This window comes from Pleurodeles waltl, chromosome 2_2, assembly GCF_031143425.1.
Source record: "Pleurodeles waltl isolate 20211129_DDA chromosome 2_2, aPleWal1.hap1.20221129, whole genome shotgun sequence".
NCBI lineage: Eukaryota > Metazoa > Chordata > Amphibia > Caudata > Salamandridae > Pleurodeles > Pleurodeles waltl.
In genome coordinates, this window is record NC_090439.1 from 775845884 (window position 1) to 775917972 (window position 72089).

Genomic DNA, 72089 nt, shown 5'->3' on the forward strand with positions numbered 1-72089 from the left:
GAGGCACGAGTTTCACAAGAGAGCAGCACGTTACCGCCACATCCTGGAAGTGGGGTCTGGATACTGCCGCATGGCTCGCCACTTCTGATCCGAGAAAGCTACTGGGGAATGGCGGGCATTACCACATGGGGCCCCCACACAGCCTCCAAAGGTTAAGCAAGGAGCAACTTCCTCAGTGGTGCAGGGGTGCACAGCTGGCCCCACCCCAACCACATCAGTTGCACCGGATGCCACACAACCACAACTGGTTACATCACCTGCCGTCGGAACATCACAGTTGCTGCAGGACCTGCGTAGGGATTTGAAGACCAAACTTAACTTGAACAGTCACTTGACTCCCTCCCAGTTCATTTCCCTCTCTTTTGAAGTTGATATATTTTATTGTGGGGTTTAGGGAGCTAGTGTTAGGTTAATGTAGGTTTATTGATTAGCTAAGATAAGTGTAGTTGGGGGTGGGTTTTTTCTTCTAATGTTTTTATTGGTGGGTGGGTGGTGGTGGAGACATGTTGGGGTATATATGTATTTTTTTAAACAAAAACTAAAAAATAATGTAAACATAAAGATGTTTTTAAAAACAATATTTGTTTAGGATTAGTTAGTACATGTGTAGTATCATTAATTGTTGTCCTACTTGTGTCTTGTTTCTTAAGAGGTGCAGGGGGCAATGTTTAGAGCATGATGTTTAATGTGTAAGTTAAGTTTAGCATAGGGTAGATAGCTATAGTTGTTGGGTAAGTATAGTTAGTAAAGGTTAGTTTAGGATAGGGTAGGTTTTAGTTGTTTAAGGTCTCTTGTATTTAAAATAAATATTTTTGCATTCTTCCATACAATTTGTGTAATTTGCTGGAGTCTCAGGGTCTTCCCATGAGTGCACTGGGCAAACTGGGGGTTGGCCTAGAGAATCCATCCTGCCTTCAAATCCCTCTTTTTTTAACAAGTACTTCACCTATTGACAACTGAGCTGTCACATTGGCTGCAACATCACATCTACTAGTCCATGCGTCTGCCATGCAGCGTAGCGACCATTCATTACGTCTATGTATGGTTTCTCTGAGACAGGAAAGTCTGGTACTTTAGCTGTCATTGTTGGGGTCCTGTTAGAAATGGGGTCTTTGGTTGGCAGTCAGATTACCCCCTGTACAAGCAAGGGCCCTCACTCTAGTAAGGGTAAGTCACACACAATCCAAATTATCCTGTGCCCACCCTCTGGTAGCTTGTAACTGAGCATTCAGGCTTCACTTAGAAGGCAATGCGTAAAGTATTTCTGCAATAAATCATACAATAACACCATATAGCACCACAAAAATACACCACACAGTGTTTAGAAAAACATATAATATTAATCTGGATAAATGCAGGTCGAAATGATTAAAATGCAATAAGTATATGTGGAGATATCACTGTCAAAGTGATATAAAGTGTCTTAAGTCTTTTAGAAGCAAACAAAGTCTCTTTCAAGCACAAAGTACCTGGTTCGCTTGGAAAATCTCTGCAAAGAACCACAGAGGAGGAGATGCATGGAAACAAAGGGGTGTGCGGTGATTTCTCGGGCCACACACGGCGATGCGTTGTTTAGTTTTCACGCAGGGATGGCTGTGCAACGATTTCCGGTGCTCGGTCTTGGATCCTCTTCAGGTTGCGGGGTTGTCGGACGCCACAGGGATGATGCATGGATTTTCTGCACTGGCAGGATGAAGTCACAGGAGCTGCATCGATTCGGTGGGCATTGTGTAAAATTTTCTACTGCACGGCAGGCACTGCGTTGGTTCCTCTCTGGAAGTTGGGCTGCATCGTTCCGGCCCAGCTGTTCGTTGATCCGGTAGGGCATGCGTATAATTTCCAGTTGCTACACTGGTGCTGCATCGATCTTCTCGATGCAAAGTCGGGCTGCGTTGTTCCGATTCGGCGTGCAGTGAATTTTTCACAGCGGTGCAGGCTGTTTCTGGCAGGCTGTGCATCGGATTTTGCCACACAAGGAGTCCTTCTTGTAGCTATGAAGTCTTTTTGATCCTGAGACTGTAGGGAACAGTAGGCAAGCTCTATCCAAGCCCTTGGAGAGCATTTCTTCACCTCAGCCAGAGAGCAGCAAGGCAGCAGGGCAACAGCAAGGCAGCAGTCCTTCACAGAAACCAGACAGGCGAGTCCTTTGGGCAGCCAGGCAGTTCTTCTTGGCATGATGCAGGTTCTGGTTCAAGTTTCTTCTCCAGGAAGTGTCTGAGCTGGTAGGGGCAGCGGCCCTGTTTAAATACCCAAATGTGCCTTTGAAGAGGGGGAGACTTCAAAGGGTGGCTTTGAAGCGCACAAGATCCCCTTTCAGTTCAATCCTCTCTGCCAGGCTCCCAATAGGGGGTTTGGCAGTCCTTTGTGTGAGGGCATGCTACTGTCCTTTGACATACAAGTGTCAGGCCCTCCATCCTCCCAGCCCAGGAAGACCCATTCAAAATGCAGATGTATGCAAGTGAGACTGAGTATCCTGTGTTTGTGTGTGCCTGGGTGAATGCACAAGGGAGCTGTCAACTAAACCCAGCAAAATGTGGATTGTAAGGCACAGAAAGAATTAAGTGCAGAGAAATGCTCACTTTCTAAAAGTGCCATTTCTAAAATAGTAATATTAAATCCATCTTCCCCAGTCAGCAAGATTTTGTATCACCATTCTGGCCATACTAAATATGACCTTCCTACTCCTTTCAGAACAACAGCTACCACTCAAACAATGTATGAGGGCAGCCCCAATGCTAGCCTATGAAGGGAGCAGGTCTCACAGCAGTGTAAAAACGAATTTAGGATTTTTGCACTACCAGGACATGTAAACTACACAGGTACATGTCCTGCCTTTTGCCGACACAGCACCCTGCCCTATCGGTTACCTAGGGCATACCTTAGGGGTGACTTATATTTAGAAAAATTTGTGTTTTATCCTTGGCAAGAACTTATAAATGCCAAGTCGAATTGACAGTGAAACTGCACACACAGGCCTTGCAATGGCAGGCCTGAGACAAGGTTAAGGAGCTACTTAAGTGGGTGGCACAATCAGTGCTGCAGGCCCACTAGTAGCATTTATTCTGCAGGCCCTGGGCACACATAGTGTACTTTCCTAGGGACTTATAAGTAAGTTAAGCAATCCAATTGGGTATGATCCAATGTCATCATGTTTAAGGGGAGAGAGCATAGGCACTTTAGCATAGCAAAGTCTTAAAACCAGCAAAAACAGTAAATAAAAAGTGGAGGGAGGCAGGCAAAAAGTTAGGGGTGAACACCTTAAGGCTGTCATGTCTAACATGTTGGGAACTGTGACAGATCATACATCAGCCCCATATGGAACTCTATCCTACAACATTGACCAGTACCCATCACTGATGAGGTTAGCTATCTCTGTACCACATCAATGAGTTATTCTGGTACTCCTAGTGGGCTACATTGCCTTTTACTTGGTTTTCTGCCTGACCTGCCACATGTCTTGACCACAATCTGTATGTATCCATCAGTTTATGAGAAGTCTACACCATTGTCATGTTTGTATCCTTGTGTGTTGATTTTTGCCCTCACAGTTTAGCACTCATGTACTGATCTTCTGGAGTCATTGACATGGATACACACAATACTATCATTTAGCTAAGTAGACTGATCACAGAAAATGTTGACATGGAAATTATGTACAACGTGTTTATCTACAAGTGAAAGTGTCTAAGTGAAATATCAACAATGTCCAGGTGTAGAACCCCATTTGTGAATAATAATTTTTTGACACAATCTGAGTCCAGGGTTGAGGAATATGTCATGAGACATGCTTCAGAATAGTGTTGATAAGTGAGGAGGAACAAAAATTGCCAATTGGTAAGTGAGAGACAATGACAATCCATAGCAGACAGGTCAACAGTCTGTGGGCGAAGAGTGCACTTATCCTACTGAGACAACACTGTCATGATCTTTAGCCCAGAATTAAGGAGAAAGCTGCCCATGTTAAAGTGATCTGTTACACATCTTCATCCTCTGATGTGTGTGGTCGCTCCTGTGAAGTTGGTGGTGGTGGAGAGGCAGAGGAGCCACACACTTCAGTCTTTGAAGATGTGGAGTTCCAATTCTCAGCAGCTGCAATTTGTGGTATGACATATGGCATCACTGCAGCAAGGAGGAACTGCTGATTTATTTAAATGATTGCAACATCCCAATGGTAGGCAGCCATGTCTTCCCTGGGGAAGGCCACTTCATGCTGAATTGAGTCCAGCTTGTTCTCTATCATGCTGCTGCCAGTTTGGGAGGGCAGTTGTTGTGGCATCTCCTTTCACGGTAGCAGCTATGTCCACCAGACCCTGCTAGGCTCCACACAGTGGGGAGTGTGTGCCTCGGTTGGCCGCTGTGTGTTCATTAGCTGTCATGAGGTACGTGCGCATTCCCTCTAGGCTGGCTGCCACAGTCTCCATCCAAACCCGCACCTGCTTGACCAGCTCCTGCTGGACTCCTGCCACTGTCCTATGGAAGCTTGTCTCTGGGTCCTCGGGGTCCTGAGCTGTGTTTGTACTGGCAGGTAGTATATTATGGGTTTTGGGTGGGTAATCTGGGGTTCTGCAACATTGGTTGTCCTCCTTGCAACTGGAGGTGGTGTCGGGAGGGATACCAGGACATCTGGAGAGTCTGTTGGCCGATGGTTATCAGCTGGTCATCCAGGTCATCGGAGAACTCCAGGACAGGCACATCAACAGGAGAGCCATCATCCTCTGCAATGAGATGGTGTAAAATCAATCTTTATATGTTGTGGCACTTGACATGTCACATCATTCAATTGCTATTGGAGGCACAGTGACAACATACAGCCGAAACATTCTTTCTTGTACATTATGGGTCCAATTTATCAGCCCTTTTTCCCACCTGAGTGTCACATAACGGGAAGCTGAGGTTGTGCAATAGGCTGTGTCATATTTCCAAGGTGTGGTGTATCCCTTATGGTGGCTTGACACCACCTTGTTATTGTGGCCACTTCCCATGCATCAATTTGGATAGTAGGGCCTTGCAATGGCTGTTGTGGTGGTAAAGCCACACCAACACACATTGCAATTTGCCCCGTCCCAGTTTCACGTTTTTTCATACACCAGGTTGGTACCAAACCCTTACACCACCCCAAGAATGACATTACCAAGACGCAATAATGTAGTTTACTTTGATTGCCACTCATGTTAATGTATGTGTATATATGCTGCATTTCACAGCACACATGGACCTAGTAGATTGCCATTTCAGTTTCTGGTTATGCTGAGAGGTGCTCCTCCTACACAACTATGCAGTCAAACTTGCACTACAGTGCAAGGGATCATCACTGTGGCAGTGCAGCTAATTTACCACTGGCACAGGGATGGGCTCAGGGATGGCCGGCGTGTGTATCATATATTGATGTGAACAGCATTTTGTACATGACAGTGCCTGATGCCACTAACTTATGGACATAGATAGTTGACTTATTTTCAGCTTTGATCAGGGCCTCTAGGTAGTTTGATGGAGATTTTGCAATTAGTTGAAATAGTGCATACATGGACCCTCATTACAAATCTGGAAGTCCTATGACCATTGGCAATAAGACCACCTCCAACAGCACAGGTGGAAGTGGCATATTTTGACCATGGGGAAAGCCACATGGGCCAATGGCCTGGCACTGGCAGGTTGCCAGCAGATTACGGACTGGCAATGCCACCTGTCTTGTGACACCAGCCAAGCATTACCATCAGCGCTACCCTCCAGAATCTGTTCCCGCTTTTACACCAGTCTCTGCATGGCCATCCAAATGTCATGCAAAGGTCAGATTTCCACCCGTATCCCAGCACAAAACTCATACTGTCAACTGCGGAGGGAAAACCACACTGGCAGTCTTACCAATGCCAGACTTGCCCATGCGCCATCCCCCGCCTGTCAATGTGATATATTGTGCACCATGATATTCACAGACATACACCATATGTTGTCTTTGTGTGATTGTTTCCAGAGTCCTATGTGGCTCACATGGTTGTGTCAGAGTTGTTGTGGGCTCAGCTTGTATGTGTTGTGTTCTACAGATTGCAATCTCTGTTGCACATATTTCTCTAGTAGCACAGTTCTGATCAGCCTCAATATATGTGGCTCAACACAGGACCAGGTTTGTTACGCAGGGTTGGGGACCACCCTGCAATTCCCCCAGCAGCTGCACAGATTAGTTCTCCCTGAACCCACACAGGCATTATAGCAGCATGATAAAGAAGTGGCTGCCTTATGGGGATGGGTTGTTTATGTGCAGGGTAGTGTTCCTCCTGTGCATGTATGAGTAATGTTAGCTAAGATACCATTTTAATGGGTGCTGTAAGATGCAGCACACATGTGTTTTGGCAATGGGACATGGCAGTAGCTAAGTTTTTCTGTGAGAGACACCACCATGACATAATCCCAGTAATGATATTGACTTTCTTCCTAGTCTCTGATGTCTCAGTTGTGTGGGTAGGGTGGGTTTGACTGTATGCAAGGGGTGTTGTGATGACACAGCCACAGGCACAGTAATTAGACATGCCTTCCATCCAATGTGCTGCATATGTACATGTTGGTATATAGCCCTGGTGATTGACATATGTCCAGGTTGTGTATGTGTTGTAGTGCATGGCACATCCAAGGTGTGTGTACATGTCGCTTATGTTTCAATGGTGCATCTTGATTAATGGGCGATGTGTCCCACTACACTCCTTTTGCATGAATTGAGTGTATCACATGTGCCTCCTCCTTCTGGCATTAGTAAAATTGGCAGTTATTTTCCCCATACAACTTACCCTGCATTTGTGGAGGTTGTTGTAAGTCTACGCTGTCCTGTCCTTGTATTCCTGTGACCTGCTCTTCCGGGTTGACCGTTGCAATCATCTCCTGCACCTCATCCAGGTCCTCTTGTGGTGCAGGGCTTCCACCTCCATTTTGCAGTGCTGCCTTTCTATTCCTGGCCATTTTCTCCTTAGTCTCATTATAATCATGCCAGCGCTTCTTGCACTCCGTGACATTTACTTCACCTTTGCCACACCGTTGATTTTGTCCACTATTTGCTGCCATATTGCCTCTTTCTTACCAATTGGCAATATGGAGGTGACAAATAGCTGGTGTTGGTGCTCTGTCACCGCTCTAACAAAGATCTCATGCTCCTCCTCACTAATCCGATTTTTCTTTTTCTTCTCCTGGGACTTTCGTGTGTCCTTCTGGCTGGTTCCTGAATGTATGGGGTCACCCTGGGGTCTCTCCTGGCCTGCTGCTTCCTTTGAATTGCATTCTTTCCTGCTTAGCGTCTAAAGTTGATGCAAATGTGGGGTTAAAATGGTGTATATCCGTTTGTGACATGTTTACGTGCAGCAAAACGGGTCAGAGTCAGTTTTGCAGCATTAAAATCATTTTGCCTTATGACAGGGGGCAAAGGTTAATGTCAACATTTTTTACTCTAACCATTTCTTAGCACCATTATGCGTCATAGTGTAAATATGATGCCCTGATGGCGCTGAAAAATGGTGCAAGACAGCACTAAACTTTTTGACGGAAAACTGTGTTTGCACAGTTTTGCGTCAAAAAGTATAAATCTGGGTCTTAGTTCTGTATCACAACTGTCGGATTTCAGTACAGTATCTTGTCCGACTCCTATGTTAGCCAAATTGCCAAAACCAGTAGGTCTAAAATGCATTTATTGGCTATGTGTGTGCATGTATAAAGATGTATATACGATGACAATTTGTTTTTCAAATAAAATCCATTTACAATGGCTGTCAGCCTCATGACACATACTCATCATGATGTGATGATTGGGATGTCTTTGTGTGCAAGCGCATTGACCCGGGTGGCCATTTGTAATTCACCAAATTTGCATGGTGGCTGCCCATATAAGATCCATTAATTCAAGTAATAAAACAATGAGAAAAAAGTCACAAGAAGCATAGAAATTGTTGTGAACAGGACAGCAGTGTTTGTAGCTGCTCAATCACCTTAAAAGTATATTTTAAAAAAATCACAAGGAGAGCGTGTGGGAAGTCGGGTGGGTGGTCAGCATCATGGAGGATGGAAGGGTGGATGAAATCAGAGCACCAACATATATTAAAAAATGAGGAAGATGAGGAGGGGTGAGAAAAACTCTGTGAATACTCTGCCATGAAGAAGAACTTTTGTGTTGAAAGGACTGCTAATCTGCTGGAATGCTGCTTTTCTGTACTCTGCTCTGCTGTGCTCTTGCCTTGCTGAGCTGCCCTCCTGCCTGCTGGTCCCCTGCCCGGGTGAAAAGGACTGGACCTGCTTCACTTGACCCCAGAGTGTCTCCATGGGCTTGCTGGCCTTCCTCCTGTTGCCTAAGTCTCATGGACATGAAAGGCTTAGAATCCTCCTGTTCCTGTCATGGGCTCATCTGCTGGTGAGCACGACCTGCCCACTTGTGCCACCCTAGTCCTGGACCCTTGGAAGTGGATGTAGGGGTATGCCCCAGTGGAACTGACACATCCTCTGCTGCAACAAGTAAAATCAACACATCACCACTGTTGCAGGAACCGGATTGGTGCATGGCACACAGAACTGCCACATCACACTAGGAACCATCACTCTGGAACTGATGCATTGCCCCACCGTGTGGAGAAGATCGATGCCTCTCCTCCACAGCATGAAGAATAACACAGGGTATCGCATTTGGTACTACCACACTTCGGAACCAACGCTTTGCTCACAGATCCAATGCATCTCCACAGTTGTGTGGACAAATTCATCACAACACCTCATCTGCGTGGGGATCAACAACACATCAAAGGTGATCCATTAACTCTTGGAACGCTATTTACTTCTAAGCACTATATTTGCCTTAAATCTTTAAAAATTCATATCTCGACTTCTACTGATGGATCTTTGTTGTTTTGGTCTTGTTTTATATATATAATCATAATCTATTTTTCTAACTTGGACTCTTTTTGTGGTGTCTTCACTGTGTTGTTGCTAATGTATTGCACAAACACTGTTGGAAAATGGATTATAGTTAAGGGCAGGTAAGTATCTACACTTAGCAATATGCCACTAACCTCCACTTAGGTCCAGTTAGGTCTCAATAAATTAAACCCAGCTCAACCCTTGGTAGCTTGGCAAAGAGCGACAAAGCTCAATTTAGGAGACAAATGTGTAAATCATTTAAAAATCGCAAAACAGTAAATAAGTAAATCACAATAAAAATCCAACACCAAATCATAGAATAGACCATATTTTCATCTTTAAAATGACACCAAAACGAATAAAATCGGATAAAGGGAACCAGAGATATGATTTTTTAAATATTTAATGATTTTTAGCGCATAGAAACTAATAGCGCCAACCTGGTCATCTGATCCCACCTTGACCGGGGCAAAGTCAAAGTTTAAGGCTGACCACAATGGAGCCTTGCTCAGCTAATGCCCTTGGAAGGCCTCAGTCTAAAGTTTACCTTCGGATATAGTTGTTTTCTTGAAGATTTTCTTCAGTGGGACCAAGTCGTCAGTCTAATCCGACCTCCTGGAACTCTTCCTCTGATACCTGTCGAGGGAGCCCTCGGGGGAGATTTTTACCTTCTGACTTAGTTGTTTTTTCTAGAAGCAAATCCTTCGACTGATGCAAACCTGAATCTTGATCTGACATCCTTGGAGCCCTCTTCGGATACACTGGGAGGTCAGTGTCAACTTTCTACGTTCAGACTTGGTCACTTTTTCAGAGATTTTCTTCACCGGGACGAACCTGCAAGTCAAGCCTGGTCACGGTTGAGGTAAGCAGGCTAGATTTGCTGTGGCAGGTCGGTCCCTTTATGGAGCTTTTTTCCAAAAGTTCTTCAAACATCTCCAAACTTCTGGATATTCTCCCAGGTGTTCTTTTAGGGTTCTTTTGAGGTCCACAGCTTACTCCAAGGTTACAGAAGCTCTGAGATGCTCCTTGAGGGTGCGGACGACAGCGCCCAGAATGCACCTGGTGCAAACTCCAATTTGGCCACTGGACAGTGGTCAGCTGTTCCTCTTCTTTAGTAGTTGGTGAACGGGTCTCTGATTAGCAATTTGTCACCTGTAGCAAACAGGGAGTCCCACCTTGAAGCAGTTGAAGCCACGCAAAATCCTTCTTCTGGTGAAGCCCAAGTGTGCAGCTGGTGCAGTCCTCCAGAGTGCAGTGTCCAAGTGCAGGTCAGGGTTCCAGCAGGGCAGTCCTTCTTCTCCTGTAGGGATCTGGTAGGGATCTGGGGTATGGGTGCAGGTCTGCCAGTTTTATCCTTGCTCCTGGGTGAAAAACAGGGGGGTCCTGGTTTTCCAATCAGGTGCAGGGTCCTTCCCCCTGTGATGACCACTTCCTGGGAAGTGTGGCAAAAATCAATCCCAGGGAGCAACACTCCTCAAAAATCCATCATGGCTGAAACAGATTCTTGGAGGTTACATCTGGCTGAGCCCACCCACTGCTGTGGCTAAAAATCTTAAACACACCATTTTCCAGCCCTCTCTTATTCTCATCAAGAGGGCACCTAATTTGCTGGGGTTGCAGGAAGTGAGGGAGGTTCTGGACTACTCCAAATGTCTTTCCCTGCCTCTGACGACTAGTTTGGCAGTCCTCCTCCCTTCCTGCTTCTCCATCTGCTGAGGGGAGTTCTCAGGAGAACTCCTCCCTCAGGCATATATCTTCGTGTTCAGCCCAGGCAACTTCACACCTCATCAAGTCAACCTGGTCAGGCTGCCAGAGGCTGGCCAATCAGAGCAGAGAACTACAGGGCTGAAGTTGGCAACTTTTTAGGTAGAGTTTAAACGCTGTACCTGAAAAAGTTATATAAAATCCAACAATTGTAAGTTGTGGGATTTACTGTAACTATTAATGTGATACCAAACTTGAGTAACGTGACACTTAAGGGGACTTTATAAATTAAAATAAAGTCTGCCCATTCTAGCCTATGGAGGCTATTCACTACAATGAGGGAAAAACAAATGTAGTTGTTTCACCTCACCAGGGCTTATAAAAACTATCTTTATAAGGTCCCTGCTTATAGTTACATGGCACCCAACCCTAGGGCACAGAGGGAACACCTAAGGGGTGGCTTTTCTGTAAAAATAAGGTCTTTTAAGACTTTGGAAGTACTTTAAATTCCAAAGTCGGATTTGCATATAACTTTAATCTGACAGCAGCCAGCAAGGCAGGCCTGGCTTTAAAATGACCCTGGGCACCCCAGCAGTGCACCTATGGGTGCACTGCCTATGCTGGGGTCCCTAACCTACATGCCCTACCATATATTAGGGACTTAAAGGTAGGTTGACATACCTAATTATAATTAGCCTAATTTGCAGACTTATTTTATACAGAGCACAGGCCCTGGGACTGGTTAGCAGTACCCGTGGCACCATCAAAGTCAGGAAAACACCAGCAAAAAGGGAAAAAATGGGGGCAAAACGTTAGGTGGCCTCTGCAATCCCTGTTTTCTCACAAACACTCTACACATTTCTTCTTAAGTTAAGCCTGACTGCTCTGCGCCAATCTATCAGAGGGTGAGCAGAGGATAGTTTAGGGGGTGTTGTGGGCCCTACTTGGACAGGGTGCATACCTCTGCCAACTAAAGACCCAAATTCCAAAATTCACATTGATATATAAACATCTAAAGCATGCAAAACAAGCTTTTTACTCCAAAAGTATTACCTTTTACCTTATATTATCACATGCTTCAATTTGCAAAAGTGTCAGACTGGGCTGTGCTCCAATCAACATCAACATGTTGCATTTCTGCACTTTATGGTCTATGGTTGTGGCGATATATTGTGAATAATTCCAGTGCAAGCGTCTATCAAGCAAATGTGCTGCTCTGCTAAGTAAAAGGATATAGTAAAAGAGGCCAGAGTCCATGTGAAACTGTGGACCTTGTGTGAGGGGATGTGGTAAGAAATGGTAAGACAGAATGCAATAATCCTTTGTTTCTTTTAATTTCTTGTGTTCTACAGTTTTGCACATAGATCCATGGGAGACAGGACTGTTGTTGTAATATCAGCATGCTAGCATTGTCTCCAATGTGGTGTATTCATGCAGAGTTGGAACTCTACTTAAAATTAAAGGATTTTGGGGTTTTTGGTTCAAGACTTCTAAAGTGAATTATGTTAAGTAAACCTTCAATCTTTACAACTACCTCTATGCATTATATAATGTTATTGGTATTTCTACAAATGCACCATCGCCATGAATATGTGTTCAAGCACTGTCACTTGTTATTGGGTTCCGCAGTATGTGGTTTGTAGTTTCTATCACAGACTGGGGTTAAATATGTAATTTTGACTGGGTGGCATTGTCATCTTCAATGGGCTATAAGCCATTTATGTTGGTGACAGAAAACTTTGCCAGAGGGCTTTTGCTTAAGCAGGTAATCTTAGGTAGGTATCATGACCTTCCCCATCGATGAAATAGCCTAGGGCGGGAAACATCCTGAACAAAGTCACACTTGCATTGTCTACAACGCAAGCACAAGCACGCTTGCCGGAACAACGACTGCCTTTTTCTCTGCATTAACCACACATGTGCTAAACATGCATGGTTAAGGCAAAGAAAAAGGCAAAGTGGATTGAGAGAGAGGGCGCGGTCAGGTGAGTGGGTTTGGGGCAGGGTTGGAGGGTAGTTTTTAGGGGTAGGAGGTGGATTAAGGGCTTGGGGTGGGGTGGGAGTTGTGGTAGTTTGGTTTTTAGGGGTGCGGTGGGGGATCAGGGTAGTTTGGTCAGGTAAGTAGGGTTGGGGCAGGGTTGGGGGGTTGTTTTTAGGGGTGGGGTGGATTATGGGCCTGTGGCGGGGTTGGGGTTCAGAGTAGTTTTGTTTTTAGGGTTGGGTTGTGGGGTCGGTTGTTTTTAGAGTGGGTGGGGGGGTCAGGTAAGGTTTTAGGGCTCAGGGTGGGTGGGGGTGTTGGCTAGTTTTGTTTATAGGGGTGGGGTTGGGGTAGTTTTGCTTTTAGGGGATGGGGATCGGGTAGTTTGGTTTTAAGGGGCAAAGGTAGGTGTATCGGGGTAGTTTGGTTAGGTTGGTGGGTTTGGGGCAGTGTTGGGGAGTAGTTTTTAGAGGTGGGGTGGATTAAGGGCTTGGGGTGGGGGTTGGGTGTCGGGGTAGTTTGGTTTTTAGGGGAGGGGTGGGGATCGGGGTAGTTTGGTTTTTAGGGGAAGGGGTGGAGGTCAGGGTAGTTTGGTTTTTAGGGGTGGGGATCAGGGTAGATTTGTTTTTAGAGGCAGGGTAGGGGCATTGGGGTAGTTTTGCTTTTAGGGGCAGGGGTGTGGGGTTAGAGTAGTTTTGTTTTTACGGGCTAGGGTGGGTCGTAGTAGTTTGGTTTTTAGGGGTGTGGTGGGGGTCGGGTAGTTTGGTTTTTAGGGGCGGGGTCATTGTTTTTAGGGCTGGTGGGGGGTCTGCAAAGGTTTTAGGGCTCACATCGGGGTAGTTTTGTTTTTAGGAGTGGGGGGTCGGGGTAGTTTCATTTTTAAGGCAGAGGGTGGGGGGATGGGGTAGTGTGTTTTTTAGGGGTGGGGGATCAGGGTAGTTTCGTTTTTAGGGCAGGGGGTGGGGGATGGGGGTAGTGTGTTTTTCAGGGGTGGGGGATCGGGGGTAGTTTGTTTTTTAGGGGCTGGGGTCTGTTGTTTTTAGGGTGGGTGGGGGGTTGGGGAAGGTTTTAGGGCACTGGGTGGATGGGGTAATGGGGTAGTTTTGTTTTTAGGGGCGGGTTGGTGGGGTTGGGGTAGTTTTGTTTTTAGGGGCAGGGGTGGGAGTATGGGTCGTTTTTTTTAGGGGTGGGGTAGTTTTGTTTTTAGGGGCAGGGGTTAGAGTAGTTTGGTTTTTAGGGGTTGGGGTGGGTGGGTCGGAGTAGTTTGGTTTTTAGGGGCGTGGTGGGGGGTCGGGTAGTTTGGTTTCTAGTGCCGGTGGGGGATCTGGAAAGGTTTTAGGTCTCAGGGTGGGTGGGGGTATCGGGGTTGTTTTGTTTTTTATGGGTGGGGGATCCGGGTAGTTTCGGTTTTTTCGGGCAGGAGGTGGGGGATAGGGGTAGTGTGGGTTTTAGGGGTGGGGGATCGGGATAGTTTGGGTTTTAGTGGTGGAGTGGGGGATCGGGATAGTTTGGTTTTTAGGGGCTGGGGTCAGTTGTTTCTAGGCTGGTGGGGTTGGGGAAGGTTTTAGGGCACAGGCTAGATGGGGTAATGGGGTAGTTTTGTTTTTAGGGTGGGTGGTGGGGTCGGGTAGTTTTGTTTTTAGGGGCAGGGTGGGAGGTAGGGGTAGTTTTGTTTTTAGAGGTGAGTGGGTGGTCGGTGTAGTTTTGTTTTTAGGGGTGGGGTGGGGGTTCGGTTGTTTTTAGGGTGGGTGGGGGGTCGGGAAGGTTTTAGGGCTCAGGGTGAGTGGGGGTGTTGGGGTACTTTTGTTTTTAGGGGCAGGAGTCGGGGTAGTTTTATTATTAGGGGTGGGGTACTTTTGGGCCTTAAGGTGCGCGGGGGGTGGCATGCTAGAACCACACAAGCCTTTCCCACACATGCCTTTACTAGGCATGCTTTTACAATGAAAAAACATTGTAAACTCATGCGTGTTAAAAGCATTCATGATAAAAACGCAGTTGTTGTCCCTACCGCGTTGTTCAGGCACGCGTGGTTCTCGCATTAGTTGTTCCATCATACATTCAGTCTAGGGCTGGTGTTTCTGGCTCTGTGTCATCATGGAGCTGTTTATACATTTGTTAGATGTTATATTTAACGTGCTCTGTTGATGTTCATTATATACTGTATCTTGGTCGCCTGTGATGTTGGAAGTCCCTTGATAGCCAACTGTCAACTAAGTACTACTGGATGATTGTGTGTGTCACTTCCTAATTGCTCACATTCAGACTTTTTAACTTTTTTATAAAGTTCTACTTAGGAAAAACAGACAGAAAGGTACCTTAGCTCTGTGCCTACTTAGCCTGAAGTAGAGTAATATAAGTAGGTCAAAAATTGCAAACACATCAGTTGAACCTATGCAACCTTTGAAAGTTCTGTAGCTGCCTACTGCTCCACATGTACAATAGTTGATCTTGAGAACAATTTAAAGAGCAATCAAAATTGGTGAAATGAACAGTGTCGATGCAACATTTTACATTTATAGATTTTATTTCCCTAGGCTGATAGAAGTCAAGTTTCAGCAGGGCTCTACGCCTTAAACTTGTCACTAATTCCAGTCGGCCACATCAAAAAGAGTTATTTAGAGTCTGACGGACAACCCACTTGCTGTCAGGTCAACAGAGGCTACGGCCCCTGCTCCACTGGCTTATGATATCCCTGCCTACCTAGCACGCTCTCTATGCCTCAAGAGAAGAGCCCATTGAAAGCTCTAATGATTTGCCAAGTGAGCGCCTTTTTTGATGTGCCAGCTTGGAAAAGTACTAAGTTACCAAAGTGTGAGTATGGTATCGCAAAACAAAGAAACAACAGCCCTGGCACACTGGAAGTTTCCTCAAGCGGCGTTGGGGTGATTTCTGTTGTTTGGAACCAACTTTTCCTGGCGGGCCTGAACAGGAAAAATATGTGTTGGAAGGATCACTCTAAATAGGGCAGACCTTCTGATGCTACTCTAATGGACGGCACAAAAATTAAAGGCTTCCTACTGCAGAGACAGCTAAATCTAAGCTCACAGACACTTGACGCTAACTCTTAATCCATATGTTTTCTTACATGAGTCTTGGGAAAGTGTTTTTCTAATGCAACTTCGAGGAAATATGGGAAGTGCAGACCAGTTATAAAATATTCCTAACAACTAGTTTTCATATATTGACTCACACTGCACTTTGCAACTGCTAAGCATTGCTATTTATACCTATGGGGCTATTATTCAATGTAATCCTCCCTCATAACATCAGATGTGAGTTTGATTTGCCTCTGCTGTATATGTACTATTGCTTAGATGAAAAGGCAACGGAGTGGCACATTTGCACCTTTGGTGTGGAAACTTAAATGCCACAGGGTTGTGCTCTCCACAGAAGTGCACATTCCTCAAGGTGCCTGAAAAAGATTAGTTACTGGAAAATGCCTGATAGTAGGAAAGTTGTGCAGTAGCTGAGCAATGGATGCAGCATATTTTTCCTGACTACATTTAGGCTGTATTTTCTGCTATTACTGGGAGGGTGGTGGAGGAAACACTTGCAGCTAAGATTAACACTTGCTGCTACTGGTTTATAAACTAGTTTCGTTCTTGGTAGGAGGCCTTTAGAAATCATAGGTTTTTTGTGTTGCATGGAATATTTTTTACAATTTCACTGAATCAGATTAATCTACAATACATCCCAATATAATGCATGCCAAACTCCAGGGTATAGACTCGACATTAGCACGCTTGCCAATAATCTGTACTATGTCCAATTGTTAGAAATGGGGTCTTTGGTTGGCAGTCAGGTTACCCACTGTCCTAGCAAGGACCCTCACTCTAGTCAGGGTAAGTCACACACAATCCAAATTATCCTGTGCCCACCCTCTGGTAGCTTGGCACTGAGCAGTCAGGCTTAACTTAGAAGGCAATGTGTAAAGTATTTGTGCAATAAATCATACAATACCACAATATAACACCACAAAAATACACCAAACAGTGTTTAGAAAAATATATAATATTTATCTTGATAAATGCAGGTCAAAACGGTTTAAGGTGAAATAAGCAAATGTTGAGATACCACTCAAAGTGATATCAAGTGTCTTATAATTAAAACATTACTGTAAAAGCAATAAAAAGTGTCTCAAGTTCTCCTAGAAACAACAAGTGTCTCTTGCAGGGCAAAGTACCTGGTTTGCGTTGAAAATTCTCGCAAGGGACCGCAGAGGAGGAGATGCTTGGAAAACAGTAGGTGTGCGTCGTTTTCGCCCCTTCGCACACGGACTTGCGTCGTTAGTTTTCACGTGTGGAAGACATTGAGTTGATTTACGGCACGCGGACTTGGATCCTCTTCGGGTTGCGGGGTTTTCAGATGCCCCGGGGATGGTGCATGGAATCCTGGGCTTGCGGAGCAAAATCACAGCGGCTACGTCGATTCCGATAGGCAATGCATGGAAATTTGCGTTGATTCCTCTCAGGAAGTTGGGTGGCATCGTTCTGAGTTGGCTTGCGTCGATCCAGTAGGGCTGTGTGTCGAAGTTCCGGTCACGTTGCTTGCGCTGTGTCGAACTTCTGTTGCTAAGTCAGGCTGCGTCGTTCCGGACTCGGCGTGTGGTGAATTTTTCACCTCAAGCAGGCTGTACGTCGTTCTTGTCAGGCAGTGCATCAAATTTTCACCGCACGGGGATTTCAGCTGCAGGAGATAGATCTTTTTGGTCCTGAAACTTCAGGGAACAGGAGGCAAGCTCTATCCAAGCCCTTGGAGAGCACGTCTGCAGCAAGGCAAGAGAGCAGCAAGACAGCAGGGCAACAGCAAGGCAGCAGTCCTCTTCAGAAAGCAGTCAGGTGAGTCCTTTAGGCAGCCAGGCAGTTCTTCTTGTCAGGGTCCAGGTTCTGGTTCAAGTTTCTTCTCCAGGAAGTGTCTGAGGTGGTAGGGCAGAGGCCCTGTTTTTATACCCAAACATGCCTTTGAAGTGGGGGAGACTTCAAAGAGTGGCTTAGAAGTGCACAAGGTCCCCTTTCAGTTCCATCCTGTCTGCTGGGGTCCCAGTAGGGGATGTGGCAGTCCTTTGTGTGAGAGCAGGCCCTCCACCCTCCCAGCCCAGGAAGACCCATTCAAAATGCAGATGTATGCAAGTGAGGCTGAGTATCCTGTGTTTGGGGTGTGTCTGAGTGAATGCAAAAGGAGCTGTCAACTAAACCCAGCCAGATGTGGATTGTAAGGCACAGAAAGATTTAAGTGCAGAGAAATGCTCACTTTCTAAAAGTGGTATTTCTAAAATAGTAATATTAAATCCAACTTCACCAGTCAGCAGGATTTTGTATTACCATCCTGGCCATACTAAATATGACCTTCCTACTCCTTTCAGATCAGCATCTACCACTCAAACAATGTATGAGGGCAGCCCCAATGTTAGCCTATGAAGGGAGCAGGCCTCACAGTAGTGTAAACAAATTTAGGAGTTTTACACTACCAGGACATGTAAACTACACAGGTGCGTGTCCTGCCTTTTACCTACACAGCACCCTGCCCTAGGGATTACCTAGGGCACACCTTAGGGGTGACTTATATGTAGAAAAAGGGGAGGTTTAGGTTTGCAAGTACTTTTAAATGTCAAGTCGAATTGACAGTGAAACTGCACACACAGGCCTTGCAATGACAGGCCTGAGACAAGATTAAGGGGCTACTTATGTGGGTGGCAAAATCAGTGCTGCAGGCCCACTAGTAGCTTTTAATCTACAGGCCCTGGGCACATATAATGCACATAAGTAAACTAAATGGCCCATTTGGGTGTGATCCAATGTTACCATGTTTAAAGGGAGAGAGCATATGCACTTTAGCACTGGTTAGCAGTGGTAAAGTGTGCAGAGTCTAAAAACCAGCAAAAACAGTATCTCAAAAGTGGAGGGAGGCAGGCAAAATGTTAGGGGTGACCACCCTAAGGCTGTCAGGTCTAACACCAATGCTTTACCTCTTTCCAAGAGAGCATATTTATATCAACCGATAATAATCTATATCCTTAATAAAATGCAGCCTGGCGCTGAGCCAGGGGCGGTATTGCTGCAGTGGACCGTTAATACAAATCAGGGTGTACACTGGAGCTTTTGAAGGCCACAGCCACCCTTTGTGAATATAAAAATCTGTCCCTTTAGATCAATCGTATACTAGCTAGACCTTCTTCCACCATAACATCAATTTCTGTAGAGAAATGTTAAGTCTGAAAGATCAGACATAGTGGGTGCATTTATTATTGCATTAATACAGCATCCGCATGGATGTACTCAATACTTTACCCTCTTGACCCAGGTTTGGTGTTTTACTAAGGGGTTTCCAGCACTATCTGTTCATCATGAGTGCTGTGCAAAATAAGATGCACATATGAAGCACTTGCACAAAGAGTGATCTGCAACGGGATATGAGTCGTTACACTGAGACATCTATATCCTTGTACCGTTGACACACATCAGAGGTCAAATGTTGCTCCTGCTCTTAAAAAAGTATGATCTTAAAAATGCAAGCAATCTTTTACCTGCTCTCACTCCAGCTAGGTGAATGGGATGAAGGATACAGGAAGAAAGGAAACAACGAAGATCTGTTAAAAAAGCAGGCATCCCACGTAACATTGATCGTGCTCCAACCAGTGGCTATCAGACATTTCCAAAATGATGTTACCTATTGAATTTGATTAGTATATCTTCACAAAAGAAGTCTCTATTCTATAACAGCCACTTCTCTTATCGTTCATATTGCTTACTGGTAATCTTCATTGTTCTTGATCATTGTCTGATCTTTGCCTTTTTCAATACTTCACAAGGTGAATTCGCCTTCAGAGAAAGAAAATCTTTATGAAATGCTGCCAACGCAAGCCATACCTACCCTTACCGGTAAGATAAGAGGGCTAGCATTTGAAGCATGCCAGTACTTAAAAGGATCCACTTTTAAGAGCTGGTATGCTTCTCTCAAGGCACGGGTGCAGCATGCATGTGTCCTAAAATGTTCATGGTGTCTCTGTATTCCGAGTCTAACTCTCCTTTTGTAGACAGAAGCTGATCTTCGGTTCTGGCCTACATTGGCTGTCTCTCATTTTCAACTTGTAATCATGCAAGGTGGGTCAGTAGGCATGCTCGGTAAAATGTTCTTATGTGTGGTAAAAAAAAGTCCTTCGTTTGTTGCATTAGTGTGCACTTTGGAGGCTCACAGTCATGGGTTCATCTTTCTGCAGATAGATTTTTCATTGAATACATCTAGTTCACATACTGTGGGGTGCGGTATCGTTAGTGGAAACATTGCAAAATAAATGTTGAATATTGGTGCAATCATTATTTTAATTGTCTGCATCTTCCATCAGAGAAACTGCTGAAAATTACACTATTTCAAGGACCCAGGTACTAGCTTTATCTGTAGTGGTCATATGTTATGTCTTACCATAATTTCTAGGCATAGGTTGTTTAGTATTCCTAAATATTTCAAATTGTTTGGCACCATTCTAAATAGGAAATGTCCTTAAAATTGGGCTGGCTGTTGCTTTTGGCATAAATAGTGCTTTGCTTTTCATCCAATTTGCACAATACTCGATGCCCATATTTATGTGAAAGTTGCGTAGTGCAGCCTAGCAAGTCACCTTGCTGTGCTGCTTCACAGGTAAAGGGCTAGAGCGTGCCATATTTAAGGCATATGTTGCATTCCTGTACTTCCCCGGGTGCATAATGGGCTGCCTCATACCAATGCAGGCACCCTTGCACCATCGTGCAAGGGTGCCTGCATTGCATGCAGAATTGCTTTTGTGCAGGAAGGGTCACCTTCCTTCACAAAAACAGACTTTGGAGGCTTTTTTCTTTTTCTGTGTGTACTGCGGGTTGCATCTCCCCAGGGGAGGCATAAGCTTTTGGCACAATCAAAGGTTTACAAGGCTCTGTAAATCTGGGGATGTGTTAAAATCCATGTGGACTGCGTGGCAGCACTCACCTCAACACCCATGGAACACCTACCCAGGGCGCTACTCCAGATTTATGAGGCCACTAAAACACGCAAAATGGCTTTGCATGGCTTCATAAAGAATACTTAGAACCTTGTGTCAGGCATGTACCACTTTACGTGGTGCAAATGTGATGCAAGGCTCAAATACATATCCATCTTAACCGCTTCAGTGCCGGAGTCTATATAGAGACATGCCTATGTAGATATATATATATATATCTATCTATATATCTCTCTCTCGCTCTCTAAATATATACATATATATATATATAGATGTATAAATATATAAATATATAGATATGTCTAAAGATAGATCTATATATATATATACATATATATATATATGTATGAAAAACACACCCACATATAAAAGTGAAATCTCTTTACACACACGCACACACACATATATATATATATATATATATATATATATATATATATATATATATATACACACTATATCAAATTGATTTAAGGAAAGACAGGACACCTCCAAGCTGCTGATAATAAATAAAAAATTATTTGAAAAAATCACTCCCCTCCAATGCGTTTCGGCCGTAGCCTTGGTCACCAATAGTGTGCTGCCTGCATATAAAAATAGTTTTCATGACCCTGATGGTGCAAGCATGCCTTTAATATTAGAGGATCGCCAAATTATAGATGCTAGAAGCTTAAGAGCTAGTACAATAAAAAATGCCGATAGTGGATATCATTGATCTGTACCTCTTTCAATGGGAAATGTCTTAGAATTGAAGCCTTGTAGGAGACTTGCACCTTTATGATTGTTTGTAACCACTACATTATGGTGGTCATCACAACCCTGGCGGACGGTGTTAATGTTGCGGAAATACCGCAAACAGGCCGGCGGACAAAAAAAGGGAATTACGACCCTGGCGGAAACCGCCAACTAAGACAGCCACTTTAACACATCGCCCGCCACGGCGGTACAGACAAACAGCGCGGCGGTCACCGCCAACAGACAGGCGGAAGACAATGTACCGCCCACACTATCACAACACACCAATCCGCCACCTTTTCCGGGGCGGATTCACCGTGGATAAAAACACGGCGGAAACAGCTTGTGCTATGGGAAAACGCTCACCTCAACACATCCCACAAGGACACCATGGAGCCGTAACTACAAATACTCCCTGCCCTTGCATTCCTGCTCATCTACGACCAACAGCGACGTAGGCGCAGAACATACCGGTGAGTACAGCACCTACGACATGGGGGAGGGGGGAGGCAACAGTTACGGGGACACCCACCAAACACCCCCTCCCTCGCATATGACAACATACACACCAATGCAGTCACAAAAATCACAGTAACAACCCACAATCCCCCCGGAAGAATGCAAAGACAAAGCGAATAGCGGTCAAACTTTGTATTGTGCCAATATACTACTCATTAAAAAATATACAGATATATATATCACGAAATCTGTCAAAAATAAATGTACAATATAAGAAGTAGTGCAGATATGTACACAACAATGTCCGTGCACCAACAGTCCAAAAATGCATGGGCGACGCCCACAATAGATACCTGACCAAAATCCGAGAGAACACTGCCGGGGCATCAGATAGAAACAATACAGGCATCTCAGGGGGAAGGGAAAGGGGGGCACCTCAGCCACATGAATGCGAAGCCAGATCCACGACGGGGCTCCATGCCCATTGATGTATCCTGGGGAGTGCAAAGTCACAGTCTCTCAAGTCACTTCAGTGGGTGGGTTGCCCACTGTGCCATCCTGGGGAGTGCAAAGCCACAGTCTCTCAAGTCTCTACAGTGGGTGGCTTGCCCACTGTTACATCCTGGGGAGTGCAAAGCCACAGTCTCTCAGGTCTCACAAGTGGGTGGCTTGCCCACTGTGCCATCCTGGGGAGTGCAAAGACACATCTTCGCAAGTAGATGCAGTTCTCTACTGGTACTGGGTGGGACTGGTGCCCAGACTGGATGAGTCTCCCCGTGAAAGTACATGTCCTGTCACAGTCCCAGCTGCACATGGGAGAACGATGCCTGATGTGCCAGACTATTCATACCCACATGGTCTTTGCCCTGTTTCTGACGTACACTGGGATGGGTAGCTGGAGGGGGTCTGGGAGTGGAGGAAGAGGAGGTGGTTGTAGGAGGTGTCACTTTAGCTGTTTTGGGTGCAGGTGCAGGTACTGGAGGCTGTTGTGAGGTGGATGGATGTTGGGTGAGTGATTGCCGGCGTTTGTGTACTTTGGAATGGGGCGTCACAGACACACTGGGAGAGGACACAGGGGACGTGTATGTGGCAGTGGAGGTGGTGAGTGCAGGTGAGCGGCTTGTGGTGCTCGGTGTCCTGGTGCGAGTCCTAGTGCCTGTAGATGTGGTGCATGCAGGTGTGTGTGTAGACGAGACTGGGAGGGAGGAGGGAGAAGAGGAGGAGGGGGACACAGTGGAGACATGGGATGTTGCTGTGTCTGTATGGGTGTGATGCTTGTGTGAGTGCCTGTGGTGTGTGTGGTGCCTATGTTTGCTTGAGCTACTTGTGTGTGTTGACTTGTGTGCCTGCTGGTCTGTAGGTGTGCTTGGGATGGGCTGGGATACAGGGGATTGGGTCTGGGTGGAGGAGGTTGGAGGGGGGAGGATGGACACAGGGACAATGGCTGCCATCAGTGCTGAAGCCAGAGATTGCAGGGTTCACTGAAGGACAGCCTGACCAAAATGAATGCCTTCCAGGAATGCATTACCGTGTTTCAACTCTCGTTCTACACCCTGGATGGCATTCACAATGGTAGACTGCCCAACAGTGAGTGACCTGAGGAGGTCAATGGCCTCCTCACTGAGGGCAGCAGGGGTGACTGGGGCAGGGCCTGAGGTGCCTGGGGCGAAGGTGATGCCCACCCTCCTGGGTGAGCGGGCACGGGGCGAACGCTGAGGGGCTGCTGGGAGGGCGGTGCTGGTAGGGGAGGTGGCGGCTGTACCTGTAGAAGTTGGGCGCACAGATGGTGCCGCCACCACAGGGGAGCTCCCATCGGCGGACGAGTCTGTGTCGTTGTTTGGTGATCCTGTGGCCGACGTGAAGCTCCCCTCGCTCTCCGTCCCACTGGTGAATTCAGAGTCTGTGGTGTGGCCCTCCATGGCCATGTGGGATGCAGCTCCCTCATGCTCCGGTGCCACTGTACCTCCACCTGTTGATGCTGATGTACAGAAGGACAGGGAGAGCAGAAAAAGGGTGGCGACAGAAGAAAGAGAGTTTTAGTGCATGGCATACCGCTACCGTTGGCGGACAAGACAAACGCAGCAGCCCCCTGCATTATGCCGTGCTCCTGCCCTCTGCACATGCAATTTCTGGGATATGGCCTACATGGCAATGGTAGAAATCTGCCCACATGGATGGCAAAGGGTCAACTATACATCAATTTGCCTTTTTTTTTTAGCTGGGGTAGAGTGCCACATGGCCTACATAATGGAGGGGCCTTGCCTACCTAACTCGCCCTGGCCTAGGGACACCCACAGCCCACCACCCCCACCCATACAGCTCCACTGCACGCAAAGTCCATAGGATGAGGTTGTACTCACCCCCTTGTGTCTGCTTGGAAGCGCCCATCCAACTCCGGGTAGGCCACCGCCATGATCCGGAACATCAGGGGGGTCATAGTGCGACGGGCACCCCTCCCGCGTTGGGAGGTCATCCCCAGCTGAGCCTCCGCCGTCTTCTTGCTGCAGCGGCGAATGTCCTCCCATCTCTTCCGACAGTGGGTGCCCTGTCTCTGGTGGGCCCCCAGGGTCTGGACTTCCTTGGCGATGGCACGCCAAATGTCCCTCTTCTGGTGGGCGCTGACCTACATGACATGCACAAGGAATGAGGAACAATCATTACCTACAGCACTGTCGTTGTAATTGGCCCCCTCCCAACTCTATCCCTGTGGCCCAATCATCCCCATGCATGACTGTTCTATGTACTCTGCCCCCTTCCCTCATCCACCCAGCCTTCTCCACCCAGGCCTAGCCCATAAAACGTGCTCCCTGTGTACTAACCTGTTGGTCTGGAGGACCGTAGAGTAGCGTATACTGGGGAAGGACCCCATCCACAAGTTTCTCCAACTCCTATGCAGTGAAGGCAGGGGCCCTTTCCCCAGACGCAGCAGCCATCGTCGCTTCCAGACAGAGGTCACAGCAGCACTAGCAGTGTAGGTCCTCTCCTGTCGAAGGTCAGGTATCTAGTGATTGAAGAGAAAGAAAATGGTGGTGACGTCCGTGGCGGTGACGTCCGCGGCGGTCCGCATCATCACCGCCAGCGCACCTGTTCATTGGCTCCTGGGACCCATAGGGTCCAATGTTAACCAATGCAGCATTGCGCCACGCTCTACGACCGCCTACTGCGACGGTGTCCATCGCCAGCGCAGTTACCCCACAATTCCATTGTCCCAGTTTAGAGGTCAGGCAGCCGCCATTTCAGGGGCCCACATGGCTTCAATTACTACTGCGTCACACATTCGAGGCCTACACTCAAAACCTTTCCCGGATGGGTTAATTGTCTGGTGTACTCTTGTGTGTGACTGTGGGTACATACATGGAGGAATGCTGACAGTTTCTTCGCTGTTGTCCTTCTTAGGCACCGTCAGTTGGGACATATTGGAAGATGGCGGAATCCACCGGTGTACAGACTGCTGGTGGACCTGTTGACAATGGAAGAGCGACATGTCATCGTGACCTACCGGTTTGACCGTGACACAATCCAGGAACTATGTACCCAGTTGGAGCCAGACCTGATGTCACCAATCCGCCATCCAACTGGAATCCCCCCTGACGTGCAGGTGCTGTCAGTGCTCCATTTCCTTGCAAGTGGGTCTTTTCAGACAACAGTGGCCATGGCATTAGGGATGTCCCAGCCTATGTTTACAAACGTGTTGTCCAGAGTGTTGTCTGCCCTGCTGAAACACGTAAGGAGATACATCATTTTCCCTGAGGTGGCAGATTTGCCTACAGTGAAAGGTGACTTCTATGCCCTTGGACATATCCCCAACATCATAGGTGCCATTGATGGGACCCATGTAGCTCTGGTCCACCCCCCGCAGGAATGAACAGGTGTACAGGAACAGGAAGAGTTATCATTCCATGAATGTCCAGATGGTCTGTTTGGCAGACCAATACATCTCGCAGGTAAATGCTATGTTCCCTGGCTCAGTGCATGACGCCTACATCCTGCGGAATAGCAGCATCCCTGATATGATGGGTGAACTCCAGAGGCACCGTGTATGGCTATTGGGGGACTCTGGTTACCCCAACCTGTCCTGGCTACTGACCCCAGTGAGGAATCCCAGGACCAGGGCAGAGGAACGGTACAATGAGGCCCATGGGTGGACTAGGAGGGTGATCGAGCGGACCTTCGGCCTCCTTAAGGCCAGGTTCAGGTGCCTCCATATGACAGGTGGGTCGCTATTATACTCACCGAAGAAGGTGTGCGACATCATCATTGCCTACTCCATGCTCTATAACTTGGCATTGCGACGCCAGGTGCCTTTTCTGCAGGAGGATGATCCAGATGACGGTGTTGTTGCAGCGGTTGAGCCTGTGGAGCCTGTGGACTGTGATGAGGATGAAGCTGATGAAGATGAAAACGACAACAGGGAGTCAGTCATACAGCAATATTTTCAATGAGACACAGGTGAGTACAATTTCATGTTTCACATTATATTACATTTCACACGTCTACGTCTATCCTGTACCTACATTTCACTCCCTATTTGGTAACTGAGTTGTCCCCTTCCATTTCAGTTTAAGTAATGTGGTAACCTACGTGTCAACAGCTTGCACCCTTGAAAGGCTTGTGATGTGTGACATTGGTATGTTGACCTTCCAATGGGTAACCTTTTTTAACACTGTAATTGACAATACAAAGTTCACAATCATTGACTGACTCGAATATTATTGAGGTTTCAAGGGTGTTTATTGAAGTGCATAAAAATGTAGGGGGGTTGTGAAATGGGGAGAGGTCATGGTGGAAGAATGTCCATGGCAGAGTCCAGTCTATAAGTCTCACAGGTACATAGCACATCTGGCCATTGAAAGTGGAGCTGGGGCAGTTCCAAGCTGGACAGGGTAACAAAGTGGGACAGTGGGGGGACAATCAGGGTGGTCTTATTTCCTGGCGGGGGTCTTGCCATCTTGCTATGTCCTGTTCCTGGATCTCAGGGCCCGCTTTCGTGGTGGTTGTCCATCTGCAGGGGGTGGGGTGCTGGTGTGTTGGTCCTGTGGCGGGGCGTCCTGTCCACTAGCGCCGGCGGAGGTGGTGGGCATTTCATTGTCCTGGCTAGTGTCAGGGGCCCCTCGGAGTGCCACGGTGTCCCTCAAGGTCTTTTCAATGTCCGTCAGCACCCCTACGATGGTGCCCAGGGCGAAGGCGATGGTCCTGAGCTCCTCCCTGAACCCCAAATACTGCTCCTCCTGCAGACGCAGGGTCTCCTGCAACTTGTCCAGGACCATTGCCATCGTCTCCTGGGAGTGGTGGTATGCTCCCATGATGGGGGCTAGGGCCTCGTTGAGAGTAGGTTCCCTTGGCCTGTCCTCCCTCTGTCGCACAGCAGCCCTCCCAGTTCCCCGGTGTTCCTGTGCCTCCGTCCCCTGGACCGTGTGCCCACTACCACTGCCCCCAGGTCCCTGTTGTTGTTGGGGTGGTGGGTTAGCCTGGGTGCCCTGAAATGGTGGACCTGTCCTGGGTAGGGAGGTATGGGCCCGCTGGGTGGGTGCTGTGCTGGGGTTACCAGAGGGTGTAAGCTCGGTGTTGGGCTGTGGCTGGGCAAGGGGAACCGACTGTCCTGAGGCCCACGATGGTCCGGGCTGGTCATCAAGATCCAGTAGGGCAGAGCTGCTGTCGTCACTGTGGGCCTCTTCTGGGGGTGGAGTGGTGTTGTCTGGACCCTCTGGTGTGGTGACGTTCCTTCGGGTTCCTGCGGGGGTATAAGTACATGATTATTGCATGTGTGTGTTTCATGGTGTGCAATGGTTGGGTGTGCGTGAACCCCAGTCCAGGCATTCCTGTCTGGGGGCTTGTGTGGTGATGGTTGGGGGGTGTTGTGGGTCTATGCAGTGGGCATGCTTCAGTGATGGGTGTCCATGCTTAGTTGTGTCATGCAGGTCTTGGGGTTGGGATGGGTGGTTGGTGTTATGGGTAGATTAGTGAGGAGTTAGGGTGATAGGGGAGGGTGTGAGGGTGGGAGTGTGTGATAGCATGCAGGTAGGGTGGGGGATATGATAGTGAAGATTTGACTTACCAGTGTCCCTTCCTCCAATGACTCCTGCGAGGACCTCAGGATGCAAGATGGACAAGACTTGCTCCTCCCATGTTGTTAGTTGTGGGGGAGGAGGTGGGGGTCCACAGCCAGTCCGCTGTACCACGATGTGGTGCCTGGATACCGTGGAATGCACCTTCCCCCGTAGGTCGTTCCACCTCTTCCTGATGTCCTCCCTATTTCTTGGATGCTGTCCCACAGCGTTGACCCTGTCGACTATTCTTTGCCATAGCTCCATCTTCCTGGCTATGGATGTGTACTGTACCTGTGAGCCAAATAGCTGTGGCTCTACCCTGATGATTTCCTCCACCATGACCCTGAGCTCCTCCTAGGAGAAGCGGGGGTGTCTTTGGCGTGACATGGGGTGGTATGTGTGATGTGTGGGGTGGTGTATGTGTTGATGAGTGTGGTGAGTGTAGTGGTATGTGGTGTTTTGTGCGTGGATGTTGTGTGGGTGATGGTGTAGTGTGCCTCTGTGTGATGGCGTTATCTATTCTGTGCTGTCTCTCTCTGGCCTTCGTCTCTAATTTGTGGTAATAGGGGTTTGTGGGTGATGTGGGTGTGTGTTTTATATTGTGTTGGGTGTGTGGGAGTGGTGTGTGTATGTGTATCAGGTGTGCGTATTTGTAATTGTCCAATGTGACGGTGTTTTGCAGCTGTGTGTGTATTTTGAGCGCGGTGGTGTGTACCGCTAATGGAATACCGCGGTTGAAAGACCGCCGCGTGGATTCGTGGGTCGTAATAGCATGGGCGTGTTTCTATTGGCGTGGAGGTGGAGGATTTGTTTCCGCATATTTATTGCTGACCTTCGGTGTGGCGGTATTGTGTGGGTGTCTGAATTTCGCCAGATTCCGTGATGTGTGTCATAATAGCTGTGGCGGTCTCCCGCCGCCGCCGCGGTGTATTGGCGGTCTTTTGCACGGCGGTAAGCAGCTTTTACCGCCAATGTTGTAATGACCCCCTCTATGTATAAAATCTGTCCCTAATTCAGCTCTTTCCTTTCTTCTAAGGAGGTAGCTAACCCCATGCAAGCAAATGCTTTTCCTGCATCTAGAAATAAGGACACCTTTTCATAATTGTCATTCATACCCTACCAGAGTAGTGGTGTCTGTGCACATAATGTTTGCTGAAGATCTGCAGAATACAAAGCCTACTAGCATCAGATGTATCAGTGTTGACATCCATGGGCCCAACATATTAGCAAAGCCTTTTGCTAGTGTTTTTGTATCTGTGTTTAATAATGATACAGGTTGATAACTGGTGGACTGTGAAGGATCTTTTCCTGGTGTCAGGTATGAATCCTGTGCCTTCATCTCCTAAAATATCTTATGCAAAAATTGTGAAAGCCTAAACATATCGACCTTGTAATATTCTAGAGGGAAGCCACCAATTCCTAGTGCTTTCCTTGTGTTCCTACTGTCTATTGCTTTCTCTATTTCCTTTATTGAGGTACTGCAACTAAAAGTTGTGGCTTGTTCTACATCTGTCTGTGGAAGCATAGGGCCTGATTCTAACTTTGGAGGACGGTGTTAAACCGTCCCAAAAGTGGCGGATATACCACCTACCGTATTACGAGTCCATTATATCCTATGGAACTCGTAATACGGTAGGTGGTATATCCGCCACTTTTGGGACGGTTTAACACCGTCCTCCAAAGTTAGAATCAGGCCCATAGTCTCCACTAATAAAGCAGTCTCTAATTGAAGGGTAATTATGTGATCAGACTCATATAAATCCCATTTTGCATTCCCTAAATAGCTAATTTTAAGAAAATCGATATTTAGAGAACGCAAAATGGTATGAATCAAAATAGTGATCCCCAAAAGTGATTCCTACAGAATCGCAATCGCTATTAGGGAACCGCTATTAGGCATTGTGACTCCATTTGTTCCTATGGGCCGAAGGGCCATAGGTGAGGATGGTTTTGCATTTTCTAATTTGTGATTTCCTATTAGGAAATCACAAATTAGGAATTGCAAAACCAAGGGTTGTGAGAGCCTAAGACCCCCTTCGATTCTCTCCTAAAATAAATTGTGCATATGTAAAGCTCACACATACTCTAGGTACACATGTGTGCTACGTTGCACTTTAAAAAAATGCATTTTAATGCATTTTTTAAAATTGCACATGGTTACCATCAACTTGGAGTTGATGGTAATAGCATTTCCTAAATGCCCATTTTGCATTTAGGAAATGCTTGTTACATGTGCTTAGGGACTCACAAATAGGAAGTCCCTAATTGTGATTTCCTATGTAGGGAATTGCAAATTGTGATTCCCTAATTGGCATTGCAATCTTGGGGAATGGCAAAAAGTTTTGCCAATGCCTTTCATACATTTGGAAAGGCACTTTTGCATTCACAAATAGTCAATTTTGCCAGATGTACGTTGTTAGACCTGACATCCCTTAGGGTAGTCACCCCTAACTTTTTGCCTGCCTCCCTCCACTTTTTGGACCCTGTTTTGCTGGCTTTTAGACTCTGCGCACTTTACCAGTGCTAACCAGTGCTAAAGTGCATATGCTCTCTCCCTTTTTTAAACCTGGTAACTTTGGATCATACCTGATTGGACTATTTAATTTACTTATAAGTCCCTAGTAATGTGCACTATATGTGCCTAGGGCCTGTAGATTAAATTCTCCTAGTGGACCTGCAGCACTGGTTGTGCCACCCACTTAAGTAGCCCCCTTAACCTTGTCTCAGGGTTGCCATTGCAAGGCCTGTGTGTGCAGTTTCACTGCCACTTCGACTTGGCATTTAAAAGTACTTGCCAAGCCTAGAACTCCCATTTTTCTACATATAAGTCACCCCTAATGTGTGCCCTAGGTAATCCCTAGAGCAGGGTGCTGTGTAGGTAAAAGGCAGGACATGTACCTGTGTAGTTATATATCCTGGTAGTGCAAAACTCCTAAATTAGTTTTTACACTACTGTGAGGCCTGCTCCCTTCATAGGCTAACATTGGGGCTGCCCTCATACATTGTTGAAGTGGCAGCTGCTGATCTGAAAGGAGCAGGAAGGTCATATTTAGTATGGCCAGAATGGCAATACAAAATCCTGCTGACTGGTGAAGTCGGATTTAATATTACTATTCTAGAAATGCCACTTTTAGAAAGTGAGCATTTCTTTGCACTTAAATCTTTCTGTGCCTTACAATCCACGTCTGGCTGGGCTTGGTTGACAGCTCCTTGTGCATTCACTCAGACACACCCCAAACACAGGGTACTCAGCCTCACTTGCATACATCTGCATTTTGAATGGGTCTTCCTGGGCTCGGAGGGTGGAGGGCCTGCTCTCACACAAAGGACTGCCACACCCCCTACTGGGACCCTGGCAGACAGGATTGAACTGAAAGGGGACCTGGTGCACTTCTTAGCCACTCTTTGAAGTCTCCCCCCCTTCAAAGGCACATTTGGGTATAAAACAGGGCCTCTGCCCTACCTCATCAGACACTTGCTGGAGAAAAAACCTGACCCAGATACTACATCCTGCCAAGAAGAACTGCCTGGCTGCTCAAAGGACTCACCTGTCTGCTTTCTACAAAGGACTGCTGCCTTGCTGTTGGCCTGCTGCCTTGCTGAACTCTTGTCTGGCTGTGAAAGTGCTCTCCAAGGGCTTGGATAGAGCTTGCCTCCTGTTCCCTGAAGTCTCAGGACCAAAAAGACTTCTCTTTTTCACTTGGACGCTCCGTGCGCCGAAATTTTCAACGCACAGCTTGTTTCGCGGTGAGAAAAACGCTGCACACCTACGCTGATCGACGCGACCCCTTCGGGACGACCGGAACTTCGACACACGGCCTCGCAAGGACAACGCCGCCTGACCTCCAGAAGAGAAATTAACGCAATGCCTGCCGTTAGAGCGAAACGTCGACGGGCAGCCCAGCAGAATGACGCGCAGCCGGAAAACAAGCAGGAAAATCCACGCACAGAATGGGACATCTGGTAATCCCTGCTATCCACAGAAAGAGACTGTCTGCGCGCCGGAAAATGACGCACGACTTCCCAGTGTGGAAAATAACGACGCAAGTCTGTGTGTGCTGGGGAGAAATCGACGCACACACCATTTTTCCACGTATCGTTTCTTCTGTGACCCTCTGAGGAGAATTTCCAATCCAAACCCAGTACTTTGTGCTTGAAAGAGACTTTGTTTGCTTTTTAAAGACTTAAGACACTTTGGGGGTCATTCCAACCCTGGCGGTCGGTGATAAAGCGGCGGCCAATCCGCCAACAGGCAGGCGGTAAAAAAAAATGAATTCTGACCCTGGCAGGAACCGCCAACACAGACCGCCACCTTAACACTCCGACCGCCACGGCGGGACAAACAAACAGCGCGGCGGTCACCGCCAACAGGCAGGCGGGAGACAATGTACCGCCCACCCTATCACAACTCACCAATCCGCCACCTTTTCCGGGGCGGGAGCACCGCCGATAAAAACACGGCGGAAACAGACTAGGAACGGGAAAACGCTCACCTCTATACACTCCACGAGGATGGAGGACAGCATGGAACTCGAATTAAACATCCTACCTGCTCTCGTCTACCTGCTCATCTTCCACGAGTACGAACTCCGGCGCAGACGACAACGGTGAGTCCCGCACCTACGACACAGGGGAGGGAGGAGGAGGAAGGGTTACGGGCACACACATACGCAATACACCCACCCCCCAACTATCTACACACCAATGCAGAGCACCAAGTCAAAGTGACACCACCCAACCCCCCGGAATAATGAAAAGATATAATTAAAGTGAGAAACCAAATAGATGTATAAAATAGGTTCATTGAAGTCATGGTAAAACAGGGAAATGAAAATAAAAATCAATTGAAAACATTGCGTCACCGATAAATCGAGTCAATAAGTCCTGGCCAGTCACTGAAATTTCAACTGTCCGTGGGCCAAAGTGTATCAACAAATGGGCAAAGCCCACACAGGAGACCTGAGTCCGTTGGAGAGAACACTGCAGGGGCATCAGATGATAAAACTACAGGCACCTCAGGGGGAAGGGAAGGGGGGGCACCACAGCCACATGAGTCCACGACGCCAGATCCACGACGGGGCCACCATGCCCGCTGTGCCATCATGGGGAGTGCAAAGCCACAGTGTCTCAAGTCTCTACAGTGGGTGGCTTGCCCACTGTTACATCCTGGGGAGTGCAAAGCCACAGTCTCTCAAGTCTCTACAGTGGGTGGCTTGCCCACTGTTACATCCTGGGGAGTGCAAAGCCACAGTCTCTCAAGTCTCTACAGTGGGTGGCTTGCCCACTGTTACATCCTGGGGAGTGCAAAGCCACAGTCTCTCAAGTGGACAACAGTCTCCACAGGCAATGGAGGAGGCAGGGTGGCCCGAGTGCAGCATGAACAGTAGCTCGACACAGAACTGGCACTGTCAATAGCCAGCGGTGGTTGAGACGGCGGGGCCCAGCGGAGCGGTGCTTGAGACGGCGGGGCCCAGCGGAGCGGTGCTTGACAGGAAGGGCCCAGCGGAGCGGTGCTTGAGACGGCGGGGCCCAGCAGAGTGGTGCTTGACAGGAAGGGCCCAGCGGAGCGGTGCTTGACAGGAAGGGCCCAGCGGAGCGGTGCTTGACAGAAAGGGCCCAGCGGAGCGGTGCTTGAGACGGCGGGGCCCAGCGGAGCGGTGCTTGACAGAAAGGGCCCAGCGGAGCGGTGCTTGACAGAAAGGGCCCAGCGGAGCGGTGCTTGAGACGGCGGGGCCCAGCGGAGCGGTGCTTGACAGAAAGGGCCCAGCGGAGCGGTGCTTGAGACGGTGGGGCCCAGCGGAGCGGTGCTTGACAGAAAGGGCCCAGCGGAGTGGTGCTTGAGACGGCGGGGCCCAGCGGAGCGGTGCTTGACAGGAAGGGCCCAGCGGAGCGGTGCTGACAGGAAGGGCCCAGCGGTGCCTTTCTGGACAGCGGGGCCCTGTTCAGCGGTGCCTTTCTGGATGGCGGGGCCCTGTTCAGCGGTGCCTTTCTGCACGGCGGGGCCCTGTTCAGCGGTGCCTTACTGCACGGCGGGGCCCTGTTCAGCGGTGCCTTTCTGGACGGCGGGGCCCTGTTCAGCGGTGCCTTTCTGCACGGCGGGGCCCTGTTCAGCGGTGCCTTACTGCACGGCGGGCCCTGTTCAGCGGTGCCTTTCTGGACGGCGGGGCCCTGTTCAGCGGTGCCTTTCTGCACGGCGGGGCCCTGTTCAGCGGTGCTTGTCCTGCAATTCAAGGGAGTCAGACCTGGCCAGGACTCCCTGCTCAGTCGCCCTCCGACCGTGCCGTTGCTGGACCCTTCGTTGACGGTGTCCTGGGCCCTTGGCTGTCCTCCCTCACACCCGGGATTGGGCTTGTGGGGCCCTCCTGGTCCGCGCTCCTGCTGGCTGACTTCTCCGCCCTGCTGCCCTTGCCCTCCTTCGATGTGGCTCTCTGGGCCTTGCCTCCCCTGGATGTTGTGGCAGGTGAAGTGGCCGAACTTTGGTCCTTAGGGGCAGCCGTGTCAGGCTTCTCGCGGCGGCCCCTTACTTTACGGGTCCTCTTTCCAGGGGGGGGCTGGCTGTTCCCTTGCTGCTGACCGATGTATCACTGCTGGCAAAGGGGGGACTCCAAAATCCATGCACCACGGTAACACCTGAACCCGGGCTGGTGGTGGCTGAGGTGCTCTTGGGACTCTTAGCAGATGGAGGGGGTGGGTCAGGGGAGGGACAGAGGTCAAGACTGGAGAGGTAAAACATTTTAGGACCAAGGTAAAGGGTAGGTGCAATGGTTATGGGAGTGGAGGAAGAGGAGGTGGTTGTAGGAGAGTCAGGTGTGCTGTCCTTGGGTGAAGGTGCATGGGCTGGAGGCTGTCGTGAGGTGGTTGGCTGTTGGGTGGGTGGCTGCCTGCGTTTGTGTGTCTTGGAAGAGGGGGTGACAGACACAGTGGGAGAGGACACAGGGGACGTGTAAATGGCAGTGGGGGTGGTGACTGCACGTGTGCAGACTGTACTGGAGGGTGTGCTGGTGATGGAAGTACTGGCTGTTGGTGGTGTGCATGCCGGTGTGAGTGGAGACGTCACAGGGAGGGAGGAGGGAGACGAGGAGGTGGGGGACACAGAGGTGGTAGTGGCTGTTGGCATGTCTGCATCTGGGTGTTGCTTGGGTGAATGTTTGTGTGATCTGTGGTGCTTATGTCTGGATGAGCTGCCCTTGGGTGTTGAGGTGTGTGCAGGCTGGTCTGATGGTGTGGATGGGATAGGCTGAGGAAGAGGAGACAGAGACAGGGTGGAGGCAGTTAGAAGAGGGAGGCTGGAAACAGGGACAATGGCTGCCGTCAGTGCTGAGGCCAGAGAATTGAACGATCATTGATGGGCAGCCTGACCCGAATGAATGCCCTCCAGGTATGCATTGCTCCGATGCACCTCCCTCTCTACCCCCTGGATGGCATTCAAAAGGGTAGACTGCCCAACAATGATGGTCTGTAGGAGGTCAATGACCTCCTCACTGAGGGCAGCAGGGGTAACAGGGGCAGGGCCTGAGGGGCCTGGGGCGAAGGAGATGCCCGCCTTCTTGGGCGAGCGGGCACGGAGTGAAGGCTGAGGGGCTGGTGGGAGGGCGGAGCTGGTGCGCTGGGTGGCGGCTGTACCTGTAGAGGCGGGGGCACGGATGTTGCCGCCACCGCTAGGGAGCTCCCATCCGAGGACGTGTCGGTGTCGCTGGTGTCACCACGGGTCCCCGTTGTGAAGCTCCCCTCACCCTCCGTATCACTGGTGGCCTCGGTGTCTGTGCCATGGCCCACCAGGCCTTGTGACTTGCAGCTCCCTCGTGCTCCGGTGCCAATTCTCCTCCGCCTGATGATGCTAATGCACACATGCACAAGAAGACAAAGAAAAAGGGTGGGGTTAGAAATAAAAACAGGTTGAGGGCATGCATTGTCCACACCGTTGGCGGAGAGGACAGACACAGGAGCCTCATGCACTAAGCCGCCCAATCGCGGTACACTACTCAGTACTTGTGACTAGGCCAACAGGTCTAGGGACAACAAACGCGCACATTGGTGATGCAGGACCATGGATAGCTGCACTTGTCACCCTACAGAGGTGGTGGGCGGGGGCACAGGGACATGGCTAAAGGAGAGGACTACACTACAGAAAGCGCCCTCGCCTAATGTCACCCACAGCCCTCCTCCCGCACCCAGGCACCTCCACTGCGCGTAAAGATAGCTGAATGTGCTGGTACTCACCCCCTTGTGTCTGCTGTAATGTCCTCACGCGCCCATCCAAATCGGGGTAGGCCACCGACAGGATCCGGGACATCAGGGGGGTCAGGGTACGACTGGCACCCCTCCTAGGTTGGGAGGCCATCCCCAGCAGTGACTCGGCGGTCTTCCTGGTCCCGCGGCGGATGTCCTCCCACCTCTTGCGGCAGTGGGTGCCCCGTCTGTTGTGGACCCCCAGGGTCCGGACTTCCTTGGCGATGGCACGCCAAATGTCGACTTTCTGATGGGCGCTGACCTATTTGACATGTACAAGGTGGAATTGGAAATATCATCATTTTTACGCATGTTAGATGTGATTGGCCCCCCCTCCCCAACCTTGCCATGTGGCACATGCTCTCATCTGTCGTGCCTTGCACTCGTCATTCTCTCCCCACCCCACTATCTTATATCCACCCCACTCAACACAGGCATAGCCCATTCAACGTGCACACAGTGTACTTACCTGTTGGTCTGGAGGACCGTAGAGTAGCGCATACTGGGGGAGGACCCCATCAACAAGTTTATCCAATTCCTCAGATGTGAAGGCAGGGGCCCTTTCCCCAGTCGCAGCAGCCATAGTATCTCCCAGACCGAGGTCACAGCAGCACTTGCAGTATAGGTCCTCTCCTGTGGATGATCAGGTCTCGAGTGATTAAGCAGATAGAAAATGGCGGTCACGCCCGCGGCGGTGCGTTCCGCCGCGGTGCGTCCCGCGACCACCGGCGCACCCAGTCATTGGCTCCTGAAACCCATAGGGTTCAATGTTAACCAATGCGGCTTGGCGCCGCGGTCTTCGACCGCCTACCGCCACGGTGTGTCACGCCAGCGCATTGACCTCACATCCCACTGTCACACTTCTCAGGTCAGGCAGCCGCCATTTCAAGGGCCCACATGGCTTAATTTCTAATGCGTCACACAGGCCTAGGCCTTGCATTGCCACTCATACAAGCCATTCAATGCATAGCGATTCGTGTACTGTGCAAGCTGTAGTTACGTACCTGTGGGTTGCTTGACTCAGTGCTCCATGTTGTCCTTCCTAGGCACCGTCCGCTGGGACTTGCGAGGAGAAGGAGGAATCCTCCTGTGTACCGACCGCTGGTGGACCTGTCGACAATGGAGGAACGTCATATTATACTTCGATACCGACTTGACCGAGCCACTATACATGAACTGTGTGCCCAGCTGGAGCCAGCACTGATGTCCTCCATCCGCCAAACCCACAGGAATTCCCCCTCTGGTGCAGGTTCTGTCAGTCCTCCATTTTTTGGCAAGTGGGTCTTTTCAGACAACAGTGGCCATGTCATCAGGGATGTCTCAGCCTATGTTTTCTAAGATTTTGTCCAGAATGTTGTCTGCCCTGACGAAATACATGCGGATCTACATTGTGTTCCCTGAGGAGGGTGATTTGGCCACTGTGAGGGGTGACTTCTATGTCCTTGGACATATCCCCAACATCATTGGTGCCATTGATGGGACCCATGTGGCCTTAGTACCCTCAAAAGACGATGAGCAGGTGTACAGAAACAGGAAAAGTTATCATTCTATGAATGTCCAGGTGGTCTGTCTGGCTGACCAGTACATCTCCCATGTAAATGCCATGTTCCCTGGGTCAGTGCATGACGCGTACATCATGCGAAATAGCAGCATCCCCTATGTGATGGAACAGCTACAGAGACAACGTGTGTGGCTAATAGGTGACTCTGGTTACCCTAACCTGCCGTTGCTACTGACCCCAGTGAGGAATCCCCGGACCAGGGCAGAGGAACGGTACAATGAGGCCCATGGGCGATCTAGGAGGATCATAGAAAGGACCTTCGGGCTCCTGAAGGCCAGGTTTAGGTGCCTGCATATGACAGGTGGATCCCTAATGTACTCACCAAAGAAGGTGTGCCAGATCATCGTGGCCTGCTGTATGCTTCACAATCTTGCATTGCGACGCCAGGTGCCTTTCCTGCAGGAGGATGGTCCAGATGGTGGTGTTGTAGCAGCTGTGGAGCCTGTGGAGAGTGAAGAGGAGGAAGACGACGGGGACGACACGGACAACAGGGACACAGTTATACAACAGTATTTTCAGTGGCACACAGGTAAGAATCCCCCACGCCATTTGACATTTATTTCAGGCCTCCTGCATCTCTACTTTCTGTGTTTCCCCCCAGTTCCTTTCAACTGAATTGTGACTTTCCCTTCCCTTTCCAGAGCTGTATGACCCACTGCGTGACTTCTGCTTTGTTTTCCCATGGAGTAAAGCACATTGACATTGGTATGTTGTCATCACAATGTAACTGAACATTTTTGAACCGTTATGTGTAATACATTTGTTAAGAATACAAGCAGACTCCTGAGTGTTTTAAGTGCAATTAGTGATTTATTTAAAGTGCTACATATAGGTCGATGATAGTTAAACGGTGATGGGTGGGGGTGGAGTAATGTCCATGGCAGAGTCCAGTTCTCAGTCGCACAGGTGCATTGTCCATATGCCTGTGGAAGGATGGAGCAGGGGCAGTTCAAGGTTGGACAGGGTGACAATGTGGGACAGTGGAATGACATCAGGGGGTATCTTATGCTGGCGGGGGTCTTGGCATCCTACTCTGTCTTCCTTTGTGATCTCAGGTTCCTCTTGCGGGGTGGTTGATCTTCAGCAGGATGTGGGGTTCTGGCGGCCTGTTGTTGTGTGGGGGCCTCCTGTCCACTAGCGCCGGCGGAGGTGGTAGGCTGTTCCTGGTCCAGGCTGGTGACAGGGGCCCTTTGGGGTGCCAGATGGTCCCGCAATGTGGTGACTATTTGGTTGAGGGCCAGGACGATGTTCCTGAGCTCCTCTCTGTACCCCATGTACCTTTCCTCCTGCTGTGCCTGGATCTCCTGGAACCTGGCCAGTACCGTCGCCATCGTCTCCTGGGAGTGGTGGTATGCTCCAATGATGGTGGTGAGGGCCTCTTGGAGAGTCGGTTCCCTGGGCCTGTCCTCCCCCCCCTGTCGCACAGCAGCCCTTCCAGTTGCCCTGTTTCCCCGGGCCTCTGTCCCCTGGACGGAGTGCCCACTACCACTGCCCCCAGGTCCCTGTTGTTGTTGGGGTGATGGGTCAGCCTGGGAGCCCTGTAGTGGCGGACACACCACTGATTGACCTGTCCTGGAGACAGAGGCATGGGCCCGCTGGGTGGGAGCTGTGCTGATATTCCCAGAGGGGGTTGGGTCTGCTGTGGCCTGTGTCTGTGTGTGGGGAACCGACTGTCCAGAGGTCCCCGATGGTCCGGGTTGGTCATCAGGTTCTAAGTCGACAGAGCTGCTGTCCTCACTGGGGGCCTGTTCTGGGGGTGGGATGGACAAATCTGGACCCTCCTGGCCGGTGTGTTGGCTTTCGGGCCCTGCAGGGGTAAAAGAGTATGGTTATTGCTTCTGTGTGTTCCATGGCGTGCGATTTGTGGGTGCCCTTGTCCCCCAGTGCTGGCATTCCCTTGTGGGAGGAGTTGTGAGGGTGGTTTGTGGGGGGGGATGGGTATGTGCAGTGGTCATGCTTAGGTGATGGGTGTCCATGGTTTGTGTTGGCATTCAGGGTTTGGTTTTGGGTTGGGTGGGTTGTGCTGGTGACACATTGGCAGGGAGGATGTGTGCTGGGGGGTTGGGGGTGAGGGTGGGGGTGTGGGTTGGCATGCTGGTGGTTGGGGGGGGGGGTAGTTGGGATTAGACTTACCAGAGTCCATTCCTCCGCCTACTCCAGCGAGCCCGCAGGATGCAGGATGTTCAAGACCTCTTGCTCCCATGCAGTGAATTCGGGAGGAGTGGGTGGTGGTCCGCCGCCAGTCTTCTGCACAGCGATGTTGTGTCTTGAGACCATCGACCGTACCTTCCCCCGTAGGTCGTTCCAGCGCTTTCGGATGTCTTCCCGGTTTCTGGGATGCTGTCCCACAGCGTTGACCCTGTCGACGATCCTTTGCCATAGCTCCGCCTTCCTGGCTATTGTGGTGTGTTGCACCTGTGTGCCGAAGAGCTGGGGCTCTACCCTTATTATTTCCTCCACCATGACCCTGAGTTCTTGGTCCGTAAACCTGGGGTGTCTTTGGGGTGCCATGGGGTGGTGTGGATGAGGTGTGGGGTGGTGTTTGTGGTGATGTGAGTGGTGGTGTGTGGTGATGTGTGCGTAGATGTGGTGTGGTTGATGAAGTTGGGTTCCTGTGTGTGTTGGGGTTTGCGATAGCTGTGCTCTCTCTCTCTCTCTCGCCTTCTCTCCGATTTGCGAGTATTGGGGGTTTGTGGATGATGTGGGTGTGTGTTTTATAGTTGCTTGGATGTGTGGGAGTGGTGTGTGTATGTGTATCAGGTGTGTGTATTTCGAATTGTCCAATGTGGCTGTGTTTTGTAAAGGTGTGTGTATTTTGAGCGCGGCGGTGTGTACCGCCAATGGGATACCGCGGTTGAAAGACCGCCGCGTGGATTCGTGGGTCGTAATGGCATGGGCGTGTTTGTGTTGGCGTGGCGGTGGAGGTTTGGTCATCTCCAGTTTATCGCTGCCCGCTGATGAGGCGGCCTTCCGTGGATGTCGGGTTTTCGGCGGTTTGGCAGTTGGAGGTCAGAATGACCGTGGCGGTTTACCGCGGCCGCGGCGGTATGTTGGCGGTCTTCTGACCGGCGGTAAGGGCCTTTTACCGCCGAGGTCAGAATGACCCCCTTTATATCACTTTCCAGTGATATCTCTACAAATTCACATTGCACCTTTATTCGTTTTGACCTACAGTTATCGTGATAAATATTATATATTTTTCTAAACACTGTGTGGTGTATTTTTGTGGTGCTATATGGTGGTATTGTATGATTTATTGCACAAATACTTTACACATTGCCTTCTAAGTTAAGCCTGACTGCTCGTGGCAAGCTACCAGAGGGTGGGCACAGGCTAATTTTGGATTGTGTGTGACTTACCCTGACTAGAGTAAGGGTTCTTGCTTGGACAGAGGGTAACCTGACTGCCAACCAAAAACACCATTTCTAACATTGGTGATCAGCGGTGAGGATAGGACTTGTATTTGTGCAGTGACATACAGTAGCTAAGTATTTCACTACCTACCCACAGTTGAAGGTCAACTTGATTTTTATCTCTTTTTGCAAATTCCTTTTTCCTGACAATTTTCAAAAACTAAATCCTCACTCAACATGTCTCTGACTGGGTCTCAAATAGGAGACTTTGACCTAGTCCTGTTGGATACATATACGGTCAAACAACTAAGAGGGTTCTGCAGGGCAATGAGGGTACCCACCCAAGGGGCCTCCAAAAAGGAGGACTTTCAAGTGGCGCTGAGGGCCTGGGCAGAAGCCGCTCCAGGCCAAGATTGAAACTATCAAGGCCTGGCAACCACCTAGAACACAGACTAAGGTGAGAGCCTTTTTGGACCTCACTGGATACTACCTCAGGTTCGTCAAGGGCTATGGTACCATTGTGTCCCCTTTGACAGAACTCACTTCCAAGAAACAACCTAGGTTGGTGAATTGGACAGAGGCCTGTCAGAAAGCCTTTGATTCTCTGAAGGAAGCCATGTGCACGGCCCCCGTGCTCAAGGCCCCTGACTACTCCCAGGAATTTATTGTTCAGACAGACGCTGCAGAGCATGGCATAGGGGCTGTTCTAGCACAGCTGAATGAGGAGGGCTCAGACCTACCAGTAGTTTTTATTAGCAGAAGACTATTACCACGGGAACAAAGGTGGAGTGCTATTGAGAGAGAAGCATTTGCTGTGGTCTGGGCACTGAAGAAGCTAAGACCCTAGCTGTTTGGGACTCACTTCCGGGTTCAGACAGACCACAGGCCCCTCAGATGGCTCATGCAGATGAGGGGTGAGAATCCAAAACTCTTGAGATGGTCCATTTCCCTACAGAGGATGGACTTTACGGTGGAGCATCGCCCAGGGGTTGACCACACCAGTGCTGATGGTCTCTTCAGATACTTCCGCCTTAGCGATGAGAGCTCCCAGGAGGTCGGGTAGCTCTCCCAGTTTCAGCTGGGGGGGGACACATGTAAGATCTTACATGCCTTAGGGTGGTCACCCCTAACTTTTTGCCTGCCTCCCTCCACTTTTTGGACCCTGTTTTACTGGCTTTTAGACTCTGCGCACTTTACCACTGCTAACCAGTGCTAAAGTGCATATGCTCTCTCCCTTTTTTAAACCTGGTAACTTTGGATCATACCTGATTGGACTATTTAATTTACTTATAAGTCCCTAGTAATGTGCACTATATGTGCCTAGGGCCTGTAGATTAAATGCTACTAGTGGACCTGCAGCACTGGTTGTGCCACCCACTTAAGTAGCCCCCTTAACCTTGTCTCAAGCTTGCCATTGCAAGGCCTGTGTGTGCAGTTTCACTGCCACTTCGACTTGGCATTTAAAAGTACTTGCCAAGCCTAGAACTCCCCATTTTCTACATATAAGTCACCCCTAATGTGTGCCCTAGGTAACCCATAGAGCAGGGTGCTGTGTAGGTAAAAGGCAGGACATGTACCTGTGTAGTTATATATCCTGGTAGCGTAAAACTCCTAAATTCGTTTTTACACTACTGTGAGGCCTGCTCCCTTCATAGGCTAACATTGGGGCTTCCCTCAGACATTGTTGAAGTGGCAGCTGCTGATCTGAAAGGAGCAGGAAGGTCATATTTAGTATGGCCAGAATGGTAATACAAAAGCCTGCTGACTGGTGAAGTCGGATTTAATATTACTATTCTAGAAATGCCACTTTTAGAAAGTGAGCATTTCTTTGCACTTAAATCTTTCTGTGCCTTACAATCCACGTCTGGCTGGGCTTGGTTGACAGCTCCTTGTGCATTCACTCAGACACACCCCAAACACAGGGTACTCAGCCTCACTTGCATACATCTGCATTTTGAATGGGTTTTCCTGGGCTCGGAGGGTGGAATGCCTGCTCTCACACAAAGGACTGCCACACCCCTTACTGGGACCCTGGCAGACAAGATTGAACTGAAAGGGGACCTGGTGCACTTCTTAGCCACTCTTTGAAGTCTCCCCCCCTTCAAAGGCACATTTGGTTATAAAACAGGGCCTCTGCCCTACCTCATCAGACACTTGCTGGAGAAGAAACCTGAACCAGAAACTACATCCTGCCAAGAAGAACTGCCTGGCTGCTCAAAGGACTCACCTGTCTGCTTCCTACAAAGGACTGCTGCCTTGCTGTTGGCCTGCTGCTTTGCTGAACTCTTGTCTTGCTGTGAAAGTGCTCTCCAAGGGCTTGGATAGAGCTTGCCTCCTGTTCCCTGAAGTCTCAGGACCAAAAAGACTTCTCTTTTTCACTTGGACGCTCCATGCGCCGAAATTTTCGACGCACAGCTTGTTTCGCGGTGAGAATAACGCCGCACACCAACGCTGATCGACGCGACGCCTTCAGGACGACCGGAACTTAGACGAACGGCCTCGCAAGGACAATGCCGCCCGACCTCCAGAGGAGAAATCGACACGACGCCTGCCGTGAGAGCGAAACTTCGATGCGCAGCCCTGCAGAACGACGCGCAGCCGGAAAACAAGCAGGAAAATCCATGCACAGACCCGGGACATCTGGTTATTCCCGCGATCCACAGAAAGAGAGAGTCTGCGCGCCGGAAAACGACGCACGACTTCCCCGCGTGGAAAATAACAACGCAAGTCTGTGTGTGCTGGGGAGAAATCGACGCACACACCATTTTTCCACGTATCTCTTCTTCTGTGACCCTCTGAGGAGATTTTCCACTCCAAACCAGGTACTTTGTGCTTGAAAGAGACTTTGGCCCTCATTCTGACCTTGGCGGGCGGCGGAGGCCGCCCGCCAAAGTCCCGCCGTCAGGTTACCGTTCCGCGGTCGAAAGACCGCGGCGGTAATTCTGACTTTCCCGCTGGGCTGGCGGGCGGTCGCCTTCAGACCGCCAGCCAGCCCAGCGGGAAAGAGGCTTCCACGATGAAGCCGGCTCGGAATCGAGCCGGCGGAGTGGAAGCTGTGCGACGGGTGCAGTTGCACCCGTCGCGTATTTCACTGTCTGCGCAGCAGACAGTGAAATACATGTAGGGGCCCTCTTACGGGGGCCCCTGCAATGCCCATGCCAGTGGCATGGGCACTGCAGGGGCCCCCAGGGGCCCCGCGACCCCCCCTACCGCCATCCGGATCTCGGCGGTCCGACCGCCGGGATCTGGATGGCGGTAGGGGGGGTCGGAATCCCCGCGGCGGTGCAGCAAGCTGCGCCGCCGCAGAGGATTCAATGGGGCCGCGGTACACTGGCGGGACCCCGCCAGTGGTGCCAGTCCGACCGCGGCTTTACCGTCGCGGTCGGAATCCCCATTGGAGCACCGCCGGCCTGTCGGCGGTGCTCCCGCGGTCCTCCGCCCTGGCGGTCAAAGACCGCCAGGGTCAGAATGACCCCCTTTGTTTGCTTTTTAAAGACTTAAGGCACTTTATATCACTTTCCAGTGATATCTCTACAAATTCACATTGCAACTTTATTCGTTTTGACCTACAGTATCCTGATAAATATTAGATATTTTTCTAAACACTGTGTGGTGTATTTTTGTGGTGCTATATGGTGGTATTGTATGATTTATTGCACAAATACTTTACACATTGCCTTCTAATTTAAGCCTGACTGCTCGTGCCAAGCTACCAGAGGGTGGGCACAGGCTAATTTTGGATTGTGTGTGACTTACCCTGACTAGAGTGAGGGTTCTTGCTTGGACAGAGGGTAACCTGACTGCCAACCAAAAACCCCATTTCTAACATAGGTTTTCTGGTGGCAAACGGTGACCAGAAAAATGCTTTTTTCTATGTACCAAAGCAAAATCCAACTCAGTAATTTGTTTACTGAATTACATTTTGCTTTTGCGATTCAGTGCATGTTTAGGGCATCCTTTCCTAATGTGGAATCACATTGGCATGAAGGAATGTTTTGCAACCGTGATTGCGGTTGCAAAACATTCATAGTTATCAAAAACTTCAAGTTGGTGGTAACCCATTTGCAAATGGGGACGACTTCCTCTTTGTGAACGCAAGCATAAATATTCTTTCAGAGCAGGTAGTGGTCCCACAGACCACTGCCTACTCTGAAAACATGAAAAGAAAACATTTCATTCTTTCTGTTCTTTTGGAAAATGGGATGCATTTCAAAAATAAAAACAAGTGTCCTCAGCAGGCTACCATCCCTGTGAGTGCCGCCATTTCCAATGGGGTTGCAAAGTGCGACCAACCTCATGAATATTGAAGAGGTAGGTCTTTTCAACCCCACTGGGAGTTGCTAAATGTGTCTGAGACACACTTGTACATTTCATTTTGCGTGTCTCTAATTGTGACTCGCAAAAAGACACAGTTAGAGACTTGCAAAATGAAATGGACATACATCTGGCCCTATGAGTCATATATGCACTGCTTCAATGTACCCTTCCATACTTGGGAATGGCAATCACACACAGAAAAGTTCGATAAAGATGACTCTCAAGATTTTCACCTATCAAACGGCCATTTGCTACCAGAAAAATGCTTTTTTCTATGTACCAGAGCAAAATGTGACTCAACTCGTTTACTGAATCTCAATTTTCTTTTGCGATTTAGCATTAGGAAGGGGTGCTGTTAGAAATTGGGTCTCTATTTGGGGGAGGCATACACCCTTGTCCAAGTAGGGATCACAATCCTAGTCAGGGTAAGTCACAACACAATCTAAATTATCCTGTGCTCACCCTCTGGTAGCACAGACAGGCTTAACTTAGAAGGCAATGTGTAAAGTATATGTGCAATAACTCATACAATAACACATGGAAAACACCACAAAAATACACCCCACAGGTTTAAAAAATAGATATTTATCTGAATAAAATAACATCAAAATGACAAAAATCTTAATGTGCTAGTAGAAGGAGCAGGAACTGTGTAGGTCCGCTAGGTGATGAGGCGATTTTTCGACCGTGAGGCAGGCGAAGCATCGATTTCTGCAGGCATTGCATCGATTTTCCAACACACAGGGATTTTCTTGTTTGGGGTGAAGTCTTTGGGGCTCTTAGACTTCCGAGCAGGAGGCAAACTCAATCCAAGCCCTTGGAGAGCACTTGTGGTGAAGGCAGAGTCATTCCAGCAGAGTCAAAGGCCAGCAGGGCATCAAGCAAGGCAACAGTCCTTCTCAGCAAAGCAGTCCAGATGAGTCCTTTCGGCAGCCAAGCAGTCCCTCTCACAGATTCCAGGTGTAGATCCAGAAGGGTTTAATTTGGTGGGGTCAGAGACCCAGTATGTATACCCAAAAGTGCAGGGAAGGAGTGGTTTTGAAGTACACAAGTTCCCCATGCAGCCCAGTCCTGTCCTGTCCGTCGAGATCCCTGTAAGGGGGTTATCAGTCCTTTGTGTGAGGGCAGGCCACTGGCCTTTAAAGTGTAAGAGAGGGCCCCCTCCACCCTTCTGGCCCAGGGAGACCTATTCAGTATGCAGATGAATGCAGATGTGACTGAATATCCTGTTTTTATGGGTGTCTGGGTGGAATGCACAAAGGGAACTGTCAACTGACACAGACCAGATGTGGATTGGAGACAGGCTGCAAGGCACAGATGGCAGTAAGTGCAAAGAAATGACCACTAAAGGTGGCATTTCTGAAATAGTGATATTAAATCCAACTTCACTAGTAAGCAAGCTTTCTATTACCATTCTGGCCATACTAAACATGACAAGGCTACTCCTTCCAGATCAGAATCTGCTACTTAAACGTATATGAGGGCAGTTCTAATGCTAGTCTATGAGAGGAGCAGACCTCACAGTAGTGGAAAACTAATTTGTGAGTTTTCACTACGTGGACATATAAAACACATAAGTATATGTCGTGCCTTTTACTTACATAGCACCCTGCCCTATGGGTTACCTAGGGCCTACATTAGGGGGTGCTTACATGTAGAAAAAGGTGAATTTAAGGCTTGGCAAGTAGTTTTAAATGCCATGTCAACGTGGAAATGAAACTGCACACAGGCCTTGCAATGGCAGGTCAGAGACATGGTTAACAGGCTACTTATGTGGGTAACACAATCAGTGCTGCAGGCCAAGTAGTAGCATTTAATTTACAGGTCCTGGGTGCATGTAGTGCACTTTACTAGGGACTTACAAGTAAATTAAATATGCCAATTGGGTATCAGCCAATGTTACATGAATTAGGGAGAGAGCACATGCACTTTAGTACTGGTTAGCAGTGGTAAGATGTCCAGAGTCCAAAAGCCAAACCAAATTAAGCCAGAAAACGAGGAGGAGGAAGGCAAAAGGTTTGGAATGACCCTTCAGAGAGGGCCATTATCCAACAGGTGTATTTAGGGCGACCCTTCCTGTTAGAAATGGGGTCTTTGGTTGACAGTCAGGTTACCCCCTGTTCAAGCAAGGACCCTCACCCTAGTCAGGGTAAAAGAGAATCACCCTCAGCTAACCCCTGCTTACCCCCTTGGTAGCTTGGCAGAGCAGTAGGCTTAACTTCAGAGTGCTAGGTGTAAAGTATTTGTACCAACACACACAGGGCCTGATTCCGACCCCGGCGGTCAAGGACCTCCGGGGCTGGGGTTGGTGGGAGCACCGCCAACAGGCTGGCGGTGCCCCGCAGGGCATTCTGACCGCGGCGGTTTGGCCGCAGTCAGAACAGGAAAACCGGCGGTGTCCCGCCGGTTTTCCGATGCCCTGAGGAATCCCCCATGGCGGCGCAGCTTGCTGCGCCGCCATGGGGGATTCCGACCCCCTCACCGCCATCCTGTTCCTGGCGGTTCCGACCGCCAGGAACAGGATGGCGGTGAGGGGTGTCGTGGGGCCCCTGGGGGTCCCTGCAGTGCCCATGCCAATGGCATGGGCACTGCAGGGGCCCCCGTAAGCGGGCCCCACATAGAATTTCAGTGTCTGCATTGCAGACACTGAAATTCGCAACGGGTGCAACTGCACCCGTCGCACCCTTCCCACTACGCTGGCTTCGTTCGGAGCCGGCGTCCTCGTGGGAAGGGGTTTCCCGCTGGGCTGGCGGGCGGCCTTCTGGCGGTCGCCCGCCAGCCCAGCGGGAAACACAGAATGGCCGCCGCGGTCTTTTGACCGCGGTGCGGTCATTCGGCGGTTCCTGCCAGGCGGGCGGCTCCCGCCGCCCGCCGGGGTATGAATGACCCCCACAGTAACTTAATGAAAACACTACAAAATGACACTAGTTTAGAAAAATAGGAAATATTTATCTAAACAAAACAAGACCAAAACGACAAAAATCCACAATACACAAGTCAAGTTATCAATAAAAATGCAAAAAGAGTTTTTAAGTAGTTTTAAACACACACTAGCGGTGCTAGCATGAAAATTTACCTGGTGCATGTCAAAAATAACCCCGCACGGGCAGGTGTGCGTCAAAATAACTCCACACAGTGATACGTGAGTCGGAAATCCAGCCGCACGATGATCCGAAATCCCCGCAGCACAGGTTGTGATCTCCCAGCCTCCGTCAGAGAAGCGTCGATTCTACGGTCGCGTTTCCTGCGAGCATCGTTTTCTCAGTTGCGGAGCCAGTGGCGAGTCGTTTTTTCAGCCGCAGATCAGAGTTGCGTCAATCTTTTCCCCACACAGTGCTCTGTGCGTGGATTTCCTTGCCTTTAGGCTGCCAGCTTCTCTTTTCAGGGTTCCAGGAACTGGATGGGCACCACAGGGCAGAGTAGGAGTCTCTCTAGAGACTCCAGGTGCTGGCAGACAGAAGTCTTTGCTGTCCCTGAGACTTCAAACAACAGGAGGCAAGCTCTAGATCAAGCCCTTGGAGATTTCTTCTCAAGATGGAAGGCACACAAAGTCCAGTCTTTGCCCTCTTACTCTGGCAGAAGCAGAAACTGCAGGATAGCTCCACAAAGCACAGTCACAGGCAGGGCAGCTCTTCTTCCTCAGCTATTCAGCTCTTCTCCAGGCAGAGGTTCCTCTTGGTTCCAGAAGTGTTTCTAAAGTCTGTGGTTTTGGGTGCCCTTTTTAGGGTGGAGCCTGGGTTGCAAGTGCTTGCGCATGCATATCGCAGCGAGACGCTTTAGGTATTAAAAAAGGGCTCAGAGCCTTGTCGACGTCACGTCAGTGTTTTTCATTGGTTTGTGGGCTTGCCTATTAAAATCTGCTTGCTTTCATTAGTCGAAGGCATGCATACGTCATGCCTTTTCCGATGGCTAGCCTTCCTGGAGCGCATCGATCAAGTACAGAAAACATGCGACGCTCGCTGTTTTCTGTCCGGCTCGTGGACTACTTTTTCTCTATTTTACTAGCACGATTTTGCTTGGCAGAAGTCGAGCGCTTTACGAAGTTAATTGCACTTTTTCGGGTTACGTACATAAATGCACTTTTGCTGATAGGTGAAAAGTCGGATTAGGAGTTTACAACGCTATCAGCTCTAACATGAGCAAACGCGAGACCCGTTGCATTGCAAATGCTTGTTATACCCAATTTCTCCTTTGAAGTAGGCCTACTTCAAAGTAAAGTCTCCTTTGAATGTGAAATCCTGCCTTGCCCAGGCCAGGCCCCAGACACTCACCAGGGGGTCGGAGACTGCATTGTGTGAGGACAGGCACAGCCCTTTCAGGTGTAAGTGACCACTCCTCCCCTCCCTCCTAGAACAGATGGCTTATCAGGAGATGCAGACTACACCCCAGCTGCTTTTGTGTCACTGTCTAGTGGGAGGTGCAACCAGCCCAACTGTCAAACTGACCCAGACAGGGAATCCACAAACAGGCAGAGTGACAGAAATGGTATGAGCAAGAAAATGCTCACTTTCTAAAAGTGGCATTTTAAAACACACAATCTCAAAATCAACTTTACTAAAAGATGTATTTTTAAATTGGAAGATCAGAGACCCCAAACTCCACATGTCCATCCGCTCCCAAAGGGAATCTACACTTTAATCAGATTTAAAGGTAGCCCCCTTGTTAACCTATGAGAGGGACAGGCCTTAAAACAGTGAAAAACGAATTTAGCAATATTTCACTGTCAGGACATATAAACCACATTACTATATGTCCTACCTTAACCATACACTGCACCCTGCCCTTGGGGAAACCAGGGCCTACCGTAGGGGTGCCTTACATGTACAAAAAGGGAAGGTTTAGGCCTGGCAAGTGGGTACACTTGGCAAGTCGAATTTACAGTTCAAACTGCACACAGACACTGCAATGGCAGGTCTGAGCCATGATTACAGATCTACTTACGTGGGTGGCACAACCAGTGCTGCAGGCCCACTAGTAGCATTTGATTTACAGGCCCTGGTACCTCTAGTGCACTTTACTAGGGACTTACTAGTAAATCAAATATGCCAATCATGGGTAAACCAATTACATACAATTTACACAGAGAGCATATGCACTTTAGCACTGGTTAGCAGTGGTAAAGTGCTCAGAGTTCAAAAGCCAACAGCAACAGGTCAGAAAAAATAGGAGGCAGGAGGCAAAAAGACTGGGGATGACCTGGCAAAATGGGCCCTTTCCAACACTTCCTAATACCAAATTGCACTGGCATATAGGAATGTTTTGCAACCATGAATGCGGTCACAAAACAATTGCAATTAACACCAACTTCACGTTAGTGGTAGCCCATTCGCAAATGGGAAGGGGTCCTAGGGGACCCCTTCCTCTTTGAGATTGGTAGCAAAAACATTTTTTAAGAGCAGGCAGTAGTCCCACTGGCTGCTCTTAAAAAATGAAAAGTAATCTTTTCGTGTTTCTTTTTTAAACGCATTCTGTTTTTCTTCAAGGAAAGCAGGCTGCATTTTTTTTTAAAAACGATTGCTTTATTTAAAAGCAATCACAGACATGGTGGTCTATTGTCCCCAGAAACCGCCATCCCTGTGACTGTGGATATTCCCAAATGGGTTGAAACTGTGACCTGCCTCATAATTATTAATGAGGCAGGTCTTGTGACCCATTTAGGAATTGCGAACAGTGTTCAACACACTGTTGTACATCCCAGTTTGCAATTTCCTAATAGCGAATCACAAGGATTCGCTATTAGGAAATCTAAATCCACTTTTTTATTGATACATCTGGTCCATGATGCTATTAGGGCACATGCATTGGGCAGGTTAATGCTGCAGCACCTTTTTACACCAATGGGCATATTTATACTCTGTTTGCGCTTGATTTGCGTCATTTATTTTTACGCAAACCCGGCACAAACTTAACTCCATATTTTTACTTTGGTGCTAGACCTGTCTAGTGCCAGATTTATGGAGTTTGAGTCACTTTTTTACCATGGAAACCTACCTTGCCTTAATGAGATGTAAGGTAGGCGTTCCAGGGCAAAAAATGACTTAAGGTATTTGCGCCTTATTTATACTCCCATGCAAAAATTACACACAGGAGAGGGGGGGCCTCAAAAAATGACTCTAAACCAGTTTCAAGTCATTTTTCAACGCCTGGGTCAGGGCAGGAGTTAAGGGACCTGTGGGCTCATTTCCATGGTCTCTGACCATGGACGCAGTCCACAGGTGCCCTTCCCTGCCCCCAGGGACACCCCCTGCCACCCTCGCCCACCCCTGGAGGACACCCATCTAAGGTAAGTAGAGGTATTTTTTTTTTTTTTTAAGTGCCATAGGGGGCCTAACTTGGGCCCCCCTACATTCCATTGTGCCCAATTGCCATGCCCAGGGGACAGGTGTCCCCTGGGCATGGCCATTGGGCAGGGGGCCATGACTCCTGTCTTTGCTAAGACAGGAGTCATTTCAATGGGGGTTTGCGTCAAAAAATTACGCTAGTCAGGTTTTAGTCAATATTTTTGACGTTAACCTGACTTGCACCATTCTTTGACGGACAACCCCCATTCTTTTCTATGCCTCCGCTGCCCGGTTAGAGTCATTTATTTTGACGCTAACCAGGATGCACTGCCAGCTAACGTCATTCCATAAATAAGGTGCCCAGCTGGCGCTGATTTGAGTCAAAAAGTATAAATATGGGCCCAAATGTCCACAACATGGATGTTGTACTAGGCATCTTATGAGTTATATTTCCAAAGGTGGCTGGGAGCGCAGGAGGCCAAAAGGAGCATCTGCGCAGACCACAAAGGACCATTCAACAGTCTCTGGGGAGGGGGAGAATTGAGCAGAGAGGGGATCAGTTGGAACAGGGGATGATACACCAGACCTGATCGCTACCACCGCCCTACACGCCAGGTGTGCCACCACACCACCTTGAATTTACATTGCAGTAATGTGACTGAAACTTGTTTAGCAGTCATAGAATTAGCAGTTTCTAAAGTGATGAATGATTCATTGTTACATACCTGTTTTAATTTATTTCATAATTTACCTCAGAAGTGGGGAGGTGGCACAGCTAAGAATAGGCAATAAAGAAGTAAAAAACTGTTGTGTTTAATACCAAAATGTTTAAGCCTCACCAAAAAAAAAAAAAACAAGTAAAGAAGCTGCAGGTACAACAATTTCAAAGCAGAAATAATTGCAAATATACTTAACAAGGTATTAAACTTTAGGAAAACAATGCGTTGATTCTACAATATGGGACACCTAAACATTTTAAAATACAATGGCTTGGTAAGCATGTGGATGTTAGTTTGGGCTCCAAATAAAACAACATAAAATTTTTTAAATGAGCATTCTCTATAAGGCAACCAAAGACAGAAGCAGATACCCTTTTGCCTTACAAGAGCAGATAACAAGGATGGCTTCTCACATTGCATTTTGGACTGATATGATTATGAGGCGAAAGGGAGACGTTGGTTAATGAAAATGCCTAGAATGGTCAACCTATGACGAACAGAAAACTTCCCATTAAGTCACTCTATGTATCGGGAGTTAACAAAAATCAAGTTTTCACTGAAATATCAACACAAAGCAGTAAATACTTGAAACACTTCTTTCACAATGCCAGTTCAAATACTGAGCTCATTCATGCTTAGTGCTGAAAGAATCAGTCCGCTGACAAGATACCTTAAAAAATATGATAGGAAAATACAGTAATGTGTAAAGTATAACGACAGTCAGTGGTTTTATAAAGTACAAATGTGGCCCAAGGCCTCTAAAGCACTTTACAGATAAAAGAGACACTCGCATGAAAATGTCCAATATTAAATGAAAAGGGAGAAAAAACTAATTTAGCAAAACAGCGGGAAAAAAGGAAAAGTAATGATGAAAAAGTACTTGTAGAAGTGAAATAAAGATACAGGAAGAGTAAAGTGATGGAAAAAAGATGCATGAGTTGTACTACAGGCTAGGAAGCCTTAATATTCGACAACCTCAGCATTCAGCAGACTTGGCAGTTGGTGCATTCACTCACCTTTTCAAAGTTAAGCACCAGTCCCTATACTAATCTTCAATGGATTGTTGTATAAACAAAACCTATCAGTATTAGAGCTCGTCAAAATAAATATACAGAAAGAAAGCAACAATGCATATGGGATCACTGCTGACAGGGACTGCTTCAGGACAGTGCGACTGGTGCGGCTTCAGTAAGTGCTGACCTGGTGAGGGGGTGCTGACCTGGGGGGCTTGGGGGGGGCGGTGTTTAGCAATAACTTACGATTTTAAAACACCTGCTGCAGAGTTCCTTGTGGATCCAGCTTTCAGACAGCAATAAAAATGTCAAGATAACTATTGTGATTAGTATTCCTGCTAGAGAGAGAGAGATAGAGTTTTGTCTAGTGGCAGTTTTGACTTGCCATAAAGTTGCGCAGAGGGTTAATATGCTTGCTACAAAGAATGTGTACCATGCAGATCACAGGTCTGTATTTTATGTGGAGTGCTGAGTGGATAATTGATTTTGTCACAGAGATCCTTTTGTTACTGCAGTTCACAAGATGCAAACTTTAATATAGAACAGTGAGTGTTACATATTGTCATCAAAGAGCTGCATGCAAACTGCATAAAATAGGTTAGGACGTTTTGTTTTTTCCTCAGTCTTTCATGATATATTCCTAAAGTATCCAGAAGGGTTAGCCTTGTTAGATATTCAATATTATTAATAAAGCAAGCCTTAAACAATTTAAATGTATGTGAGAGAGGGGCTATGGAGAGGTGAGGGGCTCTTTTGCTAGTGGCATTTAGAGACTCTGCGGAGGTCATTTGGGGGAGGGGGCAAAAATTATTGTTGTACTTGCTGCCACCAGGGCTAAAGCTCTGACTGTTGACACCAGACAAATTTAAAAACATGAAGTAGAAAACGCCAAAGGGCAGCATAACAAGAAGTTAAAATTAACAGTAGGAAAATATACAATGGTGAAGACAGACAAAAGTACCTAATATTAGCCTATGAGGCCTGAGCAAAAAGATAGTTAAGTACAACAGTGACCAGGGAGACAAACACAACGAGGGATCAGGATAAAGTTATGAGCACTATTGCAATCAAGAAATGGTCTTGTGATTTAAGGAACAGATTAAGGTAAATTTATGAGACATTAAGATTTAAATTATTGGGCGATGAGAGAAGCAACAATGCAGTTTAGATGGATCCACTCTATAAATGTTTTGAAGAGACATAATTTCAGATCCTTCTTGCATGTTTCAGGAAAAGTGCTAATTGAATGACTTCTGAATGTTGGGCTCACAACTCAAATATGATTGAGCAAAGGTGTCCTTTTGATGTAACGGTAGAGGTTCCTAAAACAAAAATCTTTAGTGCCAAGGCGGAGGGCCTCCAGAAAATTTAAAAACATTTCCGAATGTGTGTGGTGGAACAAAGGCCTACAATTGACATTTAGGAATAGTCATCATTTGACATCCAAATTGGAACTGTATGACACAACATAGTGATGACACTGGAGATGCTGTTGTGCATATACCCCAGCACATAGTGGAGTCAAAATAATGTAAATGCCCTCAATCTTGACTAGGTTGCTAACCAGGACAACAGGGGTGTTTTTGAGAGATCACAGGAGGAAAGATGCGACTAAAGAGTGTGGCACATGTTTGTGGTAAATAAGGTGCCTTACATTGTGAGAGATTATCGGAAGTTGTTGCAAGCTCCATATTACCATTTAAAGGGCTACTTGCCAGGGATTTCATTCTTAAAATTACAAAAAGATGTCTATAGACAATAGCATTTCATTTTCTCATAAACATTAAAACAAAAATTTAAAAAGAGCTACTTTCCAGTGGCAAGCATTAAAATGGATGTATACGTTGGTTAGGTTATTTTTTTGAGCTGCATAACCTGAAATAGTCACATCAGGACTGTTTTAAATTTCACTCTCATAATCTCTCAGCTTTCAATATTTGCAAAATATAAAAATATTTAGACATGAAGAAAGGTGTGGTGAAAACAACTGTATTTGTGGTGTAGGATATTTTGGGAAAGCGACCCAAATATTAAACAGTTATTTGCATGTTCTACAATTTATAACAGTGAAGTAACACACTAGGCTCGTTTCAAAAATATTTTCCGCAGGAGTGAATGGAACGTACCCCTGAAATGTCATGAGTATGCCAGGAGTAAGTCACATTTACTCACAAAAAAAGTTTGTGAATCAGGCTCACTATTTTAACTTCTGCACGAGGATGGTAGCTTAAGGATGTTCCCAAACTAGGGTTTTAGTTGCGAACCTGGGGAGAAATAATTGATTGCTTGTTTGTTTCTTTACCCTGGACGCTGAAATGTGATATCAGAGTATTCCTCACTGAAGGGTTTCAATTTCCTTCAGCGAATGAGCGTGTAAAATTCCCCTTTGTAGTTCATCAGCTTGTCAGTACGTGGCTGTGTCTACAGCATGCTTTACTAGTTTACTGTCTTCGAATATGATAGCGTTTCTGTCTGTGAATTGTTTTAGTAGTTCTACCCTTGGTGGAGTTATTATTTTTGTAGAATGTGGACATTTGTGTTTAACAAAGTTGTGAGAAAGGCAGATCTATAATAAATAATAAATTTAGCATTCCATTCGAATTACTACACAGGACTGGGAATCTAAAGACAATTAAAAGATGACAATTTTAAGAAATCTTCCTAATAAACTACACCATCATCTGTTTTCTAAAACACACAAGCCCTTTTTTAGCGCGTATTTGCGTAATTTCTTGACGCAAAATCAGCGCAAACTTGCAAAATACAATTGGCCCGTATTTATACTCCGTTTGCGCCGAATTAGCGTCGTTTTTTTCGACGCAAATTCAGCGCAAAACTAACGCCATATTTATACTTTGGCGTTAGAAGCGTCTAGCGCCAAAGTACGGGCAAATAGCATCATTTTTTTGCGTGAACGCCTTCCTTGCGTTAATGAGATGCAAGGAAGGCGTTCCCGTCCAAAAACAGACGCACATAGCGGTGCGTGGTATTTATGCTCCAGGGCAAAAATCACTCCCGCGCGGCAGGCGGCGCAAAAAAATGGCGCAAAGCACAAATAGCGTGAAATTTTAACGCCTGGGTCAGGGCAGGCGTTAAAATGGGGCAAACACACCTGTACTTAATCAGAACACACAGAACAAACAACAGAGCAGCAGAGCAGCAGAGCAGCAACAGGGAGACAATGAGGTGCTTTTTGTTCAACGTGCACGTAGACGCAGAGCCCTGCAGCAACAACAGCAGCCACAACAACAACAGCAGGGACCCCAAAGACAGCGCAGAAGGCAGGAGAGGATATTCCGCCCACGAACAACCCTGCATGGCCTCAGGGAACGAGACATCATCCAGAGGTACCGGTTGAACTGGCAGGCCATTCAGCAGCTGCTGACAAATATTGAACAGCAATTGGCCCCCACTTTAGTGACTCCACGCACTATCCCAACAGAAACAAAGCTGCTTGCCGTACTTCACCTGCTGGCAAGTGGCTCGTTTCAGACAACTGGTGCCCTGGTTGGTGGAATCTCACAACCATCTTTCTCCGCATTCCTGCCTAAAGTACTGGATGCCATCATTGGACTGACACCCCGCCACATCTGCTTCCCTAACACACTGCAGAAGCAGCAGGAAACAAAACAGGGGTTCTACGCCATCAGTGGCTTTCCGCACGTCCTTGGTGCAATCGACTGCACACACGTACGCCTTGTGCCACCTGCTGCGAGTGAACACCTCTACCGCAACAGGAAGCACACACATTCCATCAACGTGCAGGCCATAGTCGATCACCAAGGACTGATCAGCAACATTGTGGCTAAATATCCTGGGAGTGTACATGACGCATTCATCTTCCGTCACTCCACCATCAACCAACACTTCCAGGATGGACGGTATGGCAATGGACTACTTGTTGGTAAGGACAAAAATCAACTTATATACTCACTGCACAGAAACCCTCTAGGATAAACAACCCATACACCACAATAGCAACACCTAGACAGGAACACACTGAGGTACTCACATCACTAGCCATGTGTCACAAGTCACCATTGAACCTCTCACACATTTGAATTTACTCCACAGCTTAGTGTGAAGACATTCATGACTGTCGTTGCCTAAATGTCACCTTGCAAATTGGAAGTCTCACAATAACCTGTACACTAATACAATGCATAACTTTTAAGGGATGGGATGGCCTGGCTATGTTCATATGAACGTTTCGAATACCCTTTCATGTTTCAACTCTGCATGGAACTATCATTACACCCCCAGTGAGGACACACGGACACCTGTGTCACAAGTCACAATGCAAGGGAGGGCACACTGTAGTTGAGAAACCAATACATCCTGCTGACAAACAGTTAGACAACAAACACTTGCTCAGCCAAGGAAAAAAAACAATGCCAAAGTTTCCACCAACAACCATAGGTTGTCACATTAGTACACAAAATAGTCACAGACAACACAACACAACTACTGCCATCAAAGATACGTACAACAGTGCCTCCTACATCTAATTGATACCATTCTGTGTTTCTCTTTCAGCTGATCAGGGGTATGGCATCCAGCCTTGGATAATGACACCATATGGGAACCCAAATACTGCTGCTGAGCGGGCATACAATGACGCCCACAAGAGGACCCGCAGCATTGTGGAGAGGACCTTTGGGATCCTAAAGTCAAGGTTCCGCTGCCTTGACATCACTGGCGGAAGCCTACTATACTCCCCAGAGATGGTATGCAAAATCATACTCACTTGTGCCATATTACACAATATTTGTGTACAAAGGAACATTCCCCTCCTTGAACCGGACCCAGACATGCCTGAGGATGATGATGAGGAGGATGCTGGCCTGCAACAGGAGGGGGAACAACCTAACACCGCAGCAGGAGTGCGTAGGCACCAACAGCTTGTGAACAATTTTTTTACTTAAGTTATTATAATCACTTGTATTCCACACTTGTAAATAAACACAGATCACAAACACCACATCATGCTTTGGCCTATTCATTTCTGACCACCTTTAGTTTGAAATAGCTGAAGATGAATGTCGTCTCATTGATCAAGAATGCCATTAAAATTCATCACACCAAAAATAAACATCACAACTGTATGCACAGAGGGTAGGATGTGACATGTTACATTACCATACACAGAGCCCAACAAGAGTACAAATGTGACAATTACACATGCCGGATCCAAACAACTGAAACAGTCTCTCATCCAGCCCAAAATTGGAGATCATTTGAAAGTCACATCACACGTGTTCAGAGACAGGGTGGGACCATCCATGTGTACGTGAACATGTCATCAATGGCTTCTCTCAAGTGTATGATGTGAGCAATACACAATTGCAACAACATCAGCTGCCACTAACTCAGGAGGAGACCTTGAAGTTACAGTGACAACATACACACAGACAGGTCATACTGGATCCACATTCCCACACACATGTACACATATGTCATACAACCAACCTAATATTTGAAAGTAGACCATCACAGTTGTGTCCCAGTTTGAACCTAGCAGAAAGATTGTAACATGACACTAAACCAGTTTATGCAGAAAGGGACACAGACAAGCAAAACAATCTTCGCATTATCACATCGTGAACGCTGAGAGTCTTGCAAACTTAGGGGGTCATTCTGACCCTGGCGGTAATTACCGCCATGGCGGAGGTCGGCGGTAGCACCGCCAACAGGCTGGCGGTGCACCGATGGGCATTCTGACTGCGGCGGTTCAGCCGCGGCCAGAAACGGGAAGTCGGCGGTGTACCGCCGACTTCCCGCTGCCCTTGAGAATCCGCCATGGCGGCGGAGCGCACTCCGCCGCCATGGGGATTCTGACACCCCCTACCGCCATCCTGTTCCTGGCGGGTCTCCCGCCAGGAACAGGATGGCGGTAGGGTGTGCCGCGGGGCCCCTGGGGGCCCCTGCAGTGCCCATGCCAATGGCATGGGCACTGCAGGGGCCCCCGTAAGAGGGCCCCACAAAGAATTTCAGTGTCTGCTTTGCAGACACTGAAATTCGCGACGGGTGCAACTGCACCCGTCGCACCTTCCCACTCCGCCGGCTCCATTCTGAGCCGGCGTCCTCGTGGGAAGGGTGTTTCCAGCTGGGCTGGCGGGCGGACTTTTGGCGGTCAGAATGACCCCCTTAGTCATATGAAAATGGTATGCAACTTAGCTCCAAATCATCATTACTGCAAACGTCAAATGGGCTAATGAGATGAATGAATGGTCAACAGTCATTCATACCATATGGCCTTACATTCGCCCGCTGCTGCAGGTTTGCCAGGATATGATAAAAATACTCCATGGATACAGTAGCTATTCTGGATGGTCAAATCCTAGGGTGCTGGGGGCCTAACTCCACCTCTACCACCCCCAAAACATACAAGAATCATGTACTTGTGAACTAAACACATGCATAAGGCACATGTGTGGCCTCCATGTCACAAGTCCTACACAAATATGAAACACAAAATCATAATGGGACATGGTGAGCCCCATAAAAACTGAAAGTGACTCTCCCACTCCCTGTTAGGACTACAGATAAAAGCATCCTCATCATAAAGGTGGGGACATTTTGGAGACGGAATACATAATGGTATCATAAACCTCATTTCAAAATAGCCATCAGCAATTACACGTATCCCAAACATCACAGTGTGAAGGCCGTCTATACATAAAAGTACGGACATTTGTCATATACAAACACAAATGTGTCTCACATCGCACCGTTTTACCATGACAAATCACCTTTCCAAAGCTAAACACATGAAGACATTTGGATAAATTTGCTCCATATTCTACGCATACAGCATGGCCGTCATAATTTGTTCATGTACATGAGTGCACACAATGCAGAGTCAGATACAAATGTATCCAAAAGTGTCTTGATATTTCACCTTCAAATTATTATTTACATCCACAATATTTTTGACTCAGCATCATGTGCACTACTGTACGTGTAAAAAAAACCACACCCATGATGTATGCGTCGTGAAATTGACGCTATATGCACAATATATTGGTCATTTCATGTACAGTATTAATTATTAATATTCATATCATATTTTTTCACTCCGCATCATGTGCACCACTGTACGTGTAAAAAAAATGACGCCCATGATGTATGCGTGGTAAAAATGACGCTACATAGACAATATGTTGGTCATTTCATGTACAGTATTAATTATTAATATTCATATCATATTTTTTGACTCTGCATCATGTGCACCACTGTACGTGTAAAAAAAATGACGCCCATGATGTATGCGTGGTAAAAATGACGCTACATGGACAATATGTTGGTCATTTCATGTACAGTATTAATTATTAATATTCATATCATATTTTTGACTCCGCATCATGTGCACCACTGTACGTGTAAAAAAAATGACACCCATGATGTATGCGTGGTAAAAATGACGCTACATGCACAATATGTTGGTCATCTCATGTACAGTATTAATTATTAATATTCATATCATATTTTTTGACTCCACATCATGTGCAGCACTGTACGTGTAAAAAAAATGACGCCCATGATGTATGCGTGGTAAAAATGACGCTACATGCACAATATGTTGGTCATCTCATGTACAATTTTAAATATTAATATTCATATCATATTTTTACACTCCGCATCATGTGCACTGTAATGCGTCAAAAAAATATGACGCACATCTGTGTATGCGTGAAAATATGACGCATTACGCAAAAATAAAAACGGCGGCCATTTTATGCAGGAAGTGATGTAATAGGATATCCTGTTTACCAAATCTGTACTGGGAGTTGACTTTCACTTTCACTTTGCAGTCTCAGAGTTATCTAGACTGTGTGGTTGTGTGAAAGGTGTTGTCCTGTGTTTTACTGCTTTAGTGTCCTGTGTGCCTTGTATTTTGTCTTTGTGTCAATCTTTTATTGTTGTCTAACATTGTCTCAGTCTGTTTAGTGTTATTTTGTCTATACCTGTGATAGTTTGTATTGTCTGTGGGAGTCTGTTGTGGGTAGCATAGTTTGGGGGGTTAGTTGGGCTATTTTTCTCCTTCTTCTTTTTCTTTCACACCTCTACCTTTCCCCATTTCCCACTTTTTCTTTCATTTTTCTTTTGTACTTTTTTACACCTCTCATCATGTCAGGTAGGCCTCACCGGTCCAGGATGGGTGAGGACGAATTGGGGGGCTTCATATGGCTCGTAAGCCATTTCCTCCCACTGATGCTGGAGGCTGGGGGCCGTGTGATACAGGGGTATCACACGGAGGCGAGGAAAATCCGTTGGGAGAAGGTGCGCCATCACCTGGTCCGGGTCTACGGGAGTCTGAGGAATATACATCAACTCAAGCACCGCTGGGCAGATCTGATCAGCAGGGAACAGGACCTGCTGGACCACCTGGGACTCCGGATTGGTGGATATGTTGGTGAGTACTAATCAATTACATGGGAATAATAGGAATGTGTGCGTGAACATGTGATGATTGGTAGCCAATCTGCAAAATAAGTAGCTTACTGCGTGTTATGCTAGGGAAACCTAGGCCCATGGGCATACACATAAATCCCCATTTTTGCTACACATGTACACCCAATAACAGCAGTAAAATGCAACATCTATTTGTATTTTGCTAAGTAGCCCCCTCTCTGCGTCACAAAATGATGCAAATGCTGCGCTACAAAGGTATACATATGTGTCCAAATGTGTATTTGTTGCCGGATGTGTATGAAGACCTATGCTACCAGGCCGATGCCTCATTTTTGCAACACATACCAGATGGCTGTAGCTGCATGGAATGTACTGTTGCATTTGTGTCTGAAAAGCAACACGTGAACTGCTCTATTTGTACTCTACTGGTCATAATGGCCAGTGAGTACGTCATGTAGAAACAACATACCTACATATGTAGACGCCATAGCTAGACCGAAAATTGCAAACACATGATGATGCAACACCTGTGTGTTGCCTTCACGTCACATGAAGTTAGTCATGTTGTCCACACATATGTCACATGTGTGTCTGGTTGCTGTGTGTTGAACCTGTCCACATAGCCTGTTTGATTGTGAGTGGTCATGCAGTCCTCATGGAACCAGTTGTGGAATGTTTCTCTCTGGGATGCACATGCTGAGATGTATGGATCACATGATTGTTGGGGCCTACTAATGGAGGATTAACTTGGACGACACATGACTGTCCTGGCCACTGCATGAGTGTAGTAGGGTGTGTCACTGGAGCAGGAGACTCATCCAATGATAATCTAGAATACAAAGTCAGCCAGGCAGGATGAGCATGTGTGAAAGTGTATCATTACCATGTAATATTCACACACTGTCATTGTAACAGAAATTATTTGTCTGTTCACCCAGTCTGAGTATAATCTTCCTTTCATGCTTTACAGGTGGACCAGCCCCGTACACCGTTGGTGAGGTGGCCCATTTTGACGACCCCGATACCTACAGTGAGTGTTGCCTAAGTGCTATTTACATTGTTTGGAAATGAAGCATGATGGATTACTGTGTGTTCAGGATAATTCATGATTTGATGTGCTGGCCGTTCATTGGCTTTGTTGTTTTGGTGTGATATCAAATTGGAATAATGTTTCTGTAAAGCAATACCTAGTCATCTCTCAGATTGAGGGGCAGTAGGTCATTCAATTAGTGCGACAATTGGGAATAGCATGACTCATTTTGAATACACTGGTCAATGTTCGACTTGGTCAGGAACTTGCCATTAACTGAGTCAGCATATCAGACTGACAGTCTCCCAGATAGCTTAGGCACATGGCTTCGATGACAAGTGCTTCTTCCTAGTTGTGGATGGACTGTGTACACTGTAGGTCGGATCTTCCGGGGGCATGTACTTCCACAAGGTGACCTCGAAGTGTGTGTGACTTGAGTGCAATGGCCTAGGTGTTCTGTTGAATCATGTGAATGGGTGTTCTACCTCCTCTGTGTGTGTTGTAAAACATGCCTCACTAATAGTATGTTATGTTGGGCTAAGTCATATCATTTTGACATGTGTGGACCTGGGATGTGACAAGGTTGGGCTGACTCCAACGTGTTGCTAGCCCTTCATAGGTGTTGTGTGTGAAGGCACATGCTTGTTGAACTTTCTGTACACTCCTGGTTGTGCATTGATCATGGGATTGTTGTTTGTTCTTCCCACACCACCCACAAAGACTGGGATGTTACTGTGAAACAGGGTACCTAGGACTGTAGCAACCAGTATGTTACACGTACTTAACACCTTTTGTGACTTGAGTTTGTACCTAGGTCCAGATGTAGCAAAATGTCTACACATTGCAAATAGCATAATTTGATGTTAGTGATTTGCAAACGTCTGTTTCCTAATCCGAAATGTTTTTGGTGGTCATGTACATATTCGCAAAATGCTTTTCTAAATGAAAAAAATAAAGGAGTTTACCAGCCCTACTTGCAAATCACAGTGGTAGGCAATCCCATTTGCTAACGAGTATGTGGTTGCAAAGTGAGTAGCTGTTATCATCCACTTGAAGTGGATGCTAACCAACTTGCTGACTGGAAGGGGTCCTCATTGTGAACCTTCACCTTTGTGAGTGGACCAAAATACTCCTGCACAAAACAGCCAGTGGTCTAGGGGAGCAATAATTATTGTGTAAATTACGAAACATCAATTGTTGTGAATTTAAACAGATAAGGGCCTACACTTGGTGACAATAACTTGCTTCATTTAAAAGCAGTCATGTCTATGGAGTTCTGCTGTTCCCAGCAGGCCTCCATCCCCGTGAGTGCCCATAGTTGCTAAGGTGGTGCAAGTTGGAACCCACATCATTGATGTTCATGAGGTGGGATTTAGGGACCCCATAGTGACTCGCAGACGGTGTCAGAGACACCGTTCAGCTTTGCAATTTGCTAGTTGATTTCCCATCAATTCCTACATCTGGCCCATAGTGTCGACATCTGATTCATGGCCAGGGGTTCAATCTTAGCACACAACTATTTCGAAATGCCATTGAGTGAGGAGTGTGATTCTTATCACATAGAATGACATATGTAGTGAAGTCAGAATGCGGACGAGCTGGTGCCATAATGTATAATGCCTTAGGTATGAATTGTATGAGTAGTTTAGGGTGATGTCATCCATCATGTAGAGACATGGATATGCTATATGTGATATGCCCTTCAGTATGCATGATTCACATGTACTTCCTCTGAGCCTTCCCGTGAACTATGTTGTAACAATTGCTGCAACCAATACATTGCTAGTAATGGACAAATTACCCATTGTGGTATTCAACCCACTGTAAATTCTATGCTCAATATTTGCCTTTTCTCTTCACAGCTGCAAACCTGAGTGCCGCAGCTCGCAACCAGTTTGAGCGCCGGGCAATGAGGTACAGCCACATCCTGCAGGTGCAGTGTGGGTATCGGAGGATGGCCCGCAGATACAATTCGGAACGGGCCTCCGGGGCGTGGTATGCCACACCACAGGCTCCCCCAACGGTGCCCCCAACAACCCCCGCCACTACATCCACCAGGTCTGGCCAAGTGGACCCAGCAACGGACCAGGCATCCTCATCCAGACCTGGACCCAGCCGTGTGGTGGGAGCAGGGCAGTCCCGTGCCCACACCACTCCACCAACACAATCCACCTCCACCGGCACCCAGACCTGCACTGACCCTCCGATCAACCCAGCGGACTTCCACGCATTGTCAAGGAAATTGGACAGGTTGATTGCAAAAGTTGACACCCTGACGGAGGACATGGCTGAGGTGAAGAAGAAGGTGCGCTCCATCCGGCGAACAGTACGGAGGCCAAATCAGTAGACATTTTGCCCTCCAGAACTTTTACCCCTCCCCTCTCACCTCTTTCCTATTTCATACTGTTAGTTGGGTTTGGGGGGTTAGTTATAGGATAAGTGTAGGAAATTAGCTTAGTTAGTGTTAGGTAAGAGGGTGGGGGGTCCTTCTTCTTTATATCTTATCTTTTTGTGTGGGTGGGTGGGTGGGGGGCAATGTTGGGATTCCTGTTTAAAAAAAAAAAAATATATATATAAAAAAATAATATATATATATATATATGTTTGTTTAGGATAGTGTAGTATGTGTGTAGGTTAGTAAGTGTTGTCCTGCATGTGTCTTGTCTCATAATGGTGGATGGGGGGTTGATGTTTAGATCGTTTCGTTACATGTGTAGAGTAAGTTTAGCTTCGGTTAGTTAGGGACAGTTGTGGGTTAGTAGTAGTCAGGTTAGATTAGTGTAGGTTTATCTTTCCCTTAGTTGCCTCTTTTATTACTTATTGGAAATAAAAATTGTGTTAACCCTTTACCTGATGCGTTAGGTGCTACCTTTTCATGGCCTTGACATCAGTGTAGCAGAAAGTTTTAGTATGACATTTGTGTCCTATGCTCGCTATCCCCAGGCTATTGAGGTTTAACATGCCAGCTACCCGTGTGCTAACTTGGTAAGTATCCACCATGTGGGAGAGCCACCATTGGTAGTGTGCATAGATCATCAAGATTTGGGGTTGGTATGTATCCTACTTCACAAAGAGTGCTTCCAGAGTTGATTTTGTAGGTAAATAGATAGGTCGGACAGCATTGTGAAGTTCAGGGAGAGCTTTGTAGATGAGTATTTGTTCACACTCTTGTCTTGTTGCTGTCATTGCTGACCTACATCATGTGTGTACTGCTTGAGCATGACTTTCCTTCATGGTAGTATACACTGTAAGGGTGATTGTTGCAGTGTAATTTGGTTATCATTCCTTTAATTTTACAGCATAATGTCTTGTTTTAGTATTGCAAGGTGCCTACATTTCTCAGCCACCATTAGTTGTCTAGAATAGCTATGGATGGGGCCTCATTCTGTCCAACACAGCATGATTGTGTGTGCTTAGTCCCTACATCAGTTATTTTCCTCAGTCTAGTAAAGCTATGATGCAATCCTGGCCACTGCACAGATGTTTCAGTATACATGAAATCAGGACAGTAGTATAGAGAATCGACATGGTTGCCACACAGCCACTTTGGAGTTATGTACTGCACAGTTGAAGTGTGAAATGACACAGAGACACAATAGGTGTGCAAGTGATATTTATTTTTAGGTGGAGTAGTGCAAAAAGTCCATTAACAATGTTAGGTGAGTCCGTTCTGGTGCATTCTTAAATGGTGATCCTATTTACAGGGTGTGGATGATGCTCCTGACATGCTGGGGTGATGTCACAGACGGTGCAGAGGAACAGGAATTGCCAAATGGTAGGAGAGAAACATTTACAGCCAATGTGGACAAGTTAAACAGTAGATTGCCGAACAGTCATTGAGGGTAGTTGGAGTGAGGCTGGCATGTGTCAAAACGTAGGACCTTGGTCAGAGTAGGGCATGGTGCAGGGACTAGGGCTTCCGGGTACTCTTGCGAGTGAATGTTATCTGTTCCATGTCTTCTTCTTCTGATGTGTGTGTTGCCTGGTGTGTCCTTGTTGTTGTTGGTTGTGAAGGGGCAACACACACCTCAGTGTCAGAAGACATGGAGGCAGACATCCCGGGGACTGATCCCTGTCCAGTTATGAAGGGCAGTACTGCAGCAAGGAGAGCGTGCTGGTTTTTCAGAATGGCAGCCACATCCCGATGGTAGGCAGCCAGGTCGGCCCTGAGGGGTTCGATGTTGCATTCGTGCACACGCTGACTGGCTTGCTGTTGGAGTTGTTTGGTCAACTGGATGACAGCTGTGCAGATTGCCTTCTGTGTTACTAAAAGTTCCTCCAACAGCGATGTTCTGGCTTGCATTGCAGCTGCCTGATCAGCAGTTGACAGCATGCACGAACGCACCCCCTCAAGGCTGGCTGCCATAGTTTGCATCCCCACCAGCACCTCCTTGGCCAGCTCCCGCTGGACCCCAACGACTGTTCTTTCGAAGCTGGTGCCAGTGTCGTCAGAGTCCTCAGCTGTGTTGGAGCTGGCAGGTCTTACAATTGGGGTGGCGGGTGGTTCTACTGTGGTGGCTGCTTCTTCTTGGCTCCTCCTTGTTACTGAAGGGGGGGTTTGGAGGCTTTCGAGGACCATGTCAATGGTCTCTTGTGTGAGGTTGATGGTCTCGTCATCCATGTCATCAGGGAACTCATGGACAGGCATATCGGCAGGAGATCCGTGTTCCTCTGCAAAGAAACAGGGTACAATTAGTGTGTCTGTGTTGAGATCATTTAGCACTAAGATACAAGCCTTTGGATGCCTTAACTTTGTACTCTGATTTTGTCTTGGTATCTGCTGTCCGTCATAGGGCATTGTTGTAGGCCTATGGCCCACCTGTGTGTCACATGTATGATATGGAGCTATCAGACATGCCTGCCAGGTCATCTCTAGGTGTTGATTTGTAATTATTTCGGAATATGCATTTTTTTGTCCTACTCCTCCCTCAGTGTTTCACTATTGTTATGGAGGGACATTTGTTTGGGTGGGCTCTCATTATCCTACATGTGATTCTTGGCTTTCTAGGCAGCAGGATCGCTAATGGTGTGGGGGACTAAGTTTGACCCACTTGTAAATAACTCTGTCACCCAGATATTCTATTTAGCTCAGACAGACTAGCAGTGCCTCTGGTCTCCCACAACAGAGGAATGTTTAGAAGTCCAAGCCCATGACATCTTTGGGACTTCTCAGGGAAGTGGTGGTCACTCAGGTCCTACACATTTCTATCTTTTCCGGTATGTTCCCATACACAAATGACACAGACAGTATTTGTTTGATATGAAGTTTCATTGTACAACTGACTTGTAGGAATTTAGGTGTGAGCCCCAATAACCAAAACAATACACACAGTTAGAACTGAAATAGTCCGCAGGAGAGTAATACATTGGTACACAGCTATCATGGTGCCTAACAGTTTCTACTCTCCCTCTGCTTGTTCTATATATAGCACTGCATGTTAAGTTTGGAGCTTGGCTGTCTGAATCACAGGGGAGACATCATCCCTCATATCAGAGGAATGGGCTGGGATCTGGTTGTGCATCAGCAGCAAGGCAGGCAGCATCTAGATGTGATTTTCTGTTTGTAAACTCCCCCATGCGTGTCTTGGGACGAGGAAGTGAATTTAAAAGACATATGTCATTGTGATGACAAAGTTTCCCTACGCAGGAATGGCAAACCTTAACCCCTACCACATCTATCATCAACGAACCAGACGGTATCCTTGACTGGGGCACAGAGTGAATATGTTCTGGCAAACTCCAGTGCAGAAGTAGGCAAAACAGGGTGATTTGACTAATTGCCAACACCTTAGGACTGACTATTTGCTACATTAACTGATAGGAAGGGCAATGAGATTCATTTAGTGCAAAGTGCTCTGAGGCACTTAGATGTGAGCAAATGAGTATAAGTACATTCAGGGTAAGATGCACAAAGGCCTCCAGCCTGAGGCTATTGCGCAAAGTATACGTTTCACTTGCCACGCTACACTTTGACTGACTGTGGGTGTTGTGACTGCCCTGCCAGCACACTTGCCTCACAGGCCCTGCACCATACACTTTTTATTCACATTGCATGATCTGTACATGTTAGGTGGCATGACCTATGTATGTCAATGTTAGGATGTGGTATGGATGTAAACATTGTTGATGTTTGTATCTGATGGTGTCTCTTGTGTGTCTTACTGGATTGGCCTGTTTATCGTATGAATGTCCTATTTTTTGGTTAGACTGTGCAGATGTGTTTCATTGACCAGTTGCCTGTGTCCCCTCGTCAATGTTGTTGTCTGAGCAGTATGACATTTGTGATGTAGCATTGTTAGGCAGGCACGTGAGGGACCCTGACGTATGCAGCATGTGTGTGTCGTTAGTGCTGTGTGGCTCCTATTGCTGTTTACTTAGGCTTATGTATGTGTCAGTTATGGACATTCGGCATTTAAGTGTACTGGTACCTTTGTCTTATTTCTAGGAGTAGTTGCAGATGTCATCCTCACCCCCTAATTTAGGAATGTATGTTCCAGGGTGGGGTTCCTGCCATTTGGTACTATAGCTGCCCAGAGATGAGAGGTGTTATTGTCAACTGTGGTGGCAGTTAAGTTGCAGTTGTTGTATTTGCTACTGCATTACAGGTAGGGACCTAGTTGATGGGGAATAGTTTGTGCAAAACAAGTGCCTGGATGTGGATTCAGGGTAGTGTCCTTCCCACCTGTCACTGGTTTCCCTTGGCTCTCTTGTTGTAATTACAGGATGTCCCCGTGGGACTGTAGTGGTGGCAGTATTTTGTCGTGCCCCGGCTATGGTCAGTACTGGCCATTCCCCCCTGCCGTGCCCCTTTCCCCATGCCACTTCATATATGTGCTAAGTTACATTCATTGTGTAGTAGGTATCCCCCCCCTGCTTACAGTCCCCATTATTGCATTGTAATTCCCCATGCGACTTACCCTGCATGTGCGTAGTGTCGTGGTAGTCTGCGCTGTCCAGTCCTTGTATCCCTGTGACGATCTCCTCCGGGATGACGGCTGCGACCATCTCCTCCATGTGGTCCAGGGCCTCCTGTTGTGCTGGACTCCCCCCTCCAGTCTGCATTGCTGCCTTCCTGTTCCTGGCCATTTTCTCTTTGGTCCTACGTTTACAGTCATGCCAGCGTTTCTTACACTCGGTGACTGCCCGGCGTTCTTCAGCCACACTGTTTATCTTGTCCACAATTTCTTTCCAGATGGCCTCTCTCCTACTGAGTGGCAATTTTGAGGATATGAAAAGTTGGTGCTGGTGTTCCGTCACCTCTTTCACCAGGATTTCCTGCTCCTCTGCACTGAAGCGACACTTTCTTTTTTTCTTTAACATGTCCTGGTTCCTGTATGCTTCCTCCTGGCTGGGTCCTGGTCTGCTCTCATCCTCCTGGGGTCTGTTGGGGCATCTAGGATCCATTTTGGGTCTCCTCTCCTGTAAGTGCAGTTTTCGCGCAAAAATGTCACGCAATAGCGTGAAAAAAACCGGCGTTTTCACGATTGCGCTGTCGTAAATCGACCCACAGTGATTTGCGTCACTTTTACGTGGGTTTCCCTTACGACAGACCGACGCTGTTTGCGTCACGAAATAATGACTCCCACCTGTTGGTTGCGCCGCCGTACGTCAAAGTATAAATTTGACGCCCGAATGGCGCATCCAAATGGCGTTAGACGGCGCAAATTTATTTGACGCAAAACTGCGATAGCGCAGTTTTGCGTCAAAATGTATAAATATGGGCCAATTGTATTTTGTAAGTTTACGCCGTTTTAGCGACAAAACAGAGGCCCAAATGGGGCGCTAAAATTGTATACATATGGGCCACAGTGTTAATCTTTTACACACATTGTTAAGTATTTTATGAAAAAGTGACACAATTAAACATATATGTGATTTGCTTCGTACGTTAAGATTCTGGAGAGCAGAGAGTACTGCTAGTAGCTCACGTCTTCATGCGAGTAAAAGAGTATCTACATGAAACCACTTTATAAAAAACATGCGTTATAATTTCTATAACATGATTGCATTTTAATGCCAGTGTTTTTTAATACTCTATATCCAAACTAATGGCACTCTGCCTCTTCACTCGCCGCGCTGCCATTAGATCACCAGCGTTGATTGACTCTCTGCTGGACAAATGGCGACTTCCCTTACTTCTCTCACCCACGATCATGTATGTTGTTTCGCAAACTACGTTGGCAATATTAGCCTCGGGTGTACACACAATTTTAATTTAGCAGAAAGCTAATGAAAAATGATTCATGTTAGTTATACCCGTGCAGGCTGCCTCCTCTGTCTGCTAGGTTTGCAGCAAAGCCGAACACCATTTGGCAATTAATTGAAAGCACAAGGGATCACAAACCTATATATTTAAATGAAAGGACTCAGATTCTTTCCTTCCTGGGCTGAGAGCTGCAAAATCTCATTTTAGAACTGATGAGGAGAGCACATGAATCTGTATTTTTTAAGTGCCTGCTGCAGCTCACTGTGCCTCATGGCCCTGATCTGTCTGAATGGATTTAAACTTTAATTTTGTTTTTGGAAAAACAGATTGTTCGCATCCCCCAGAGCTGCATCGCAATGAGACTATGCATTTAAAATATTTTCTTATGGAGAGGGTTCATCGGCAAGCATCAAAATGAATTTGTTGAAGAGAGGTTGACGCCCTCCTGGTAACCCCCTAAACAACGCCCCCACCCCCACTGCACCAATAGTTTGCGGGTAATACCTTACAGGGAGAGCCATGAATCTAAATTCTGGTACATTTGACAGGCATTGTGATTAAAATAATCTGCTTTGCTTTTGTTACTTTATATGAATATTGATTTGAATTACGTTCATGGTATAACATTAGAAACATGTATTTCATTCTATGAAAGTCCATTTACATCTCTGTCCTCTTTTGGATGCTGTATACGTATGTTGCAATCATCCATCTATTTGCAGTTTTATAGCATAATACACGTATCTGGCTTTACTAATGTAGAGAGAGACTCACTCACTGCTCATATCACTGCTGGTGAGATAGCAATGTGATAGAAGATCTGTTACTGAAAGATTTAGGCACCTTCATGCCACAAGTTCACCGAAAACCACAACATCCTTTACTGCTTGTATATTGACTATCTGCCCTTGACCCTAATTACAATTCGGATGGTTCTGGATTAACAGTTGCCATGTTGTAATTTCATGCCAGTACAGTGCAATTGTGAATAAAATCTCAAGGGATGGTGAACTATGTTGGACCAGTGTTTCCAGTGCCAAAACCACACAGAATCCAAATTCCATATGGTTTAAACTCATACACTTAACACCTCTGATCAGGTGGTAAATTTATGTGCACAACTGTGGGTAGGCGAAAGTGACAGATGGGGTGGGGAGGAAGTGGGCATTTTTTTTCTAGCGTCCATC